General features: G+C 39.2%; 1 protein-coding gene across 1 annotated transcript; it reads left to right on the forward strand.

The window, feature by feature from the left end:
* The first annotated feature begins 2,896 nt into the window (after positions 1-2,896).
* slc8a2b (solute carrier family 8 member 2b) lies at positions 2,897-59,177 on the forward strand. Its single transcript, XM_066651891.1, has 13 exons — positions 2,897-5,021; positions 39,650-40,086; positions 41,318-41,455; positions 43,712-43,939; positions 44,196-44,531; positions 47,060-47,515; positions 50,656-51,032; positions 51,722-51,825; positions 53,175-53,192; positions 54,710-54,834; positions 56,340-56,439; positions 57,180-57,458; positions 57,747-59,177. The coding sequence occupies exons 2-13, from the start codon at positions 39,730-39,732 to the stop codon at positions 58,121-58,123; spliced, it is 2,895 nt and encodes a 964-aa protein (XP_066507988.1). The 5' UTR covers positions 2,897-5,021; positions 39,650-39,729; the 3' UTR covers positions 58,124-59,177.
* The last annotated feature ends 12,912 nt before the right edge of the window (positions 59,178-72,089 follow it).

Raw genomic sequence — 72,089 nt, forward strand, 5'->3', positions numbered from 1 at the left:
TTAAAAAAAGATGAAGAATCGTGTCAGTGGTATATTTTTTGTTTAAAAGATCAAAATGGCAATTTTTGTTGTAATACAGACATATTTAGCTTTAATTAAATAATTGTAGGAAACTTTATTGGACACTAGATGGCAGCATGAAGACTGAACCATTTGTTGATATAAAGGGTTCCACTGTGTTGTTTACAATAGCTTCGTAATAGCCATCACTGTGAAATACAAAGTTTTTTACCATTAAAAAAATGAAAAAATATGAACTAAATTTAACTAATTCAGAAATTGATGGGAGCAACGCAACTCAAAAAGTTTTTAGAGGCAACAAAATGCTGGAAAAGTAAGTGGTATTAAAACTGGAAAAAATAGAGTTGGAGAAGCAATTTGGTGACATGACTCCTTATAAAAATCCAGAGAGTCCCATTAAAATGGACTGAGGCAAAATGGAAATCTGTTCTGTGCACAGAAGAATCATAATTTGAAAATCGTTTTGGCTGTGTCCTGCAGAGGAGAGGAGAGGACCATTCAACTTGTTTTCAACACACAGTTCAAAAGTCTGCATCTCAGATGGTATGGGGTTGCATTAGTGTCTATAGCATGGGCAGCTTCCACATCTCTTTCAGCAAGACAATGCTAAACCACATACTGCATCCATCACAACAGCACGGGCTGCATGACCCCAGACCTGTCCCCAATTAAAACCACTGGCAACATCATGAAACACAAAATCCTACAAAGAACACCCATGGCCTGTTGAGCAGCTAGAATCAGAGATTAACAGGACATTTATCCCCCAAACTCCAGCAATTTGTCTCCTCCTCTGTTTACTGAACGTTGATAAAAATGGAGGGATGCTACATGATGGTAGATGTGCCATGAACTTTTAAATGTGTTAATATTTTTCATAAAATGGTAAAATTTCTCACTTTCAACATGTGATATGTGTTCTATGTTCAATTGTGAATAAGATGTGTGTCTATAGGACTTGCAAATCATTGCATTGTTTATATTTACATTTATTTTCATCAGCTTGTCCAGAGTTAGCTCAATGGAGTTGAGCTCTGGATACAAAATAAACCCATGTTACATGTTGCTCCTGTTCGGATGTCTCTGGGAGAGCTGGTGTTGATTGACGCTGTATGTGAAATTATCAAACCACAGTCAATGACTACACTTTGAATGATGATTAATATTTGAAACAGAACTCTCACTGTCAATAATTTTACAGTGAAATCGGTAACCATTTCACGTCAACTCTCCAGTAAGAGGGAATGTCAAAACGCATGTGAAACACACAGATGTCACAAAATATTCGACTGTTAAAGTAGTTGCCAAATAATTTGTTCATTGATTTTTATCAGTCATTTAACCACCTGCCATCACTCACTTGTAGTTGTTGTCATGTTCACAGCACTGCAGTTCGATGCCTTTGATTGTGGCTAAATGGCCAGTAATAATGAAAATGAAATAGCTATTTTTAGTGCATTTGCACATTAATTTGTGTAACTCTATTCCAATGTGCCTTTGTGGTCATTATTATTATGTCAGGTGCAGAGATTTAGGAATTGGACTGTTGGACTATTTGCTAACACAGCACTGTATCAGTTTATGTGAGAGCAAAGATAATGTTAAATAGAGCAAAACAAACACAATGTGTGTGATTAAATAACAGAGATGGGTAAAAAGAGCAAAATTAACAGAAGGAAAACAACCAAGCAAAATGGCTAAAAGGCCAGAGCTTCTGTTTGCTCTCTTCTCATTATTGGGCGCTCTATTTGGAGTTAGCTATGGCTAACGGGCACTGAAATCAATCATTCTGAATAGGACTGTTTAGACATGGAGAACGTGATGCTTTGTTTGACACTTGTGGTATTCTGAAAAAAATGCCTCATAGACAATCCTTTAAGGCCCCAGGGGATTTTGTTAATTTGAGGAAGAGGGGTATAATATGAACACTTTGAGACTTTTTCTAAGCAATGTTGGTTTATAGTTGGTTAATGCTATAAAATAATACACTGCCTCTGTGATGACATCATTATGGCTGTAAAAGTTTAATGTTTGTGTCAATTCTGTCTTCGTCCCCTTTTGCTTGTTGCTACTTTGCTCAAAGGAACACTTTTTTAAGTTTATTAAAAGTACATTCATTCATTCATTGTTTGTAACATGATGCTTGCAATGATGATGATGCTTCATTGAATATTAGTAGGGAGGAACAGAGCCTCTACAATTGCTACTATGGCCTCAGCACTGCAGAAACTGCACTATGTACCTTTTAGAAGAGGGTAGCAAACCAGCACCACTGCCCCCTCCCCATTCTGTAACTGTAGGGGAGCCCATAACCAAAAAAGTTTATGCTCATCACATAATCATTAAATATTTTTTTACTAAATTCTGAGGCTGTTTCCTCACAATGTGCTGCTCTCCAGTCGGTTTTCGTACTTGAAACCAGTCTAATGTGTTTACCACGTCCCAGTGTCAGTACAATACAGACATATTTTTGCTGTTTTAGATGACTTATATTGGGACTAATCTTTTGAGAGCGCTAACTGCATGAAAGTAAACACAGAACGAAAGTGCTACAACTAAACAGCTCGAGTTACACGAGTCTCTGTGGGAATTCAAACAGTGAATAAACACTTACACACAATTTACACTTCAGACACCAACAAGGTACAGTCGCTTCTTACTCACACACACCGCTCCACATTAAAAGATACAGTCACTTCCTACTCACACACACCGCTCCAACTTAAAAGATAGTCACTTCTTACTCACACACATAACTCCACCTTAAAAAGATACAGTCCCTTCTTACTCATACACACCATTCCACTATAAAAAAGTGGAGCTTCTGAATGTAAACAAACTAGAGAGCACAGCAATTCTTCACAATTGTAGATGTTCTTTTAAGTGATGCAGTGTGGCTGACAAAGCATCTACATGTGCTGGGGTTTCACTGCAGCTATGATTAAGGGGGAATGAATAATTAGCATAAGAATCTTGCAAATCTGGCAGCCTCTTGAAGACATATTTTTGCAGATAATTCTCCACCATCTGAAGTCTTCTGCACATTGTAACTCAAGGATTAGGATGGATGATTTGGAGGAAAGCTAAATGTGTGCTAAAACAGAGATAAGCAGCAATATTTTTTTTTTTTCAGAAACAAAACAAAAAAGACAACAATATGCATACATCTGTAATTTGATATTTGCATTCTGTATTTATGTGAAACTGGTTGATTACAACATCACAAGAGTGTGCCTTTAATACCAAATGGAGCCTTAAGGTAGGATCACACTGTGATATTCATCACAATAATGCTGTCATGGACAGAAAATGCTAATCATGAAAACATTCTTTGATCGTGATCAAATCAGACATTTTTCACAGAAAAGTAACAGCAGATATGTTTCCAATGTGACAAAATAGAGCCTATGTTTTTCTTCAAGCAGTGCCTTAAATTTTGGTCCAGAATCTCAGTGTAGTCACGGCTTGGCTTGGAATTACAAGACATTTTTTATATTTTGAGTTAATCCTATTAAAATCTGTGCTGTTGTAATACACAAATTTCCCTCTGGGATCATTAAAGTTATCTATCTATTGCTTTGTCTGGCTTCAGCAAACTTGAGATTACAGTCTGTCACTGACGCTAACCAGAATGTTTGCTGCGACATCTAGTGAAGTGTGTTCTATCTCAAAGAAACAAGTCTGTTGTAATCACACATTGTATAGTGGGGTTTAGACCAATGAATGAGGTCTTTGTGGGTATCAAAACACATCTGAACGTGTCAGATATTGGCACGTACTCTGACAACTGCCTCTCGCTCTGTGCTGTGATATCCTGGACACTGTAATATATGGGTAGATATCAGAAAAGCCTTCTGGGGTAGAACTGGAATCACCCTATGGACTTCAACCCTGATTCATATGAAGTCTAGCTCTTTGTAAACAAGCGATATTAGAGGACTCCCTGCCACAGATGTTGCAGGAGTGCCATCTGGCAACGCAAGTCTGCTGCTGTGTACCACGTGACAGGTTTGCACTTCAAGGCACTTATGTGACATTTAATTTGAGAGGATGATTGTGCATTGTTCTGCCACATAATACAATGAACAATAACTAGATTAGGAACAGGTACCTTGTATCTGCAATCATTGTCCATTTCATCAGCTTCATTGACCACACAAGAGCACTTTGTATTTCTACAGTTACAGACTGTAGTCCATCTGTTCCTCTGCATATTTCATATCTTCATTTCCCCCTGTTCTTCAGCGCTCAGGACCCCCACAGAGCAGGTGTGATGTGGTGGTGGATCGTTCTCAGAGCTGAAGTGACCCTAACCCTAACCCTATGCTTGTTTACCCACCTCATTCTCATTTGAATGGCTACTCTGGGCTCAGCACTGCAGAATCCATGTTATGTAACTTGTAGAGTAGGGTAGGAAGCCACTCCCTCCCCCGCCCACTTGATTTCAAGACAGTGCTGTAAAAGTGAATTACCCTCTGTAACGGTAGGGGGAGCCCAGGAGCAAAAATACCAAATCTTACCTAGTGTTACTTTAAAGAAAAAAAATACTACCGAACGCTCCTTTAAGCTTGTTCCCTTTAAAAGGTTTGCCGATTTATTTCGATAATGTTTAGACGCAGACCGTTTACCTTCAAAACGAGCGAGAATGAAGTTCGTGTGGTATTTGGAGCTCAGGAGGTTCTGCGGTTGAGCACTTTGTCTCGGATGGTCGTGTTCCAGGCATAAGCCTAGGTGCAAGTTAGAATGCGCGTGCTCATCACTTTGCTCAGTGCGCGTGCCTGGGCTGCTGCCCTCCCCTCGCGGCACAGCAGGCGCCTGCCTGGATGCTTGTGAGCGCGAGCGACTGTGTGTACAGGCGGAGAGAGTGAAATACGGCTGTAGGTTTGTGAGGCGAGCAAAAGAACGGGAGCGCTCTTCAGTGTAAACAGCATCAGAAGCAGCATCAATATGCTCCTCGTGTACCCGCCTTTCCCGAGCAGCACCATACAGTAGCACAGAAGGTAAGCCCGCTTGTTTACACCAGCTCCAGCGTGAGGGGGAGCGTCGCTTTCGGCGTGACGAAGCCAAGCGAATGGAGCTTCGGGACTTGTTCGGCTGTCAGCACTAGCGCGCAGTGTAAACCCCTCCGTGTGTGTGTGTGTGTGTCTGTATTTACAGTATTTACTGTGTCTGTATTTACTGCACATTCATGTGTAAAAACCGCTTCCTGTTCTACTTGTGCCACGCGCTGCAGTAACTCGTCGCCTGGTTAAGTTTGAGTGCTGTTAATATAACCTTAGTTTTTTATACATTTGCTTATTTGTTCACATTTAGATGGAGAACTACATCCTTTTTTAATCGGAATTATTACACCTTCTGTGTGCAATTAAGGTGTTTTAGACAGGGTCTCTTGTGTGTGTTTGTATACACATTATGAATTATAAATTACACGTACACAATTTCATTTCCCATCCGTCAGCGGCTGTAATGGCTGAGGACAGTGTGTGCAATATCCCCCTCGGGTTCTGTGCAGTGTGACTGCTGATGCGAGAGCAGTTTGCGTGTGCTCTCTACTCTCCTCGTGTGTGTAATTAACGTGATCTCGACGCTGTCCTGATTACGCTGCGCTTTGTGAGGAGCCTGATTTCTGCCTGCAATGTTTTGGCAGAATAACGTCAACATTATCTGCACTGCACTGCGCGACAGAGGCGATATTTACGCGGTGCTGCAGCCAGATTGAATGAGTAGTACGTGGCTTAATAACAATAAAAAGCACTATGTATTGCAGTTTGCACTTTGCTGGTTGGCGCATTGATTTGATGTGGTTGCGCTTGGTGAACGCTGGGCTACAGGAGGCTTGGGGACGTGACGGGGATACACCGTGCAGGAGGGTTTTCCTCGTACGGCCAATATGCTGCGGATGGGGTTTTCCCCCTCCCCCCAACCTCTTCCCTCGCCTTCTGAAGAGAAGAAGCCTGATGGTGTACAGCACACGTTTCTGTTCGTTCACATGGTATGAAGCTGTTTATATTCAGTGTCATCTTATTTGCAAATCTACGAAGGATACGTGTCATTTTAACACTTATCTGCTCTAACAGGAATAGACTGAAAAAACACCACGAGAGAACGTGGAATGGAAGAAAGTAAAAAAAAAAAAAAAAAAAACAGAAGAAGAAACGAGGGCTTCCTTTAGTACAACTTTACACTCGTCAAACAACTTCATGGAGGAATCTGAAAACAGTGGGTTCCCGCTGGATTCACAGCGCCCTTGTTCATCCTGTCATTTACTCCCTCGTTTACTTGATTTTTCACTCACTCACTCAGTCACTCACTCATTCACGTACTTACTGACTCATTCACTCACGCACTCACTCACTCACTCACTCATTCACTTACTCACTCACTCACTCATTCACTTACTCACTCACTCACGCACTCACTCACTCACTCACTCATTCACTTACTCACTCACTCACTCACTCACTCATTCACGTACTTACTGACTCATTCCCTCACGCACTCACTCACTCACTCACTCATTCACTTACTCACTCACTCATTCACGTACTTACTGACTCATTCCCTCACGCACTCACACACTCACTCACTCAGGAGACTGCAAGCAGGGCTTCCCCAGTTGGGCGTGGCACAGTAACTCTCTTCAGTCTAATCGTCAGATGCACTCTTCTTTCCTCCATTTGCTCTTCATCCTCCAACAGCCTCCCTCTTGTAACTAACTGGCTGCTCGTTCGGCTTGGAATAAATGAAGCAATGTGTCAAGGGACTTGTAACTTACATCAGTGAAGACGTAGGGGGCTTGATGAGTGCTCTATTGAATGTTGGGATCGAACTAGAGGAGTTGGAATAGGGAGCTAAGCATCCATGCTGTGTGTTTGTGTGTGTGTGTGTGTGTTCATTCTTTGCTTAGCACAGTGTAGTACTGAGACGTGAGTGAGGTTTTAAATCAGTAACTGTGCTGCTGCAGTGTGTGTTTTATCCGTAGCCTTTAGGTAATGAGTGTTGAGTGAGACTGGGCAGTGAGGAGTGTCAGTGATTGTATGTTGTGACCTACTTGCATTATCTTGTGTCCTTTATTTATATGGGATTAATTCAGTCCCTGGGTGCAGTTTCACTCTGCACTTGAACGTGGGCATGTTGAGAATACAGAAATAGTGCTGCTCTGCCATGGATACTGCTGATATGAAGGAGATTACTCTCTCTCTCTCTCTCTCTCTGTCTCTCTCTCTCTCTCTCTCTCTCTCTCTCTCTCTCTCTACTTTCCCATTACTTGCAATTGCAGCATCACTCTGCTCTTTTGTCTCTGCCCACTTTGGTGTTCCGAGCTCATTTCTTTCATTTTCCCCAGTGGGGCAGGCGCGTGTGGGTGTGTTCTCATAAGTGCACATCAGACCACACCTTTGTGCAGACAGTAACCCGCGTCCGACTGCAATCCTCTAATAATCCTCACATATACGTTTTGTCCATTGATTTACACCACGACCCGGACAACAAACCCTGAACATTTACTGTGTTTTAAAATTAAATATATTTGACATTGATCTACACCACAATGAACAATATTCACAATTAGAGTTTTTCATAAGAAATATTAAACATCACTTGTACTATGCTGATGTCTTCGTAGGTAGGCAGGTAATTTCCAGTTCCACCTTAAAAAAGTGAATCAGTTACAATCTAGTGCTGCTGCCACATTTAAAGTGGAATTAACATTTAAAATTCTGAATTAATCTTCATAGAAGAGGTGTTAGTGTTAATACATGATTCTGGCACTTTTCTGAAGGTGTATGATGCTATAAATTCACATAAAGTCCAGCGGTTCTCCTCTGATGAGACTTGCAGACCCATGCAGAGATGCAGGAATCAAGCACTAGCTTTTTTTTTGTTTGTTTGTTTGTGTTTTGATGATGTGTTGGGTTCTTAAAGGGACGCCATGTTTCACAGGGAAAATTTTAGTCAGTACACCTTGTATTTCAGTTCCAATGACACTCGTAAACAAGGGGCACAGGTAAAAATCTGAAATGTGAAAAAAGTTAGAATAGCAACAGCTGGGCTAACTACACAGTCTGGTTTACAGCGTGTGATGTAAAACATGAACAAGGGGGTGTTTGTGTACATGTACATTTTGTGTTTATTTACCTGTTAAAATTCAGTTATTTAATTATTATTGTTATTCTCTGTGAAATTAATGGCTTAAAATGATACAAACTCTGAGCAAATTAAGCTCTTTATATTTAAGTGAATTATTTATATGTTCTTCATCAAAATTGATGTGTTTAAAAGCACAATGTTCTTTGTAAATCCTGGGAACTAAGGAAAAAAGTCCTATTAATCTTGCAGTAGTGATAATGTTTTATTTATAAACCAGGCATTAAGGATTCTGGAGGTTTAAGGATGATATATTTGCATTATGACTTGTTTATGAATGAAGAGCCTGTTATTTTTTAATATCAAACTACAAAACTGACGAATTATGATCATCATAGCATTGCAGTAAAATGATATTTAAGCAACTCATGTAACCAGGTACACTAGTGGTGTGAGAGGAAATGTCAAGATTACATTTTAAAATGAACATGTTTAGCATTACTTCTACATACAACGAGTGATGGGTCTCTCCACCCTTTTTCTTTTCCTGACTCAGACTACTCAACTACTGATACAGACTCTGATACAAGAGCTCCTGTTTACTTTATTATTATCATTATTGGTGTTTATGGATGCAGCTCAAATACATCAAACTGCACTTATTATTAGAACAGAAAAATTTAGGACACACAAATGCAGATGTATTTATATGCGATCTTTGATCACACCAACAGCATTTTCAAAAATACCCACATCTACACAAGAACACACATCGCCTTTTTTCTCTTTTAGTATGTCTCATTCTCTCTCTCCCTCTCTCTCTCTCTCTCTCTCTCTCTCTCTCTCTCTCTCTCAGTGTGTTTCCTAATGGCATCCTTTCTTAAACTCTCAGTAGAACCTTTCTCCAGTTAGTGTCTCTCTTTGTGGAATGGAAGCTGGATTGGTAACATGTCTAGTTGCCTTATGTTATGGTTGGTTCATAGTCCAGACTGGAATATGTGCTGGTACATGCAATGGCCTTTATGTCTGATATCTGATGAGTGAATGACACATTATCGGACACAATACCAATATAGAATTGGATCGGGCCCATCTCTACATACAACATTTCATTAACCATATGAAATTTATACTTGATAAAGGAACAGAACATAGATTGGAACCAGTCAATTGTGTAGAAATACATTCTTAGTATAAATAGCTTGTAACGCGGAGCTGTGTGGGTGAAATGGTATCATGTATATAACCAAAAATATTATTCGTCAGCCTTCACACGCTTTTGAATTTGCGTGACATCCCATTCTTAATCCATAGGGTTTATTATGATGTGGGCCTCTGCAGCTATAAGAGCTTCAGCCCTTCTGGGAAGGCTTTCCACAAGGTTTAGCAGTGTGTTTATGGGGATTTTAACCATTCCTCCGGAAGCGCATTAGTGAGGTCAGACACTTGATGTTGAACGAGGCCTGGCTCATAGTCTCCGCTGTAATTCATCCCTAAGGTGTTGTATCAGGTTGAGGTCAGGTCTCTGTGCAGGGCCAGTCAAGTTATTTCACACCCAACTCACTCATCTATGTCTTTATGGACCTTGCTTTGTGCACTGGGGCACAGTCATGTTGGAACAGGGAGGGCCCGTCCACAAACTGTTCCCGCAAAGTTGGGAGCATGAAATTGTCCAAAACCTCTTGGTACACTGAAGCATTGAGTTTTTTTCACTGGAACTAAGGGTCCAAGCCCAACTCCTGAAAAACAACTCCACACCATAATCCCCCCTCCACCAAACTTTACACTCAGCACAATGTAGTCCGACCAGGCCCGTTCTTCTAGCCACCAGCAAACCAAGACTCGTGACATCAGATCACCAGACGGAGAAGTGTGATTCGTCACTCCAGAGAACACGTCTCTGCTGCTCTAGAGTCCAGTGGCTTGGACATAACTACATTTACTTTGTGTAGGTAGGTAGGTAGGTAGGTAGTGTACTATTGATTGGTAAGTACAGTCCTAGTGGTGCGTATGGTTCTAATTGTTGTGAATATGACTCTTTATATTTTTAAATCTGGTGCGCAGTTTTCTCCTCCTGGGCTCATACTATTTATGTTTGGAAGCTATAATTTTTTACTGATCATGTCATCCTTTAATGCCAAAACGAAACACAGGAACACATAATGACCTGCTGCGTTGAGAGGCAGTTTACGCTCATACACATCTACCTTGTCCTACTGCTTCTGGCCACACACTCGCTATAGTAATGCGCTCAGTCTCTACGGGAGCAGCTGTCGTCCAGTTGGTGGATTCATATGTCATCATGGTGAGGGGGTCCTCCCTCTGCTGTGAAGTTTGCATCTTTGCTTCATTTTGCTCTTGTAGCCAGGTTCTGCAGGTTGGCTGCCGTGACAAAGCCTTATTTCATGTGGGCCATGTTTTTCAAAACCCACTGACCTGTAAATTTAAGGACAGTGAGCAGCAATAAGGGCACTTCCAGTTCGTGAGGGGAAAGTTGCTGATGCCCATTTAACAGGCCTATGGAGAGTATATATATCCTATTTAAAAGCAAAAAGAAGAATCTTTTCAGACCCATCCCCCTCTGGCTTACACCAAACACCAACACAAACAAAATACGTTCACTTGTGCACATGCCCTAAACCTCCAAGCACTAAAGCCAGCACTTTACATAAATAGCCACTTGTATTGTGAATATCTATTAGTGACTGATACTTTCAACTTTCGGTGTAGCATAACTCCATATATACATCCTTCAGTTATCACACTCTTTCTTCCTTCATCAATCCAAACAAGTTTTCTAACCTTTTTTAAAATAAATCCCTGAATCCTGGTTTAAAAACAAAAACACTGTTAATCAGTTCATGCTGTGAATTACCCTTTGTAAGCGATGCATGGATGCAGACTCCTCGCTTATTAAATATAGAACATGGAGCATAGGGCAGCTTCCCCAGATCAAGGGCACCTTAGCTGTTAATGTTGAGGGAAGAGAAAGTGTGGTTTCTTTCTAGTCCATGGATGAAAATCATGGACTTTTCAGTTCCAAGCCTGCGTCTCTAACATTTCTGCCACTGCTTCCCTGAATGTTGTGTTCTTTTTTTTTAAAGGGCTATAATAGCTGAAAAGGTTTCTGCTGGCCAAGAGAGAAATATCATCAGAACACATCATCACAGCGTGCTGCTTAAAGGACTGTGTAGCTGTAGCCCAATCAGAGCATCCGTGCATACCCTTGTCCACTGCCGAAAGTGCCTCTGAGAATCAGAACTGGGCCATGGAACAATGGAAGAATGTGGCAATGGATGAGTGTGAAAAATCAGATTTTTCCTTTACATCTTGTTCATGGCTGGGTGCTTGCTTGTTGTTTACACTCAAAAATCTGTCATTGTGTTGGTGTCTTTTGCTGTTACTCTGGTGTTCTCATTAGGGATAGTCTCGTTAGCAAAATATGACAAAAGAGTAGGAGAACATTTGAATTTATAACTACAATTCTGTGTAACACAAAAAAATGCTTAAAACGTATTTGTATATTTAACATTAGCTAGAACTCCTAAAATCACCAGGACATGTGAAGCCAACTACTGCTTCTTTTTCCACACGGCACTAAGCAATGACTAATAAAGTAACAATTAAATAAATGTGAGATGGTCAGTTATATATTTTTCCTGGAATCTGGCTGTATGGGGCAGATTTCCCTGAGTTATTTAAGACTGTGTTTGGCTGCATACATGCCTGCATGAATGTGTGAGCTGCAGTTTTGTTAGGAGTGGACAGGGTCATTGTTATTGCCCCTGGTGTGAAAATAAAGCCATGAGGCTTTTCATGCAGCTCGTTTGACTGAGCTTAACCACCTCCTCTAATAATATGAATCTGTCTCTGTGCTCTCTCTCTCTCTCTCACTCATTCATTCTCTTTCTCTCTCTCTCTGCGTGTGTGTGTGTGTTGTGCATGTGTAATTGGTCTCTTACAAACAAGAAAACTATATGTCATAGTGTGCTCTCAGTCCCTTCTCTCCCTCATCATGTCTCTCTTTTTGCTTCCACTCCCTCTCACCCTCTGTGATGGAGGGAGGTTTACAGAAGTAAAGAGGGGGGAGGGTTATGCCGTATATACCCTGCTCAGTCAAAGTTCCATTAGCAGAAGCCATTATGTCCTGTCAGCCTGTGATGGAGGACATGGTCTTCACACACACACACACACACACTGCTACCAACTGAGAATCAAGATCTTGAGGAGCACTTACATTCAGTAATACATTTTCTATTTAGGGTTTAGGGTTTGTTTTTCCCTCCTGTGATATTTCTCTTGACATTCAAACCATTTCTCCGATCCCCTCTTCCCTCAAACATGCAAAATCACTACTCACAATGGTTCTGGAGGCAGCGCTGCCTTTCAGGCAGAAGGAACCTAATTGGTTACCAGCCAGCAGGCAGGGATGAGTGTCATTGGTTTAATTGGATTGGATGGAGATTTTCAAATACCACTCAATAAACCAATAAAGCTCTGCCTAGACCTTTGTGATTTGCCTTTTCTGTTTGTCTTAAATGACTTTGGAATACTGTAAATACTGTGATACATTCAACTTAATCACAACAAAACTCAGGATAAGTACAGCACATTGTTAAATTAAAAAAGTTGGAATTTGCATATTGCTGATTACTGAGTGATTACTGAGAAAATGGTGTATCATTCAGGTCTGTTTTACCATAACAGCTTCATATCTCTGAATCATGCATCATCTCTGTCTTAAGGTCATTGACTCTACCCTTAGACGGTACCTATTCCTGGTCAGAGTTCTTTACTGAACAGCTCCAGACCCACATTTTCTTAGGAGACCATTCTGGAGGTTATTCCTTTGTAACCGCAGCCCAAATCTGGCCACTGAAAAATCACTTCTAACCTGTTATAACATGCTGTTGGATGCAGGATTTCTATTTACCTCTTGGTGTTGATGAGCTCAGATTAGCTGTGTTTGTCGTAAGGATGTCTTTGAAAGGTCACTATTTGGATTTACACTTCCTGAGAGTGCTTTCAGACTTGATTGAGGTGGGGGGGAAATAATCCAATTTAAGAATACTTAATGAGTTGTATAAAATTGCAGATGATGTTGATGATGATGATGATGATGAAACAGTAGAAGGGGGAGTAATGGTTTTTGTCAGTGGAGCACTTGTGACTGCTGAGTGCCGCAGCAGGCAGAGAGAAGCAGGCGCTCAGTCATCCAGACAAGCTACAACCTTGATGAGGCATGAGAGAAAATGAAAATGTATAGACTACACCTCAGGACACGTTCATATAAATATTTGTTGCATGCAGTCGCTACAGAGGAGGTGTCGTTTCCATTTTACTTTGCATTTTCTTTCTTGCCCCTTCTCTTTTGGACAGATTTTGTTCACTGCATGGTTATTCATAGCACTTTGAGTGTGGTACCGCCTGACACAGTCTCTCTCTCTCACACACACACACACACACATTGTTTGATTCCACTTGGTCTCTTGCTCTCATTCATTCAATTTACACTCATTCAGTTATTTTGGTCTTAGTTACTTTCTACACATATTACTTTTTAAGCTCCCAAGCCCTCACCCAACACTCTCTCTCTCTCTCTCTCACACACACACACACACACACACACACACACATACACACACACACACATCCTGTGGTTTTGCAGTGTGATGGAGCAGAACCAGAGATGTGGTGATGTGTTCTAGATTTCAGTGAATTTGACAGAAAACACCCTGTCTCTGCCCCATCTGCCTTCTCTCACAGTCCCACTCTAGTGACCAGAGACTCAAAATCACTGTGCACTTCACATGTTTAAAAGATAAGGGGCACCTGGTCCTGCTTCTGTTGCACTGTTTTCTTTAAAACCTGAACATTTTTGTGTTCTTTAGAGATGTTAGGTGCATAAACAGCACATGCTTTTGTTATTTATTTTAAATTTGTAAAGTTGTAAAAAATCTAGTCTGAAATATCATTCGGCGATTACACATTTTATGTTTCTCTGCTGAGAGTAATGTTTGACCATGACCTACCTGTGTACTTGCTTGGTTCATTTGTTCTTTGTAGGTTTATGTTTTAGTGTGAGGTCATGTTTCTTGTTTGTTTTTGGCAGTTTTTCTGTGGCTTTTATATTGTTATCAGAATTATGTATATATTATCAACCAGCCCAAACTATTGTTTTGTAGACACATGCTCTTCTTCTGGTGCTGTGTTCTGCCCACAAATGGACCACTGGTTAAATCTTGATAGAGATTCTAAAAAATATCCTGCGAGCAGTGGTCAGGAAAATATGGGCTGTACTCTTAAACTTTCTTCTACAGGTTGTGTCAAATATATTGTTGCGCCACACACACACACACACGGTAAGAGAGAGATGAAAGAAAAAAACTGGTTGCTGTAACTGAGAAACAACAAAAGAAACTATATTTTTAACATAGGAAACTCTATATGGTTTAATAGTGTTTCTATTGAGTTGACACTTTGGAGTTTATTTTAATAGAACAGCAGACTGTGCTCCTTAATTGATTCATGCCCTTTTCCTTGAATTGATAAAAAAGCTAAGTCAATGTGCCATGAGAAAGGAACACAGTGATGACCCTATTCTATTTATATAGCAGGCCGTTGAAGGACACTAGTGACTAAACTCCTAAAATACCATTCCTGACACATTGTTCTAATCTAAAGTCTTCTCATCAGGCCAACAAGAAGAATCTGACATAATTCGGTGCATTACAGTATTATGTACAGTTGCTTATGCAGTAATACTAAGAAACAATAAAGCAACCACCCTGTCAAATCAGACCGTCAGGTAAGTCATTCTTTTACAAATCATGGTGTCATTATAGATTTAATTATAGAATTAATACAGTATATCTAGCATGAAGTAAACTTGCTTTCCAACACAGCAGCAGTATTGCTGGATAAAGAAGAGCCATGTCAATGTCACTGTAGCTTTGAGAACAATTCACCACCCACTCCCCCCTCAAAATACCTGCCCTGTGGGGTCCTGACCTGTGGGGTGAAATGGGCATATGAAAGTATGCAGAGAAACAGATGGACTACAGTCTGTAATTGTAGAACTACACAATGCAGCCAGCTGCTATTTAATGTTGTTTTAGTTTTTTCTACTGAGCACAGTTCCGTGCCCCTGTTCTCACAGCAGAGTCTTTCTTGTTGCACGCCTGGCTCTCGCTGGAGTTTTTTGTCGGCCACCAGTCAAGGGAGTGTTTGAGCCTCTTTAACACGTTACGGCATAAACATTATGAGCTGTTGTTGTGAGTCGGATTAAAACAAATGTGACTTCTGCTGTAACTTGGACAAGTGGCTAGTTTGTGCTGGAGGCCTGCATTTCACAGTGTAAAGAAGTCTCTCTGGCTCATCAGTGCTCTGCATGGTTTACCCATCACATGCATTGTGTAAACTGCTCGCTTCCATTCATATGCAGTTTGTGACAGTTTGTGACACATTCTTTCTCTAAGATGGCAGAAAGTTTTGGTCATTTTTCTAAGAGGTATTTGGTAGTCATCAAAACTGAGAGTCCTGCCTTAACACGTACACACACATATAAAACTGAATGTGTCATAAGCCCCTTTTGTACCAGCTATGCCTTTGATTGATTACTACATTAGCACTGCAGACAGTAATGTGTTCTTTCTATCACCCACTCTTTCTCTTGCTGTTTGTTATGTGGACCGTAATGAGATATGGTACTTGTGTCTTGGCCTCCTAATCGCTAAACCAGACTGGTGTGTGAGGGTAATGATTCGCGCTTTAGGAAATAGTGCTGTGATCACACTATGAATCTGGTACTGCTTGACAATGTCTGCTTGCATTGTGAGATAATAAGAAAACCTTTATTGATCCAGAAGAAAATGCATCACACTAGTATAGATATAGAACAATAACAGACCAAGACTGTTCAAAAATAAGGTGTGGCAGGGATGCAGAAATACTTAGAAGAGCAATGTACACTGAACGATCACTGGATTAGGAACTCATACCTTGTGTCTACACCATTTTATCAGCTCCACTGACCACACAGGAGCACTTGGTGGTTCAATAATAACAGACTGTAGTCCACATTTTTGTCTGCGTACTTTCTTATCCCCATTTCACCTCATTTTTCAGTGGTCAAGACCACCGCAGAGCAGGTATAATTTAGGTTGTGGATCATTCTCAGTGCGGCAGTGACACTGATGTGGTGATAATGTGTTGGTGTGTGCTGTGCTGTTATGAGTTGAGTAGTCACAGCAGGGCTTCCAGAGTTTTAAAGGCCTCAGAGTCACTTCTGGACTGGGAATAGTCCACCAAACAAAAATATCCAGCCAAGAGCGTCCTGTATCCATTGATGAAGGACTATATGGTAACTAAAACAAACTGAGCAGCGACTAACGACTGTCACTGACTTTACATGTACAGCCTGGAGGAAGGTGTTTCTAACAGAGTGGACAGTGAGTGGAAGCTGTTCAAAAACTCAAGCATCACTGCTGTGCCTAATCCACTCATCGCAACACACATTAACAGACCACCACCATGTCACTGCACAGCTAAGAATGATCCACCCCCAAATAATACTTGTTCTGTGGTGGCCCGTGGGGTCCTGACCATTGAAGAGCAGGCTAAAATTGGTGTGTTCTCCGGTTTCTTCCCACTCTCCAAAAACACACGTTGCTAAGTGGAAGGGAGACTCAAAAGTGTCCGTAGGTGTGAGTGTGTGAGTGAATGTGTGAGAGTGTGTCACCCTGAGAAGGACTGGCGCCCCCTCCAGGGTGTGTTCCCACCTTGCGCCCCAATGATTCAAGGTAGACTCCGGACCCAACGCCACCCTGAACTGGATAAGGGTCACAGACAATGAATGAATAAAATTAATATAAACATAGTATCTTTAATGTAATATTCTGTGGTTGAATTATAACACCAGATAATAGAAACATTCTCATGTTCATTTTCTATAATTAAAACGCTATGAGCAGGCACTGCTTATAATGCTTATTTAATTTAATTTAATGAAAAATTATTTAATGATGATTTTATATTCCATTAAATATAAAAAGCAATCTCCCACCCCATGTTAAATTATAATCCTAAAAGGTCTTGTGTTTCCATAGCTGAATAGATGCATGCATCCCTTACATCTATAAGCACAATTCCAAGTGTCAAACAGAATGGGGTAAATCACGCTGTCTGATTTATCCGATTACTCTGGAGCAGTGGAAATGAGTTCTGTGTGATGGCAAATCACGCTTCTCTTTATCTGACAGTCTGATGGGGGACTTTGGGTTTGGCAGGAGAGCATTATCTGCCTGACTGCTTTGTGCAAGCTGTAAAGTTTGATGACTTACTTTGTCTGATGTAAAGTGTCCTCTCATGCCCCTTCAGCTGTGTACATAGTGCTTAAACATGATTCACAGTGGTTTGCAGCTAAGCTGGGCTTAACATGAGTGTTTTACTAGATGCCTAAACAAAAATGTTGAAAGTTGTTGGAATAATTCTCATAACCTCTTTCTCATGTGTGGAGGCATTTCTGTGACCCATGAGGCTTTCATTTTCTTTTAAATCTGAAAATCATCTTGTCTGTCCCTGTGACTAATACACAACACAAATCGAATGTAACATAAGCTTAAAATTACACAACTATAGGTAAAATGTCTGAGCTTTAAGCCTAATCGCCAGCGGGAATGCTGTGAATGAACTTAGCTACATTACCTAAAGCACCATGTCATCAGTCAGACATTTATATAGAAATTTAATTATTTCTACACAAATGACTGCTTCCCAGTGAAGACAAGTATATATTACGGTATTATAAATATCTGATTGATAAAACTTAAAAGTGCTTCTCGTCCGTCCCTGTCATGATCTCACGAGGTTTGTAGTATTCGGATGTTTTGTAGACACATGCTCTTTTTCTGGTGCTGTGTTCTGCCCACAAATGGACCACTGGTTAAATCTTGATAGAGATTCTAAAAATATCCTGTGAGCAGTGGTCAGGAAAATATGGGCTGTACTCTTAAACTTTCTTCTACATGTTGTGTCAAATATATTTTTGCGCCCCCCCCCCCCACACACACACACGGTAAGAGAGAGATGAAAGGAAAAAACTGGTTGCTGTAACTGAGAAACAACAAAAGAAACTATATTTTTAACATAGGAAACTCTATATGGGGCGGCACGGTGGCGCAGCAGGTAGTGTCGCAGTCACACAGCTCCAGGGGCCTGGAGGTTGTGGGTTCAATTCCCACCCGTGTGACTGTCTGTGAGGAGTTGGTGTGTTCTCCCCGTGTCCGCGTGGGTTTCCTCCGGGTGCTCCGGTTTCCTCCCACAGTCCAAAAACACATGATGCAGGTGGATTGGCGACTCAAAAGTGTCCGTAGGTGTGAGTGAATGTGAATGTGTGTGTCTGTGTTGCCCTGTGAAGGACTGGCGCCCCCTCCAGGGTGTATTCCCGCCTTGCGCCCAATGATTCCAGGTAGGCTCTGGACCCATTGCGACCCTGAATTGGATAAGCGGTTACAGATAATCATCATCATCATTTTCTTTTCCGCTTCTCCATTTCAGGGGCGCGGTGGGTTACAGATAATGAATGAATGAATGAACTCTATATGGTTTAATAGTGTTTCTATTGAGTTGACACTTTTGAGTTGATTTTAATAGAACAGCAGAATGTGCTCCTTAATTGATTCATGCCCTTTTCCTTGAATTGATAAAAAAGCTAAGTCAGTGTGCCATGAGAAAGGAACACAGTGATGACCCTATTCTATTTAAATAGCAGGCCGTTGAAGGACACTAGTGACTAAACTCCTAAAATACCATTCCTGACACATTGTTCTAATCTAAAGTCTTCTCATCAGGCCAACAAGAAGAATCTGACATAATTCGGTGCATTACAGTATTATGTACATTTGCTTATGCAGTAATACTAAGAAACAATAAAGCAACCACCCTGTCAAATCAGACCGTCAGGTAAGTCATTCTTTTACAAATCATGGTGTCATTATAGATTTAATTATAGAATTAATACAGTATATCTAGCATGAAGTAAACTTGCTTTCCAACACAGCAGCAGTATTGCTGGATAAAGAAGAGCCATGTCAATGTCACTGTAGCTTTGAGAACAATTCACCACCCCCTCCCCCCTCAAAATACCTGCCCTGTGGGGTCCTGACCTTTGAAGAGCAGGGTGAAATGGGGATATGAAAGTATGCAGAGAAACAGATGGACTACAGTCTGTAATTGTAGAACTAAATGGATTAAAACAAATGTGACTTCTGCTGTAACTTGGAGATTTACAAGTGACTAGTTTGTACTGGAGGCCTGCATTTCACAGTGTAAAGAAGTCTCTCTGGCTCATTAGTCCTTGTGACTAATACACAACACAAATCTGATGTAACATTAGCTTAAAATTACACAACTATAGGTAAAAGTTCTGAACTTTAAGCCTAAACACCAGCGAGTGAGTGGTTTGCTGTGAATGAACTTAGCTACATTACCTAAAGCACCATGTCATCAGTCAGACATTTATATGGAAATGTAGCTATTTCTACACAAATGACTGCTTCCCAGCGAAGACAAGTATATGTTATGGTATTATAAATATCTGATTGATAAAACTTGAAAGTGCTTCTCGTCCGTCGCTGTCATGATCTCACGAGATTTGTAGTATAAACATCACTTGAATGTCTTGTCAATACAGTGTCTTCAGTTTTGCAGTGTGGTGTGGACATAAAACTGAAAATCTACAATCAAAACCTAACCTGCTCAGTTATATTAGTGAAGATCATTATCACAGGTTACACAGGGCTTTACTTCAGCATTTTAAAACCATGCAAACCACTTCAGTCTTTATAAAGGAAAAGATTAATTGGACAGAATACATCTGAACATGCTTTGCTTTCCTGCAATTATCATTTTTTTCTCATTGTCCTATTGTGGTTAATATAATTAATAACTGTCTGCTGTTTTATTAACCATCAAAACATTCTGAAATGCTTCTTTTTTCCTCATTTTTGTATTTTTTCATTCTTCTGTCCTTGTTTATTACTCAGTCATCTCTCTCATAACACAGCTGTATTTTGCTGTTTCTCCACCTCTCAGTTCTCTTCTTCCCCATTTTTTACTATTTCTGTTTCACTGTCTTTCCCTCTAGGGATCTTCTCATCCTTCCTTTCTGACATAATTGTGCATCTCAGTGACCAAGTCAAACATTTCTGATTGCATCCTTTTCTTTGCTCTTTATTATTCTGTTGTTTCCCCCTAGGTTGGACATAATGAGTTTTTATTTCAAGAAACAGCAGTCTTCATGATGCTTCTGCAGATGTATATCTGGAAATGCCCTGTAGCATATTCTGTTGTGTCGTCTCTCCCATTTATCTTTAGTCCATTTTACATAAACACATGTGTTCATTAGCTATTTTGGGACTGTAAATTTATTAACTAATTGTGCATATTTGCAATATTAATTAAACATATTAAGTATATTAAGTATAGAATATTGCTTATAAACAGTTTACATTGATCCTACAATTTCACTCCAAATTAATTATTTATGTGGATCAATGGGCACGCAGATTTAATTATCATAACCATATATTTTATGTGTCTAGCAGGACTTTTGATTCACTTTTGTTCCTAGGACAGAGAGATACAGATTTGTTCAGACACACACTTATCTCAGCTGATATTAAGGACACTGAGCTTTATCACATTCAGGTTAGATCTCCTTTCATTAAACAGCTTGACTTTTTAGGAGCCATGAATCATATTGAAAGACATTTTGCTCTGAAGAGTACACACACACACACACACACTCACACAGTGTAATGTAAGTACTTGTGTGATATTTCTTAAGCTCTTTTCCTTGTCTGCTTCCACTGATGTTGCTCTCAGTGACTTACTACCAGCACATTTATTTGTACAAAGGTATGGGACATCAGTGGGGGCCAAACCAAAGTTCTTATCTATGAGATTCAGCTGTGGGGCTTACTGGTGGATTGAGTGAATGCAGAAGGTGCCTGAAGATTTTTGAGGAAGATGTGATTATCAGGGTAGGAACTGTGACTAACTGCTTAAATAAACAAGAGTACGTTCAGTAATGGGAGTGTGATCAGAAAAAAACTTTTAATTAAACACAGGGGTTATTGGTAAGGAAAATCAGAGAGAGAGAGAGAGACCCTATTCTACCCTTTGGGGTTTTTTTTCCGTTTTTTTTCTCTGTTGAAAGTTACAATATTACTAATGACACGGAATGCATTCAATAATGGCCTTGGCCAGACACATTAACTATAACAAGACCAGCACCTTTCCACAGTACATGCCATTAATCTTGTTTGTTTGTTAAATTATACATAAAATAGAAAATTAATGACAATCAATTATTCAATGTTGTGCTATGACAGCAGCAGTCACTGAGAGGCACTGGCCGTTACGCAGATGCGGGGTTCGTTTAATTGAGCTTAAGAATGACTTATAGACACAGGTGAATGACTGAGGTATTTCAGTGTTTAACTCTCATTTTCTCAGCTCCCTGTTATAGGTTTAAAAGAGCTATATGATGTGGCCAAACATCTGTGGACAATTGTTTAAAGGCTATGTTACCCATACTCTTTACTAGTTTAGGTGCACTAAACATTTTCTCAGGGTTCATATGGAACAGTGAGACGATTTGATGGTGTGTGTGTGTGTGAGGGGGTCTGATTATGTGTGTGTGAGGGGGTCTGATGATGTGTGTGTGAGGGGGTCTGATGGTGTGTGTGTGAGGGGGTCTGATGGTGTATGTGAGTGGGTCTGATGGTGTGTGTGAGGGGTTCTGATAGTGTGTGTGTGTGTGAGGGGGTGTGATGGTGTGAGGGTGTGTATGATGGGATCTGGTGGTGTGTGTGAGGCAAGTTTGAAATTGGGCCTAAATGGCCTCTCGCACAGGACCAACAGATCCGTTGTATGAGAGAAATATAAACCACACAAAGAAAGAACTTGTACCAGGGCACAGAGCAAGGAGAGATTTAATGATCAACAAACAAATGCTCAAAGTTTCATACCCACCTCTAACCAAACAAATAACACCGAAGCTTGAAGACCCTATCATCATGGCGGAAAGAACGAGACAAGTGAGGTCATGTTATAATACATATTCTGGATAGAGTGACCCCTAGCGGCGTGAAGTGGAGTCTAACAGTGTTACTGTAACCGCGAGCAAGAATATACAAATACACTCTTGATGACGAAATGAAAAACGTGCGGACAAAAATTTTGAAGGTTTTTGAGAGGTATGTCTCGTGGTCAGTTCTGTTCTGCAAGTTAGTGAACTCTGAGCATTTTCTTTTTGTTAGCTTCCTTATATTGGTGAATTGGTACTACTGAGGGTGAAAAGTCCCACAATGGAAGAGATAATAATAATAATAATAATAATAATAATAATAATAATAATAATAATAATAATCCAAAACATCCTGTTAAATCCATTACTAAATTTAGTTTCACATTCATAAGGTTGTCACAATATACAAAATGATATTATTAAAATTATTAGTGCCTTTTGGTTTACATCTGTATTGTGTCAAATGTTGGGTTTGTTTAATGAAAAAAAAAGAGTGGAACAAAGTTTAGGACTCTGTATGATACAATAGTTAAATTGCATAATTTAAGAGACCTTCATCCGAAATGTTGTTCTTCTCTTTAAAAAACATGATCATAATTACAGCCTAAATTTGTAATATATTTGAAATTCGATAATTTAAATAATATTAGAAACATAATATGTAACATATTTGTCATATCTTCCTCAAATGCCTTAATTTACAAACTGGCAGGAGCTGGGAAGTTTCCGTTTGCCCCAAATAAGCCCAGTGCATGTGCTGTATATTGGCTGAATTTGTAAGAGGCATAATTTATAGGGTTAGGGTTAGTACTTTTAGTAAAAGCCTTGATGACTGTTATTGAGTCAGTTTTATAGGTGCATTATACATGGTGAGTTTGAGGCTATGGATTGGCAAAATAAGTAAAGAATCCACAGTCATGATATTTGAGCTATGTCCTATTGGAAGGTCCATGATGCCCAAACTTTATCCTCTCCAGAGAAGGCGTGATGTTTTCCCCATGGATATCCTGATAATTAATTGAATCCATCTTGCCCTCCACTTGCTGCAGGTTTCCAGAGGCAGAGGAAGCATAGCAGCTGCAGAGTATCACCAAGCCACCACTATGCTTCACTATAGACAGGTGATCTTTTCTCATACGCTCCATTCTTCCTCCTCCAGACATACCACGGATCCATAAGCCCAAAACGTTCCAGTCTTGTTTTATCGCTCCAGAGAACAGAACCGCAAAGCTCCTGTGCCTTATATATGTTGTTTGGAGCATATTGGAGTCGACATTCCTTGTGCTTTTGGGTCCGTACATAATGAGTCCTGTAATGTTTAATATTTACCCAACTGAGAAAACAAACCACAGAGTCTGCTACCAGCAAATCATCCTGCAGTTATTTGACCACATTTACAGCATTTAGCAGACGCTGCTGACACCTAGAAAGAACTAAACATTACTTACGTGGGCCACACCGAGAGTCTGCTGTTGGAAGCCAGTGGAAGATTGCTCAACTGTCTGGGAGCCAGTCCTCCGTGTATCCTGATGGATGGCAGGTCGAGTCGAGCTGTACGTGAAGCTAGAAGGGCTCGAGGTGCGGTCTAGCTCTTGACCATTTCCATGAGGCAAGTAGGGGCTGGTCCACCTGGCTCCTCATGAATCTGGTCGCCACTGCAGCATGTGGGGTGTATAGCCAGTTTTCCTTTAACTTTGAACTGGCAAACTATGCTTTAAATTGTATCTCTGGGAACACTAAGAGTCTTTATCTATGTCCTTGTTTGTATAAGGCAACGATTTCCTAATTTTTTGGACAGTTCATTTGACTTTGGAATTGACTTTACTAACAGACAGTGAAATGCCACAGTCAGTCAAACCCTAACCAGTCCTGATGTGTCTTACCATAATCAACTAAAATGCATCACGTGCACTTGATTTGCAAATGTCATCACTTCATCCTAGACTCAATATTTTGAGATGAATATAAGAATTTGTATTAATACTCCACCTGACGACTGCTACCAGTACATGACAACAGAATCTGTAGCAGGTGATTGTTTAACAGTTGCCTATTCATGAAACAATCAGTTGTGAGGCAAAGCTAGAGTTTAAACACTTCACTCTGGAGCTGTTTAATATCAGCTCCAAATTTTAACACACAAGCTGTGTGCTGAAACACTCCAGAAACAGTTCTCTTTCACTTGATCAGTACACAGTGTTTAACTTGTTCTGAACACTCAGCCCTACCTTAAACCACATCCCATTTTTCACATAGTGAACTACTTTAAAAATAACATTAACCAGTGACTAAATGCGTACAGGATTTTCTTATCTATTGCTGAAAATAAATTATTTATAACAGACATATTAGGCACTCTTTACTTGTAGGTCTTACTGTTTTATAACCTACAAAGTGCATTGCAAAGTAAAGAGGGAGTGATTTGAGACAAAGCCTCAGAAAATGCAAAGGAGTGTGGTGTGTTCTCCCTGTGTCTGCGTGGGTTTCCTCCGGGTGACTGTCTGTGAGGAGTGTGGTGTGTTCTCCCTGTGTCTGCGTGGGTTACCTCCGGGTGACTGTCTGTGAGGAGTGTGGTGTGTTATTTCTGTGTCTGCGTGGGTTACCTCCGGGTGACTGTCTGTGAGGAGTGAGGTGTGTTCTCTCTGTGTCTGCATGGGTTTCCTCCGGGTGACTGTCTGTGAGGAGTGTGGTGTGTTCTCCCTGTGTCTGCGTGGGTTACCTCCGGGTGACTGTCTGTAAGGAGTGTGGTGTGTTCTCTCTGTGTCTGCGTGGGTTTCCTCCGGGTGACTGTCTGTGAGGAGTGTGGTGTGTTCTCCCTGTGTCTGCGTGGGTTACCTCCGGGTGACTGTCTGTGAGGAGTGTGGTGTGTTCTCTCTGTGTCTGCATAGGTTTCCTCCGGGTGACTGTCTGTGAGGAGTGTGGTGTGTTCTCCCTGTGTCTGCGTGGGTTTCCTCCGGGTGACTGTCTGTGAGGAGTGTGGTGTGTTCTCCCTGTGTCTGCGTGGGTTACCTCCGGGTGACTGTCTGTGAGGAGTGTGGAGTGTTAAGTGGATTGGTGACTGAAAAAAAGTGTGTGTGTGTGTGTGTGTGTGTGTGTGTGTGTGTGTGTGTGTGTGAAGGTCTGGTGCCCCCTCCAGGGTGTATTACTGCCTTGCTTCCAATGATTCCAGGTAGGCTCTGGACCCACCGCGACCCTGAACTGGATAAGGGCTACAGACAATGAATGAATGTTCTTAGAGGCACTACGTTACTCCACATGAGAACAGTGTTAATCGCTTGTAGAGACCACCTTGTTTATTTCACCTTAAAATATTTACTTTCATTTGCTCAGTTTAAGTAAACATTGGCATTGCTCTAACTTAAACGCCATGTTTCAACAAAGTTTTAAAAAATAGCACTTTCAGGCCAAATCTTCTCATTGCCACGGGCGGCACGGTGGCTTAGTGGTGAGCACGTTCGCCTCTCAGTGCTGGGATCTTGGGTTGAAGTCCCATCTGGGTGGAGTTTCCATGTTCTCCCCGTGTCTGCTCCGGTTTCCTCCCACAGTCCAAAAACATGGAGGGTAGGTGAATTGGCTTCTCTAATAACTGTCCTGGTGTGTGAGTGAATGTGTGTGTGCCCAGTGGATTGGCACTCTGTCCTGGGTGAAATCCTAGTGCCCGATGCAGTCCTCCAGGTGGACGGTCGTTCCTGGTCGAGAGGACGCTGTGTGCGTTTGGCTGCCGCTTCTCGCCAGTGTGTGGATTGAGTGTTCTGAGCATTCTGAGCAGTGTGGATTGTAAAGCGTCCTTGGGTATCGAGAAAGGCACTGTATAAGTGTAACGATAGATTTTAAAGAGCAAACCCTACTGAACTCAAGATTTTACAGAGTGTAGTGAACATTGACCTTACTCAAGTTTACACACAATGTTTCTGCAAAATTCTGAAGATAACAAAACCCACAAAATATAGGGCTACATTTATTCTTGGTCTGTTCAAAACACTGCATTTTAGGTCAAATATAATTTTAATGAGCTTATTTTACTGGACTCAAGAATACATTGTTGCAGTGCTGTATTAATAAACTGCCTCTTCCTCTTGGCTTTGAATAATCTGCTAGCACCAGTTGTATTCCAGTCAGCACAGGTTAAAAACACAGGCATAGATTAAAAATAGTTCCACTATATAAACATTTATATTATTTAAACTTCTGAAGCTGAAGGTTGTTAATAATGCTGCAGGTGTTTAAATCTCTATCACAGAGTTACAAATCAAACACAAAACGAGGAAAGTGTAAGATTGGTATCGTCTTTAATACAGTGGATCCTTCATCTGTTAAAATTGCCTGGATGTACTTTGATCCTGTTCCTCTGGATCCACCAGTGATACCCCTAATGTTAGTATGCAAAGGGACAGAGACACAGTGCAATGAACCAGAGAAATTTGACCTTCCTTATTATCCCATTCCATTTCACAGCCACAGTCAAATAAATCTACGAGCATGCAGCCAAACACACACACACACATACACACACACACACACACACACACACACACACAATGTGAACCAACAAAAGATTGATTTAATCTTTCTTCCTCGTATTATATATAGATTTTTCCTTCAGAAATGGCTGGAAAACATTACTTATTTTTCCAATATTCCATGAGCAAAAACATAAATCTCCAGATTGGGCGCAGTGTTCTGTAAAAGAGGTGTGATGTTCTCAGCCTCTTTTACACATCTACCTGGAAATGATGGGGCGTTTGAACTCAGAATAAGCAGAAAGCATAGGTGTTACCCATGGTGACAGAGCGCTGAATATATGAGATGCTTAGTCATCCCTCTGTCAGATGGCATCAGTCAGAGAATTGCAGTCCTTCACGCCCACATACTAGCACGCTCACACTTTTTAAAATGGGGATGCAGAGCCCGAACAGATATATAAACATACTAAAGAAACCTGTCCAGTATGTATTTATTTACTTTATTTATTTTTCTATTGTGTAATCTACGGTAACAAATGACAGAGGCTGGCTCAGTGTCAAAAGAAGAGGTGGAGGACCTACTAACACATGGCTGTATTGGATATGAACAAAGCATTTGGATATGATCAAAGCATTTGAGATCTATATATAATAATATTACCTGTTTTTTGTCTGTGCCACAAAAAGGTGAGCAAAGCTGGAGTATGCAATTGAGCACCGTGAGATACTTTCTCTTGGAAAATCAGGTGTTCTCAGGTCTAGTTTTCTATTCCCCTTTGCTTTGAACATGTTTTAGTTTGATTCTGACCCAGAATCAAACTAAAACACAAGTTCTTTTACAGGTTTTAGGTAATTAACCAGTGTGAGCTTCAAATACCTTACTATACAACATTGTATCATGAGGTAATTCTGTCAAGAAATGTCAGTTATTTAAATATATATATAACACAGAATCACTGAAATGCAAATGTTAAGGATCAACATTTGTGAAATTGGTTTTTCCTCTTAAACATATATCTATGAAACATTGAGTCAGATTCCCCACGTTATTATGGAATATAAAAAACCTGTAAATAACAAACTGAAAGAAAGCCAAGAAATTTAAAGATCAGTGCTGGAACTCTAATATAATCCAGTCCCATTTTATCACTGTTTTACTTGTAGCTCACCCTCTGCAGGATTTTTGTGCGATTTTAGTGTAGCATTAACTACCAGTCATTTTTCATTTTAAATGTGAAATCTATGATAAGGCAAATATTGACTCATTTGGGCACTACACAGTACTGTGTTAAATTAGTTGGATTGGATCCCTATAGCATTCCCTGCAACTATTATTCTCAGTAATCATTGTTTTTCTGTTAGATATTACCCTAGAGACTGGTCTGACAGTAGTAGGTAATCTGTAGTAGTAGTAAGGGTATCTGTCAATATTTTATAGATTATTGTTTTTGTTTGTTGGCCTTAGAGGAGACTAATCAAAAGGAATTCTTCAATGAAAATCCTTTCAGTGCAGGTCTGTGTATAATCATTGTGAGAAAATAGCTACCTCACCTTGTTATATTTTTGTGTTTATGTGAGCTGAGGTTAAGACAGAATATAATAGGTATTTGAATATATTCCTAATACATCTCTCACTGTTTCTCTGACTGCACAGCAGTCATCCAAAGCTGCACTTGTACACTGCAGATAACAGTAGACTTTCAGTTTTTCTCAGTGCTTCAAATATTATCTTGCTTAAGCTGTTATAGCTTTGGTCAAATAACATAAAATTAGATCTTTGTATCTTCGTTAGTTCATGACACTGTTTAGAAAAAGTTATATATATATATATAAATATTTTCCCTGTAGTCCTTTATTTTAATATACAGGGTGGGCCATTTATATGGATACAGGGGGTCCTCGACTTACGGCATTGATCCGTTCCTACGGCGCGTCATAAACCGATTTTCGGTGTAAGTTGGAACATACGTACCTACTCTACGTAAATAACATACTGTAAGCACTTATCCTATCCTAACACCTATCCTCCTCGGTCCCAAGCCACGTAACTGTGTATTCTTCCGCCGCGCACACCTAACACGATGTTCGCGTTACAACGTTTACTACTCAAGCCACTTAAGTTGAAACAAGGCTTTATACAGTAAATGGGAGATGTGTCGTAATCACGAAACATCGTAACTCGGGACTGACGTAACCAGAGGACCTCCTGTACACCTTAATAAAATGGGAATGGTTGGTGATAATAACTTCCTATTTGTGGCACATTAGTATATGGGAGGGGGGAAACTTTTCAAGATGGGTGGTGACCATCGTGGCCATTTTGACATCAGCCATTTTGGATCCAACCTTTGTTTTTTCAATGGGAAAAGGGTCATGTGACACATCAAACTTATTGGGGATGTCACAAGAAAAACAATGGTGTGCTTGGTTTTAATGTAACTTTATTCTTTCATGAGTTATTTACAAGTTTATGACCACTTATAAGATGTGTTCAAAGTGCTGCCCATTGTGTTGGATTGTCAATGCAATCCTCTTCTCCCACTCTTCACATACTGATAGCAACACCGCAGGGGAAATGCTAGCACAGGCTTCCGGTATCTTCTAGTTAAGAGGTGTGTAGTTAACTAGATTTGTCAAGAAAGTGTTAGAAAAACTGAAGCAACCCAAGTAATAAGCCTTTAGCCTGATATCCAGTGATTGGCCTGGCCTCGTCTTAAAAAAGCAAAGCTTGGAAAATTTGCTATTGACAATCAATTTGAATCATGACCCGCCTACAGTTATTTCCCATCTAAACAGCCAGTTTCATTTGGTTGAGTTCACTGTATCACTGTGTTTTTCCACTGTAAGTGCACTTCCAATTCCACATTGATCACAAGCACCTGATGCATGTCATTGAGAATGTGCAGTTGTTTTGATGATTTTATCCTGATGCAATATCCATAGGAGATTTGCATTAGTTGTGACATTTTCAATAAGGGAGTTAAGGGAAAGCAGGGTTAGTGTTAGAAGCTCTTTAAAAATATATAACAAAGCAGGGCATATTTTTCATCCTGTATTTACTTGGAAGAAAATTCATTTGAAGGTTTCTTACTCATCTATCTATTTATTCCGCCACTAAAATATGTCTGGAGGGTTTATATTAGTGATTTTTAAAAGAGGACATTACACTGCAGATGGAAGGCAAGCAGTTCTCAAATGCTGTGAGAAAGAGGCAGCTTCCACCTACAACAATAAAGGGCTGTTAATAATGCAGGCAGACTTTCCGGCTCTGTCTCTCCTCTAGGTTTTATGAGACGTGATGCTTGCGGTGGCCTCGGGATATCATCAGTCAGCGCAGGCTGTGATTGGTTATAAATCACAGAGGAGGGATCTGAAAGCCCTGTTGGAGCTGATTATTGGATAGCCGTCAGGGTTGCTGGGGCTAACTCGCTGAGATGAACAGCACCTGCAAGGCCAGGCTAAACACTCCATTCATTTAAAGGCCTTTAGTTAAAAATGCCCTATAGAATCAGAGAGAAATCAGTAGAACGTCTGCAAATGTTAAGGAACCTGCAACAGTTGTGAAATTGGTTTGGCCTCTTAAACATATATCCATGAAACAGTGAGTCAGATTCCCCCACGTTATTATGGAATATAAAAAAACCTTTAAATAAACAACAAACTGAAAGAAAGCCAAGAAATTGAAAGATCTGTGCTGAAATTCTAATATCATCCAGTCCCATCTTATCAGTGTTTTACTTGTAGCACACCCTCTGCAGGATGTTTTTTTTAATGCAACATGCTATTAATGCTTAAAATGAAATGTGAATGTAAATGTCTCGCTACATTGAGTTGAATTTCAGTGTAGTGGACACTAACAGCATAATAAGCAGTAATGGCTTGGCAGGGAGGTGATTTTTTCTTACTGCTGGGATGTCAGACTGTACTTCAGGCTGTTTGTAAGTGGGAACTCCGTCTGTTGCATATTGGCAGTCATAAACCTTGAAAACCGGAATGCACCTAGAATAAATCAGCTAGAATAGATATATGCAAATAAATAATGACTTATTATGATGCTGTTTTGAATTTGTGCTATTACACTGAATGTTCAGTTGCTGATCAACTCCTCGTTTGTCTTCTGAAATCGTATTACTATCCATTTTCATTTTTTTTCTGCAGTAACAGTCTCTTCTCATCTTACGAGCTTTCCCCCTTGTTGATCCAGTATGTGGTGCTTGGTCTTGGGCGTGGCCAATGTATCAAAAAAGTACTGCTAATGAATGGGAGCAAATGGAGCTAAATGTTTAAAACTCAAAGTTAATATAGTATCTAAGCATTTGTCCAGGATCTCCTTTTAATTTGGAAATAGAATGATATATTCCATTAAAAAGCAAAGAAAACTTGCAGTAATTGGGTATAAGACAATAGAGAGGCTAGCACTATTACTGCTACTGAACACTAAATGATTGGCCACCATGTGGCAATTATGCCACAACCGCTTTGTTTTGGTAGCAACTGTGGCCACATTGACTTCATATACCTTTCTTTTTCGATAGCTCAGCTTTACTTTAAAAAGGTGAGCATTTGGAAATACAGCCAAAATAGTGGAAAAATGCACTAACTGAAGCCTCATATCTGGGAATCCTCTTGCGTTTTTTAGTGGCACTGTAAAAACTCCCATTTCTGCTCATCGCGGCCAGGTTCTAGAGAGCACTAGCTCTGCAGTGATATGTGTATTCTAGTGTAATGCAGATCAGTGTTTTCCAAGCCTTTCCTGGGATGACATCCATGCAGACTGGACTCACATTCAATTAAATTCCAGCATCTTTCTTCACCCTTTGTTCTGCTTGTTCTCCCATTCACACGTTGGCTGTCAAAAGTAAAAAGGAAATCTATTCCTCATTAACGAGCAGCTTTGTGACTGTCATCCCAGTGGAGTGTATTGTATTTGGGCCTGTAAGAACACAGCGAGGTGAAGAGAAGCTCGCTGTCACTAAGCACTGTGCAGCTCCTTATTGATCCACCATCCCTAACATTCTCCCCACGTAAACCGGTCCTCACTGGTTAAGGAGCCTGAGTGGAGTTCTAATTCAGAATGAGGGAGAGGAGAAGAATTCCAAGAGAGGATATAATTGAAAGAAAGAGACAATGAGAGTGCACATTTTAAGGGAGAATGAAACTGCAGTAAAATAGTGTTAAACTAAAACCAACACTGGTAATAACTCCCAATGGAGCCTAAATGTATTATTTAGTAAAAGTGCTTGGAATCTAATAATAAAGATTGTAGTCATAAATAAGGTTTTACTGTCTTCCTTGGAGCGTAACATGGAAGTTTTAAATTACTTGTATATCTGTTCCAAAACTGTAGTTAAAATGAAATTGTGAAAGTGGTGGGTGAAATAAAATACAATTTTACAAATACTTTTACTAAATAATACATTTAGGCGAGGACACACCACACTCCTCACCGACAGTCACCCAGAGGAAACCCACACTGACACATGGAGAACACACCACACTCCTCACAGACAGCGTGGGTTTCCTCTGGGTGACTGTCTGTGGAGTGTGGTGTGTTCTCCATGTGTCAGCGTGGGTTTCCTCTGGGTGACTGTCGGTGAGGAGTGTGGTGTGTTCTCTATGTGTCAGCATGGGTTTCCACTGAGTGACTGTCTGTGAGGAGTGTGGGGTGTTCTCCATGTGTCTGCTTGGGTCTCCTCCGGGTGACTGTCTCTGAGGAGTGTGGTGTGTTCTCCCTGTGTCCATGTGGGTTTCCTCAGGGTGACTGTCTGTGAGGAGTGTGGTGTGTTCTCCCTGTGTCTGTTTGAGTGTGTGTTGCCCTGTAAAGGCCTAGCCCCCTCTCCAGGGTGTGTTCCTGCTTTGCGCCCAGTGATTCTGAGTAGGCTTTGAACCAGATAAGGGTCACAGACAATGAATTAATTAATATTTTATTTGTATCATGCTTTTCAAGCAGCCAAAAAGCTTACAGAATAGTGCACAGAACAATGAGCATCAAAAGACCAGCACAAACACAGCGATACAGAGGATACCAAACAGCACAAATGTTAGTAAGAGTACATAGCCAGTCAGTGAGCAGCACACAGTGAAAGCCACAGGGTTATAACAGGATCCCAAAATAGACAATGACTGTAAATACTAGCTGTTTCAGCAGGCCGAGTAAGACATGGGGAGAAGCAGCAGTCAAAAAGAGGGACTCAGCGGGCTCTCAGCCGGAGCTGATGTCAGACAGACAGACACATTCACTCGGTCTCAGCTATGTAATAAATAAGCATTTCTCCATTTACTTCCACCTCTTGTCTCCTTACACAACACACCCTAACCCTAAGCACAAATTAAAATTATCATAAGGACTCATTTGAAAAAACATTTGTTAGATTGGAAGAATCACTGACAAACAAATTAATTCTCTCTCTCTCTCTCTCTCTCTCTCTCTCTCTCTCTCTCTCTCTAGTGTTGAATCCTGCATTTGTTGGATATTATGACTCATCACAACCATGTGTTTCCATGCAGTAGTGGATTAACTGTTGTGGTCTCTTTGTGGCGTCTGTGGGAGAGGTTAAAGAGAGTCATTATATTTACACACTTTTGTGCCTTATAGTGGTGCTACCACAATGGGAAATAAACACTCAAACTGACCAGCCATAAGAAGGCAAATGGGAGTAGGTCTGCAGGGCAATGAAATACAGACCTGTACACATTCTTAAATGTCTTATGGTGAAGATTGATATGTAAAGATTAGAAGGAGCCTCCCTTGCTCCTTTGATGAATTACTGCTTGGTTCTTTAGACTTCAATTATGGCATTCATTTTTGTAATGTGCACTTTAGTGTGTGCTCTCTCGGTACATTCAGTGCTGAACACAATGAAAGCATTTGAAAAAGTTAGACCCCTCCAGTGAATATCAAGTGTTTTACATTGGTAACAGGTCCCTGTGGCATGGTTTATGCTCTAGAATATGTAAAGTTGCCTTGTGAAGGACTGGCGCCCAATCCAGGGTGTATTACTGCCTTGCACTCAATGATTCTGGGTAGTCTCTGGACCCACCGCCGCCCTGAACTGGATAAGGGTAACAGATAATGAATAAATAAGCAGTCAGCACCATGGCTGAACATTTCATTTTGAAACTGGTGTGTCTCAAATTGGTAGATTTAGAGATCCAGGGTTTCTCTGGAACAGATCTTGTCAATTGGTCAGGTGGATTTTCCATAGGTGTGAGTGTGTGTATTCCCATTGGCTAATGAGTTTCTGAGTGACATCTGAGTGTCCCACATGTTGTAGATTGCAGTGTGTTGTGTTGTGTCTCTGAGCTGTCTCAAGTGCCTTTAGTCTTTGTACAAATTCCTTGGAGTCAAATTCACCTCTTCTGCTCAAGGTATATCTGTGTGTATGAAGTTTATCTTCTGTAGTTACCATAGATAGCAGCGAGAAAATCTCCTCATCAAAATCTTTTTATGTCGCACGTATAAAATATTCAGACTTCTATTCATATTAAATTAAGTTTATATTTCATGTGGTCCTGTACCCTGCAATGAGCCTGGACGTCCTGAGGTGTGTGAGAGAGTCATACAGCTGCTTTAATAATTTCTATAAGCAGGCACAATTCATGCTCAGTTTTCATGCTGGCTGAACATTTGATTTTCTCAAAATACTGTGAGGAACTTTATACTCTGCCCAAATTTGCTGGACTTTCATTCATTCTTCATTTATTTATTTTCTGTAACTGCTTATCAAACTGTGGCTGTCGGAGGGTCTGGATTCCATTCATGTTTCTAGGTGAAATTATCACATTTCTTCATAATATTTAGAATGAATATATAAATAGGACAGCTTTATATCTATAAAAATACTTTTGTAATTGCATGCTCTTTCTGATGGCAATCTATATTTAGTAAATGCAAATGCCATTTATAATATTTCATTTCCCTGTTATATGTTTTTTCTTACCTGAGCCTTCCTCACTTTCTTTATATTATATCCCTTTTAAAAAGCTAAGATGTGGTAAAAATGTAATTATGTTAGTGACAACATTAAGTGATGTTGACCTCTATGCTTTAAAACAGAATGTCTTTCAGCAATCATCCTAAGAGCCTGAACCCACAAAGCAGCTGTTCAGACTAAAGGCATCAACATTAAGTGTGGCCAAAGCTAAAGCCAGCTATAGCTTTTGCCAATTACAAAGATGTGAAGTAAGGAGATTTGAGCTGTAGTGAGTCATTCACCCAATTAAGTTTAGTGTTTCACATTTGAAAATAGAGCTGACTGAAAATCTAACAATGTATTAAATTGCTTTTAAAAAAATTGCTGATAAAGTCAGCGATGGCATTTTGGTTAGCACAGCATTAAGTAGTATTAGTGGACAAACTGTTTCATAGATAACACTGTCATTGTGTAATATGCAAATATTCTTGCTCTTCTCTCCTTTCATGCTGAAAACATCAGAAGAATCAAATGTGGCTATGTCACAAATTACATCATCACTAGGAAAATTTAAAAAAAAGCTTTGTCAGTTCCATTAAAAACAGTGTTCACTATTTTAATCATCGAGCACTTTGTATTAAGCTCTGAGTGTGTCTCCTCTCCATGTGCTGCTCTGCAGTCGGTTTGCTCTGGAAACCGCTCTAATGTGTTTACAAAGCCCCAGTGTCTTTAAATGGGTAAAAAAACAAAGTGTAGTGTCTGGGTCCGGTGCTAGGCTTTCTCTCTCTCTGCTCACAGCAGAGAAATGCCATCTAGAGGTTTTTAGACAACGGAGAGACTCCAAACTCTGAAAAGCACCAACTGAGGTGAGGATGTTGCTATATTCCTGTTCCATTACCGATAGTGCTACAAAACTAAACAGCTCTAGTTTTCTGTGGTACTTCATACAATGAACAAAACTTAGACAATATAAAAGTCAGGCACAAACAAACAATGGTTGTTTTTCACCTCAAACACATGGTTCCACCGTAAAATATGTGGAGCTTCTGAAAGTAAACAAATCAGAGAGAACAGCATTTGTTCATGCACATGAGTTGATTGAATGCCATTTCAATACAATGTAATGTCTTCATTTCAATAGACTGACATGAACAGAAAGCACACTTTCCATTATCATAAACTCATGGATCAGGTCTAGCTAAGCCTTACTGTCTGGCTTATATATGTTCATATCACTTTGGCAGGTTAAATTGTTTTTTTAACCCTAATGTCAGTATTTTCTAATACATTACCCTTGAAAACATCTCAAATTTGATAAAAACAAGTCTTTTGTCTCTACCCTCTGCTAAATTTATTAAACCACACTTTTTCCTATATTTAGTTGGATGCAATGAGTAGTTGCATTACTGCAGTAGGAAGAGTAATACATGAGCAGCCTGTAAAGAAAAGTCAATATCCTAATGAACAATATTGCATTTAAAGAGAAAGAAGAACAGAAAAACACTGTTAATACATTTTCCTCTCAGGATGGTCCACTAGGGAGCCTAAAGAGCCATTTGCATTTCCACGGTTAAATAAAGTTGTTAGTCAAATCTTTGCTGCCCCTTTGAGCTCAGCAGAGGACTCACGCTGGGTAAAAATTGAGTGATTTTAACACATGCTCTGTGTCCAGGCGTGTCCAGAGAAGACATTTAGTGGTTCCCAAATATTTTGCAGTGTCACCCTTGTATAATTTGTGTAAGACTATTGTCATGCCACCCACTCCATCACACACATACATGCCTTTTGCATCCAGAATCCACTGGATTTTTATTATTTATTTTTTTTCAAATGTCAATTGCTTAATTGCAATAGCAATAGCTCCCCACTTTGGAACCCATTGGGAGATGGCAGTGATCTATTAACAAGAGGATTACGATTAAAAGAGCACTAGTGGCCTTTCAGTTATATTCCACATCGATGTTTATATCTCCCTCCACAAATCACTGGCTAGGGGAGTCATGTTTTGCCAAGACACAAATGGAAGCAATATAAAAGTGGGTGCTTGGTATAGTGCACGTAAAAGAAAACATTCATTATTGCACACATACATGAATTAGAGCTTACAGAAGTCAAACAATTCCTCTGAATCTTCGTTATCTCCCAGAATTCTTTGAACTGCAAATGATGCCTCACTAGACCACAGATACAGATGCTTTCATGCATGAATAATAAAAAGTTATGTGATGTGTTTAAATGTAGGTTATACCTTTAAAAATGATCGTTTATTTCTAAGGTCCTGTCTTTTAGTAGTTTATATATTTAAAAGTTCCAGGTGTGTTTATTTCTTATATGATAATGCTTATTGACTGAATATTGAGCTGATATGGTGTATCTGTGTGTTTTCGGGTCTGTTCTTAACTAAAATATGTGAGCACATTTGCTGAGATAGACAAGCATGTGTGTGTGTTTGTGTGTGTGTATAATTTCTATGTGTTTTGTATGTATCTTTACACTTATATAGCGCCTTTCTAGACACCCAAGGACGCTTTACAATCCACACTGCTCAGAACGCTCAATCCACACACACACTGGTGAGAAGCGGCAGCCAAACGCGCACAGCGTACTCTCGACCAGGAACGACCATCCACCTGGAGGACTGCATCGGGCACTAGGGTTTAACCCAGGACAGAGCGCCAATCCATATCTGGGCACACACACATTCACTCACACACCAGGACAGTTATTAGAGAAGCCAATTCACCTACCCTCCATGTTTTTGGACTGTTTTCTATATCCCTCTTCTCTCTCAATGTATCTAAATAATTTGAAATAATATTTAAATTACCTATTATAATATATGAGGTGGCACGGCGGCGCAGCAGGTAGTGTCTCTGTCATAACTCCAGGGTCCTGGAATTTGTGGGTTCAAGTCCCGTGCCGGGTAACGGTCTGTGAGGAGTGTGGTGTGTTCTCCCTGTGTCTGCATGGGTTTCCTCCAGGTGACTGTCTGTGAGGAGTGAGGTGTGTTCTTCCTGTGTCTGCGTGGGTTTCCTCCGGGTGACTGTCTGTGAGGAGTGTTGTGTGTTCTATCTGTGTCTGCATGGGTTTCCTCCGGGTGACTGTCTGTGAGGAGTGTGGTGTGTTCTCTCTGTGTCTTTGTGGGTTTCCTCCAGGTGACTATCTGTGAGGAGTGATGTGTGTTCTCTCTTGTGTCTGTGTGGGTTTCCTCCGGGTGACTGTCTGTGAGGAGTGTGGTGTGTTCTCCCTGTGTCTGCGTGGGTTTCCTCCGGGTGACTGTCTGTGAGGAGTGTTGTGTGTTCTCCCTGTGTCTGCATGGGTTTCCTCCAGGCGACTGTCTGTGAGGAGTGTGGAGTGTTCTCCCTGTGTCTGAGTGGGTTTCCTCCGGGCGACTGTCTGTGAGGAGTGTGGTGTGTTCTCCCTGTGTCTGCGTGGGTTTACTCTGGGTGCTGCGGTTTTCTCCCACACTCCATAAACACATGTCAGTAGGTGGATTGGAGACTCAAAAGTGTCCGTAGGTGTGAGTGAATGTGTGAGTGTGTGTCGCCCTGTGAAGTACTGGCGCCCCCTCCAGGGTGTGTTCCTGCCTTGCGCCCAATGATTCCAGGTAGACTCTTGACCCACCTCTACCCTGAACTGGATAAGCGCTTACAGATAATGAATGAATGAATTATAATATATGAGCATTAGTATGTCAGAGACCAAAAATTAAAAAATAATAGTCCCCAGGTTAAGACCCATAATGCTGAACACTGCTATATATGGAAACATTCATAATTGCTGACATTGCTGTATACCAAAAAAAGATTATTAATTTTTAAGGTTTTAAAGGATCACTATGTAAGATTTTGTATTTTTGCTCCTGGCACCCCCTACAGCTGCAGGGTGAAAATCACATTTAGAGCACTGTCCTGAAATCAGGGTTGAGGGGGTGGGTGCAGCAGGGAGTCACACCCTCTTCCAAAAATTACATAGTGCAGCTGCTGCAGTGCTCAGTCTGGGGTAGCAATGACAGAGGCTCTTACAGGTCAGTGAAGCAGTTTCTGAAGCTGTACTTTTGAGGTAAAAGGATACCTCATGTTTCTTTAACATACCTTAGACCTGTCCCAATGCATTTTATCTATGGACTACAAAGTAAATCAGATCTCTGTAAGATCTAATTATACATAGGACAATGTATTGTTGAAAATTTCAAATAACTGAAATATTGCTCTTAATTATGCTGTAAATGAGCATGTTCCAAAGCAATGCCTCTGTGCTGTTCCAGTGGTATTCCACTGTAGATGCATGTGGAAAACCATGATGTACTGTATTTTTATTGTTTTCATCTCTCCTGAATCATTTAAACTGTACAAATTTGCTGTTTCATAAATGGGAGTTTCCCCATAAACGGTGTTCTTCTGTACAGCTTAAGCATCCATATGAACTAGTATTGGAGTGGCTTTTCTGACTTCTGATATGTAGTCTTTCTGTCTTTCTTTTTCACTATCTTTTATTTTCTGGGCACACCTTCTCCCCAACCATTCTACAGGGTCGCTATGGAAACACGCCAGGTCCAGTGGAGAATATATCTGTGAACATGCTTTTGCTCATAGGACAGTGCAAATCATTCTTTCTCTCTTTCTCTCTCTCTCTCTGTCTCTCTCTCTCTCTCTGTCTCTCTCTCTCTCTCCCTCTCTCTCTCTCTCTCTCTTGGGTCTAATCTCGCGTCACCAGATTCACTTGGTGAGTCTGGTACTTTTTGCCACTTTAAAGTGGCCAAAGGACCAATCACAAGTCTGTGTCTGTCTGACATGTAGAAGGAGGCAGAGTTTGTCCTGAGCTAATATAATATGATAAATGGAAGTGTGTATATGCAGATGTACAGAGAGCCAATCACAATGCAACTGGCAGAATCCTGACACTGAAGGTATCAGACTCTCCGTCAACTCGTGGGCTGAGACTATTCACTTGCTAACAAGTTGCAATTTGTGAAAAATGTCAGCCGATGTTTCTTATTTAGCTGTGTACACTTTTTCATGTTTATCTTGATCACTTTCTCTTCTCTCTCTCCCCCCCCCCCCCCCCCCCCCCAGGTGGCTGATTCTTCTACTTGTTGTGTCTCTCTTCTTTCATCTTCTATACTGCACACTTTTGCTTCTTGAGAAGAGGAACGATGGCACTCTCTTTGCTCCACTGTAGTGCCTTCCTCCTCTCCCTCTTCCTTCTTCTCTCTCTCCCTCTCCCCTGCACTTTGGAATCTCAGCGAGAGATACAGCCTGTGTCTCCCTCCACGGAGCCAGAACCCAACATCAATGCATCAGTGACTGATGGCAACATAACGAAACGCTGTAGTGGTGTGGTGGAGTGCAAGCCTGGAATCGTCCTGCCAGTCTGGGAGCCCCATAACCCAGGCCTCGGAGACAAGATTGCCCGAGCCACTGTTTACTTCGTCTCTCTTATGTACCTGTTCCTGGGTGTGTCCATCATTGCAGATCGCTTTATGGCATCCATAGAAGTTATTACATCACAGGTGAGACAATGTCACAAATATTATGTGAAATTTAAGGCAGTGCAAAATGCACAGTGGCCTCGGGTTTTTCACGTGGAAACAGTGAACTATTTTAAACTATTAAAATAGTTTTTAATTTAATTTTTTATATAAATCTTCTGAAGGGAGATAATACTCAGTGTAACTTGGGATTTAATCATAGTTTATTGGGTGGTTCAAGAATACTTCAATATGCAGAGGACAGAGGGCTGAGGGCTGAAAGGTAGTTGGTTTGATTCCCATGAGCAGCAGGATAATTGGGGCCAGTGGAGTGAAGGAACAGCACTGTCCTCCTCCACAATCCACAACTGCTCCCCGGGCACAAGCTCTGGAAGTGTGTTCACAGCCCCGAGTGCACTAGTGTGTGTGTGTGTGTGTAGATAGAATAGAATCCAAGCTAAAGGTACACAACAGTAAGGAACTGAATTGTTTTTGTGATGATGGAGAATATGATATAACGCGTATCTGAGACTTTTAAACAGTAAAGAAACACCTTCATCCTGCACCTCGCATCTCAACACTGGGTTTGCTTTTGTTCTGTTCTTGATGGTCTGTTCTTGCACGAAATGTGTAAGTGTTGTTGTTGTAATCTTTAGTAGCGCAACAGCACTTCACTCTACTGAATTGAACCAGGCTTTAACCTATTTCTGTTTCTTAATAGATTTGAATTAACTGTGGTAATAAGTCCATGGTAAAATATATATTGTGTGTTCAAACATCAGTGATTTAATGTCCTCGCTGAACAAATGTCTATCAGACTTTGACCCTTTGGCATTTGTTTTTTATCATTTTTAATGATAACATTTTAAATACTCTTTTACAGTCCTACACATCGCCACTGTCCAATCAGATACAAAAAACATGTCTCCTAAAATAGTAACTTTACAGGAGAAGGAAATAACCTTCTTCAATTTCCATTTTCACAGAGTGTGAAGGACAGCTGCTGTGTTCAAATTATGTATTAAAATATAAATGAACAAAAATGGATATACAAGTGTGTTGACGTACATTTGTTGAACTGTCTAGAAAGTGCATGCTGAACAAGGCGCTCTGAGTTTCTACATTAATGTTAAAGCATACTGACATTGTACTCTATCCCACATCATTTTGTGAATTATCTAAGTGTAATACCTTTTAAACACAGTAAAGCACAGTTTTAAAAAGCTTACATTCGCACTGTAACTCACAAGAGTGTGTTATATTTATTAAACAGGAAAAAGAAGTAACGATCACTCTGCCTAATGGAGAAACATCAGTGGCAACTGTGCGCATCTGGAATGAGACTGTGTCCAACTTAACACTGATGGCTCTAGGCTCCTCAGCTCCTGAGATCCTTCTGTCTGTCATAGAGGTAAACTTCTCTTTACTTTTTGGAAGGGGGTTGGACAAAACTTAATAGTGTATCTAGTTTACAATGTGCATTGCTTAAAAAGTTGGGACACTGCAAAATGTAAATAAAAAAAATGATTTGTAAATCATTAAAACAGCAAAAAACAGTACATTATAAATGTTTATTGCTTTTGACAAACATTTGCCTGTTTTGAATTTAATGCCAGCAATCGCCCCTTTGAGCAATCGATGATTAAAATAAATCTGGTTATATTTTCAAACAGTATTTTCAAAGTATTCAAACAGCATTTTTACTGAAAGAAAATGATGTGTGATGATATTATATCGTTTTCACATTTGATTCAAGTAAATTATATACATCACTTTTTGCTCATTAAAATGAATTAAATGAATACATTCAGTATGCACTACACACTGATTAAAAGTAGAGAACAGAACTGTGGGTAAAAAGAAGTGCCTTGTGCCTTGCAAGCTTTTTCGGTCTTAATCTTTTTAGGATCTAATGTGACAGCTGCCTCAGATAATCATATCATGTCACTGTCAAAATCTGATTCATGAAGCATTTACAATGCTAGCAAACATTTAGCTAGTGCTGACATAGCAGCTGGCCTTCTGGAGCTGCCTTTGGTGCCATTACCTCAAAATGTTGATGGGTTTTAGAGAAAAAATATCTAATAAAAATGATATATATTTTGGCCTCTGAGGATGGTGCAAAATATTTGACAGCTTCGTGATAAGCCTGAAATCTGGGGCGATGTGTATGTCCTGCTGTTACACAGCAGAAATGTAAATTGTGAATTGGTTTTTGCCATCCATTTCCCAGTGAAAATGATTATGTGAATATAGGAGCTGATAATATATCAGTGCTCCGAATATAATAAGGTTCAGAGGATACACTCCACATTACATTGAAACTAGATCATTGGTTTAACATTGTTATTGCCATCACATATTTTATGAATTTAGCCCATTTTATTAGTATTATTATTATTATGATTATTAATCATCCACAATTTAGCTAGGTAATAACGAAGGAATGTTACACTCTAGGTTCTGCTAAGATCCAAGCTTAGAAATGTGCTTTGTTTTATATAAGATTATATATAATCTTGAATATATTCTATTTTAAAGATGGCAAACATTGTAACTCTATATATTAGTATCTCTTATCTGACATTAAAAAAACATTCTGTTATTATTTTACAGTTTGCTGTGCTGTTTATCTTTTAGCTTACGAAGAGGAATTGCCATGTTTGTGAGATAAATTAAGTGCCTTAGTCTCAGAATGCTGTTTACACAATTCATCTTTTTTGGGATTGTTGACTGCACTTTCTGTACAAATTTGTGCTGTTGTTGCATTTCATTCATTCATTCATTATCTGTAACCGCTTATCCAATTCAGGGTTGCGGTGGGTCCAGAGCCTACCTGGAATCATTGGGCGCAAGGCAGGATTACACCCTGGGCACAGGGCAACACAGACACACACACACATTCACTCACACACTCACACCTACGGACACTTCTGAGTCGCCAATCCACCTACCAACGTGTGTTTTTGGACTGTGGGAGGAAACCGGAGCACCCGGAGGAAGCCCACGCGGACACGGGGAGAACACACCAAACTCCTCACAGACAGTCACCCGGAGCGGGAATTGAACCCACAACCTCCAGGTCCCTGGAGCAGTGTGACTGCGACACTAACCTGCTGCGTCATCGTGCTGCCCGTTGTTGTATTTGTAAACATTCATATCTCTTTATACTACACTATATTTCAAAATGTATTCAGTCACACATCCAAATCAAGGAATTTAGGTGTTCCACTCACGTCCATGGCCACAGGTGAATAAAACCAAGCACCTAGGTGTGCAGACTGCTTCTACAAACATTTGTGAAAGAACAGGTAACTCTCAGGAGCTCAGTGAATTCCAGCATGGTGCTGGGAGAGGATGCCACCTGTGTAACATGTTTTACTCTTCTGTCTAATGACAGATTCACTTTCATTCTTACGATGTATATTCTCAATTTATTGTACATTTATCTTTATCCACATGGCTCATATAATTTTATAGTTTTTCATACAGATGTGGTTCCTTTTTGAGTCCTGGTTCAAAGTAAATATTCCCCAAATATGATTTTTAAGTTATAAATACATTTGTATTAATCATGAAACATTTTATGAACTAAAATCCAACAGACAATGCTTATCTTTTATGTGTGTGTGTGTGTGTGTGTGTGTGTGTGTGTTTGTGTGTGCAGGTGTGTGGACATGGTTTTAAATCAGGTGAACTCGGCCCCGGCACAATTGTGGGCAGTGCTGCCTTTAATATGTTTGTTATCATTGGCATCTGTGTGTGGGTGATCCCTGATGGGGAGGTGAGGAAGATTAAACACCTGAGGGTCTTCTTCATTACTGCTTTCTGGAGCATCTTTGCATACATATGGCTGTATCTCATTCTCTCCGTCATCTCACCTGGTGTTGTCGAGGTATGTAGGAGACAGTTGATAAAATTCGTTTCTCAATATCAGTCCTATTCATTCGTTGTAATTAAAATGACCTAAATGCATGTTGTTAAGACCAACTGCTCAGTTCATCAAGCTTTTTACATCTTATTACAACTCAGACTTTGAAGTTATTTACTTGTGTAGGAACATGCTCACTTTCAATGCTGTTTGTGGTGTGTTGGGGTGTGTGTATGTTTCTTGTGGTTGTGTTTGTGTGTTTGATTTGTGTTTGTATTAGGTGTGGGAGGCTTTGGTCACTCTCTGCTTCTTCCCGGTGTGTGTAATTCTGGCCTGGATTGCCGATCGGCGGCTTCTCTTTTACAAGTACATGTCCAAGCGTTACCGTGCCGACAAGAGAACAGGGGTTGTGGTTGAGACGGAGGGAGAGATGACCCCTAAAGGAGCTGATATGATCATGGATGGAAAGTTTCCAAGGTGTTCAGTCGGGGTTATGAGTGGAGAACATGGCCAGGGCGGGGCCAGTAATGCAAGTACAATGGCAACCTTGCTCAACTCCAACAGTGCAACCATTAATGTGGAGAGTACAAAAGAACTGGACGAGAGTCGCAAAGAGGTGAGAAGAAAGATATGGACTACAGATCATTTTCTTCCCTTTTTTTCTGTTTAGAGATTTAATGATTCCAATCTAAATTATTAAGATAATTACGTGCCCACTCTCTCATCACATCATGTGACAGGTGTGTAATTACATATAACAAGAAATGTATAATTATTAGGATGATAAAATTATCAAGGTTTTGATTGTATACTTAGCAGCTCTAAATTTTATAACATGAAAGTCCTACAAGAAATCAACTTCTGCTTAAATTGTTACTGTTTGAATGTATTGTTTAAAAAAAACTTTGCTTTAGATATAAAAATCAGACATATGTGTTAAATAAAATATAGAGTTCTGATCAACATTATTGCCACCCTGGGGTTTCAGTTATATCATTAATAATATTTCAGAATTAAGCAAAACTGAAGAACTTTTGAGTGTCAGACTATTTAATTAGGGTGTTTTAATTTATGCAACAACAAAGGTTTTAAATGTAAAAGTGAAATGCAAATATGCCCTCCCCAGTATTTAATAAACCACACTCTACCATCTATTTTATTTTCTGTTTCAATGATTCTTTGGGTTATTTGGGTTTGTTGGGTTTGTCATGACTCTAGGTAGCACATTTTGCTCTGAAATGCCTTGGCAATCTTCAGATTTTTTTTTCCCTTTAATTCACTCAAGGCCTTCAGTACTAGAGGCAGCAAACAAAGCTAATGACCATTGACCTCCACAGTATTTCACTGCAAACCTTGTGGTGTGTCTAGGAAGGTTCTGCCTTTAAATGACTGCCTGGGTCCTCCCTGGTCTTTTCCCATGAAGCCATACTTGACTTAATATGTGGCTTATATTACAGGTTGAAACTATCACTCCTGATCTCTCTAGGCCAGCTCTCTAGATCCTTTGGATGTGATGTTTGTTCAACAGTTCACTCCAGTAATTGGAGATATTTTTGGAAAGTATTATACCTACCTCCACATTCTTCACAGTCCCATTAGCTGCAGACATCTTAATAAAAGTATGATCTGTAGCAAACAGTGATGCCAGTGTCTCCGGAGATGTACCTGTACACCGGTAAATATTTGAATTTGGTAATTCTTTCTGACTGTCTCAGATAGTATTGTATTCGATACTGTCACAAACAAACAGGGAAGGAGAATGACATTTGAACATGTTGAAAATCCTTGAAAATTCAAGTCTTGTGACTGGCAACTCATACTCATCTGTATCTGGCAGTTTCTTGCAGATGAGTAGGAGTCCATAGCTACACAGCATCTAAATTGCTTAATTGAATTGTTCAAGGCTGCCCAATATTGTATATGTTTAAATACGTTTTAACCCCAGAAGATATTGTGCATTGTATTCCACAAAGTTTGGCAAAATAGTATTGACCTGAACTGAACATATTTGTCACAAAACCTCCAAGAATAAGCATTCAAATTAAAATATCTTTAAGAAAATTGAAGAAAATACTCAGGCCTGTCCAAGACAACACATTTACATACACAGAGTTTATCAAGTATACCAACCATATATGTGCACTATGTAGGTTAAGGTTACTGACTGTAGCTGTTACTGCCCAGTTTATCACTACCCTTCTAACTTGTATATCTGTGAAAAAGGACAACCATAAGACCACTGTTGTAACTATATATATTAGTAACATTGCTGGGGTTTTTTTTAACACTAGACTGCACTTTTCTAAAAGTCATGTTAGAGACTAATACTTTTCCAAAGATATGTATTGTATTAGCCACCGTTACATGTTAGTGTTGAGAATGGGCTACCACTCAAATATGTTTTTAGTTGTAACCCTATGGTGCACTCTTACATTTGATGGAGGGAACAGTGAAGGTGGATAAACATGTGTGCAACAAAACTTTAGATTAGATTCAGCCATAAAATCATGACCACCCCCTTGTTTCTAAAGACACTCTCCATTCTCTCAGCTCCACTGACTATAAAGAAGCACTGTGTACTACATTAACAGACTGTAGTCCTCTGTTCCTCTACATACTTTGTTTGCCACCTTTCTCCCCTGTCAGGACCCCTACAGGACTGACTTCTCATTATCACCACTAGAGTGACACTGACATTGTGGTGATTTGTTAGGGAGTGTTGAATTGGTATGAATGGATCAGACACAGCAGTGCTGCTTGAGTTTTTAGAAAGTGTCCAAGCCCAATCCACTTTATTAGAAACATTTCTCTCATTGTTCTACCTTGTAGATGTAAAGAAATAGACAGTAGCTCACTCTTATAACACACACTAACACCCCACCAATATACCAGTGTCACAGCGCAGAGTTCAATTCATCAGACAAATCATACCTGCTCAGGATTTGGATAAGAACTTCACAGTGCTCCTACATGGTCAGTGGAGTTGTGAGAATGAACAGTGGGTATAGAAACAAGGAGGTGGTCATAATTTCATGGCTAAGTGGTATATGTACACATAATTAAATGTGCTCTTATCAAACATTTTTTCTTAAAAAAAGTACAGAAGTCTCACCTCTCCTCTCCCTCCCTCATATTTTCCTTTAGGTAATTCGCATTCTAAAGGACCTGAAACAAAAATATCCTGATAAAGAGCTGGAGCAGCTAGTGGAGCTTGCCAACTATTACGCCCTGCTGCACCAGCAGAAGAGTCGGGCTTTTTACCGCGTCCAAGCTACACGCATGATGATTGGAGCTGGCAATGTGCTAAAGAAGCATGCTGCTGATCATGCAAAGAGAGCAGCCACCACAGGCGAAGATGAAGCATCTGAACAGGAAGATTATGCCACCTGCAGCCGAATCAGTTTTGAGAGTGGACACAGCCAGTGCATGGAGAACTGTGGCTTGTTGTCCTTAGCGGTGGTGTGCCAGGGCGGTGCTGGTGAATCCACCTTCTATGTTGACTACCGCACGGAGGATGGCACAGCCAACGCAGGCTCAGATTATGAGTACAGTGAGGGCACGCTCGTGTTCAAGCCAGGAGAAACAAGAAAAGAGATAAAGGTGAGTAAACATGGGAGAAGAAATGCAAACTTAGATATGGCGCTTTCCCACTGCATTGTACATACTCAACTTGCTTGCTTATTAGTACCTGGTTCCTGGTTTGTTTTCCACTGCAATGGCTCCCTCTGAAATGTAGCTGGTGTAGACGCAAAGCACTGTATCTAACAGGAACTCGTGTGCAAAATCATTACTCAGAATGTTTCTGGAGGCAGCACTTTGAGGCAAAATGAATGTGATTGGTTACCAGCAAAAAGGTGGGATGAATGTGATTGGTTAGCACACACTGGACAGAGATATTAACACTATAAATAAAGTGCCACATAAACCCCAACAGACAGGCGAACTCCACTGAGGGTAGTGCGAGTCATACTTCCTGACCTCCAGACCACCTATGAGAAGCGGGGCTGGTCCACAGCCAAACAAGATCGTGAAGGACCTCAGTCATCCTAAGAACAAACTCTTCACTCTGTTGCCATCAGCGTATTCGCTTCTTGAAAACGAATGCAGAGAAGATGAGGAGGAGCTTCTTTCCAATGGCTATACGGACTCTGAACCAGGTCTAAACCCAGACTTCATCCAGCTCACACTTTACACCACATACAGGACTGTTAACTGCTCTTCTGCACAGATTTTTCACTTGTCACTTCATTTTTTGCACTGCATTAATTTGCACATTCAGATGCACACTATGTTCTTTGATCTACATTTCTTCTCTCACTTTTTATACTTTTTATAATTTTATACATTTTTATATATTTTAATTTCTTTGTTTTATTTCTTTGTTTTCATTTTAGTTTAGTATTATTTATTCTGAAAATGTCTATATATTTTATTTTTATTTTATTCTATTTCTATTTCCTATTTCCTTACCTCTTATTTTTGTTAATGTGTGTGGATAGTCACCAAAGCATTTCACTGCAAGTTGTACCTATCTATATCTATAACTCTGTATGTGACAAATAAACTGATTTAATTTAATTTGATTTTATATGATTTGTGAAGAAATAAGCATCATTTAATCAATAAGCAGGCAAACACAGGGGTCTAGGGGAGTTTTACCAGCACAGATTTGGAAATCTCCAAGCCGTCAAGATCATCACCACCTTTTGGCTGGTAACCAATTACATTTGTCCTGCCTCAAAGGCAGTGCTGCCTCCATAACCAGCGTGAGTAGTGATGTTACACACTAACTAAGAATAACCGCAGACTTTGGAAACCACAATGGAGCTAGTAACATAATAACAACATAATTTTACGAGCTTCCATTGTAAGTCGGACCAAATGTGATGTATACTGTAGCTTGAAGAGTTTATAAATGGTTAGTTTGTGCTGAATATCTGAATTTAACTATGATTGATGAGTCTCTCTGGCCAATGAGCACTCAGCTCACTAGGATCCACGAGCAAGGACCAGGTACAAATTTGCCTAATTGAAAAGTAAAAAGCCAAGTAGATCTCAGTAAAGTAGAATATGTATCATGCAATAGAAGAACTCCATTAGAGAGATGGACCAATGTGTAAAGACAAGGGCATTGAATTGATCAGACTGCAGACTGCAAGAGCAAAGACAAATGGGATACATTGATTTATGCAGCCTTTCTCCTAGAATTTTGTTTGTTGGCCTAGTTTTAGATCCTTATTAACCCTTCTAGTACATTACCATTATTATTTTATCTAATTATATTAGGTACAGTAAATTAATTTAGAAAAACAGAAAAAGTGATATAAAGCACATTACTAAGGAAACATATAGATTATTCTTTTGTTGTTCTATATAGGGTTAAGAAGGAAAGAGGAAGGATGCAGGATTAAGGGCAGGGTTGTGTGGGAAGTGTAAAGAGGCAGAGGGAGAGTGGGAGTTCACACATTTGCCATTCCCTATCACCTCATTTTAACACCTGGAGAGATGATGAAATGAGTTTTCAGTGTCACTACTCTCTTGTTCTGTCAAAACAGGTCTTACTGTAGTTGGTTTTTTTTTACATGTATTTATTATTTTATCATTTTGTTAACTGAAATATTTCTCTTTTTGCTGTGTCAGTTTATTACATTAGCACACATTCTGAAAATTATAACAGTAAATCTGCATTTATTGTCTTAAATGAGGACTACACACACGGTAGCTCTCACTGTTTATGTATTTTAGTTTTAGATTTAATAATCGTGCTTTTTTGTGAAGCAATAATTTATTGTTTTATGAGCCTTTCATGTGATTATGACAGACGTGCATTTTGGTTTTTTTCCAAACAATGAAACAATGGGGACTTGACTGCACGACTAGATTAAAACGAAATTTATGGCCTTCCAGACCCTTTCATTTACAGAGAAGGTTTTCAGCCTTTGTCGCCACTGCAGCTCTAAGTTGATGCAAATGCTGAGTCAGCCATCAAAGAGCTGAATGCAGCTCTCAGGGAGCAAATATCTGTGCAACAGGATGTAGTTTTTATTGTTGTGGGGGATTTAATAACTCTAGGGTTATTGTTTACACTTAGTGTACAGCAGGTTCATATCACAGTAAAGTGTGTAAATGTCCTGCTGAGCTCATGAACAGAGGAGAAAAATTACAAATTCACCTCAGGTCGCTGTAAACACAGCCCCAGGAAATGCCCACAAACGTAGCTCATTCCTGTTTTATTTTCTATTGTTTATTTATAGAAATCACCCCATCCATCTCCATTGTGCTATAACACTTTATTAGAGGCTCTGTGCTCTTTGTGGTTTTTCTTAAACTTGACAAACACAAGGACGACATCACAGTTCACAGAGGAACCAACTCTTGAGTTGCTTTTCTGGTTCGCAGTTCCATTTATGTTTCCAAATTAGTGAATGGGAACCCTTCCGATTCCTTGTTGGTGGAAAAGTGCTAAATGTCTCCACTTTGAGGTAGGAGACTTTCTACGAGGCTATACCCCTCCCCCACATGAGAGAGTTTGAGCCTTCTCCCCAAGTCTGTGCACTCATCAAATGTGTAAAAACCTAAACAAGAACAGCTCAAGAGTGACCAGAGGGGGCGGTCTCCTCCCTCCTGACCATCACGGGCTGTAGAGTGTCTCCTCAGACTGAGCTCATATATCAGTTTGAGCAGAAATAGTTTTGCTTTTGCTTGACTTGTCCCCTGCTTGACTCCTTTCTCTCTCTCAGGTGGGAATAATAGACGATGACATATTTGAAGAGGATGAGCATTTCTTTGTGCGTCTGCTGAATTTGAGGGTCGGTGATGCTGAAGGCATGTTTGAGAGTGATGAGGCTGGCCAGGCTCCCAAGGGTCGACTAGTGGAGCCACTAGTTGCTACAGTAACCATACTGGATGACGACCATGCAGGAATCTTCACATTTAGTGACCGCGTGATGCGTGTGAGTGAAAGTGTCGGAACCATGGAGGTGACGGTGGTGAGGAATTCTGGGGCCAGAGGCACTGTCGTTGTGCCCTACCACACAGAGCCAGGAACAGCTCAGGGAGGGGGCATCGACTATGAAGATACACACGGAGAGCTGGAGTTCACCAATGACCAGACTACGTAAGTGTTGTGCTGTTTGCCATAGGAGATTTCTATTTTAAATGTGTGGTTTTGTAGGAGACTGAGGTTTATTGTACATTTACCTTGGAGAGCTGTTAATTAGAGGAATTTGGATGTTTAGGTCACGTCACAGGTGCAGGTCTGTTTTCATTCCTGACCTTTAACAGTACTGACAAATACAGGTCCAGTTTCATGCCTGTGCTTGTCTGTATTTCTCATTTACTGGCACCACTTTAAAATAAGACTACACTTAGAAAGACTTATAAATGGTTTCAAATCTGTATATAGCATTGTTATTAATTAGATTGTAAACACTTTAATGGTCATTAATCATCATTTTAATACAGACAGGGCAACCGTGAACTAAACATACACAGCACACTTTCAGAGATCAAGTGAAGTTTTCGGATTTCTCTCCTCACACAAGGGTGTGCTGCAACACAACATTACTGCACAGCTCAATGCATTTGGAGGAGAAAACTGTGTCAGTCTTTTTTTTGTTAGAGTTAAGGGTAGACACCAAGAGCCCCTCCACGCTTGCCCTTTGCCCAATGGCCACTATGAATTGTTTCATAAAGCAACTACATTTACCCTGGTCTTTTTAAAGCAGCTAATGGAGGTGATGGTTTAAAGTCTAACCAGAAAGTTTATATTTTGTTTGTGTGTTTTCTGTGTTTGTGTGTGTTCAGTCAAACCCTTCAGGTCAGAATTATTGATGATGAAGAGTATGAGAAACATGAGAATTTCTACATTGTCCTTGAGGAGCCTCGCTGGCTGAAGAGAGGAATCTCTGGTATGTATTTGCTTGCTTGTATGTGTGTGTGTGTGTGTGTGTGTGTGTGTGTGTGAGAGAGAGAGATGGGAATGCTGAAAAATGCTCATCAGAACATTCAAATCTACTAGATCAAAATACTTTTCAAGTCCCAAGACTTTCAGAGCATAATTAACACAGTATTGGAATTATGAGTATGTTTTGTGTACTAATCTGACTCCATAAATCTTGTACCACATTTTTGCATTAGAAATAACCACCACTTTCACGATATCGCCAAAACTATTTGCTTTATGGACCTTGCTTTGTGCACTGGTGCACAGTCATGCTGGAACAGGAAAGGGCCGTCACCAAACTGTTCTCACAACGTTGGAAAAAATTAAATTGTCTAAAATCTCTTGGTGTGCTGAAGAATTAAGGGTTCCTTTCACTGGGACAAAGGGCCAAGCTTAAATCTTAACAAAACACCCCACACCATAATCCCCCCTCCACCACACTTTACAATGCAATGCCAAACCCAGACCAATCCATCGGATCGCCAGATGGAGAAGAGTGATTCTTCACTCCAGAGAACACATCCCCACTGCTTTAGAGGCCAGTGACGGCGTGCTTTACACCACTGCATCCGATGCTTTGCATTAGTTGGTGATGTAAGGTTTGGATGCAGCTACTTGGCAGAGTGCAGAATAAGAATTACTTCAACTGTGAATTGTAAATGTGCAAATTCTTTTACATGACGTGTTTATACATCATGTTACTCAGAAACCGAGACTGATATTGAGTTGTTCAGACCATCCATTAAATTATGAATTTCAGTTACTTTCTTCTGGAAGCAGATTTATTTTCCCAACGCTTAAAAGTAAAAGAATTGTTTTATACCTCAGGCTATAGGGTCCTTACATTTGTGAGATGCATTTTATATGCTGTTGAGTTGTTCTGGGTATGATGTTTGTGTGTTTTTATTTTGTGATATATATTTAGTGTACCAGGTTGGAAAACAAGTTTCTCCTTGGGGACAAAAAAGGAGCTGAACTGAACTGAACCAATACCATATCATCACTGTCCAATCAAAAACATGTATTCACACTGTGTGAACATTTCATGATGAATGGACCAATAGAAACGCTCCAACATTACTCTGAATAATATATTTTTACATTGACTTCCATTGAAATGTAAGAAGGTTTTTCCTTCTCTTGTAAAGTTACTATTTTGGGAGATACATGTTTTTGATTGGGCATATAATTGCTTCAAGTCCTTAAAATGTATTATATATTGCTAAATTATCTTGATATATATTAACAAATGTTGACAAAGGATATGGTTATAATAATAAAATCATTTTCTCTTTCTCTCTTTCCACCCTACAGCTCTGCTGCTGAATCAAGGTATGGGAACAAATTTAACAATTTAACATAGTGCAGATATGAGGGGCTTGTTCTGCACAGTCCCACGCTCCAGTCCAGTTATATTTAGGAAATTCATTTAACATCAAACATGAATTGTGTGATTCTGGTATAAATTAATTACAATTTTCTGAGTTGTAGATTGGATGTGAAAAGTCTTGTTAAAAAGTGTGTTTATTTGCAATTTCAGTGGATACTTTTTTCTTCTACTTATTGTTCTTTATTTATTAGAACTACTCATTTGTTGCATTAAAATTAGCTCAGATTTATACTGAATGACATACTAAATATTCGGGGCGGCACGGTGGCGCAGCAGGTAGTGTCGCAGTCACACAGCTCCAGGGGCCTGGAGGTTGTGGGTTCAATTCCCGCTCCGGGTGACTGTCTGTGAGGAGTTGGTGTGTTCTGTCCGTGTGGGTTTCAAGCATATATAAAGAAGCATATGCTTCAGTAGAGACCCAATGAAAAGATGGAATCCTGGGAGTGTTAGAATGACTAGAACTGGAGAATAAATGTAACTTAATTACATTTAGTTAAGATTAAACTTAACTAATAAAATTAAGAATATTTATGTAAAGATTATATTTAATCAATGTATTTTTTCAGTGTTTTAGAAGCTTTTACTGCTCAAGCTGTTTTATGTTTAATTTTTGGGGCAGTATTCACAGTATTAAATGAAAGTACAGTGTAATATATCTTTAGCGTAATATACAGTAGGTGCAGCATTGTAAATGTACACGCAAAAATAACTACATCCAATTTTGTTTGATTGGCATGTGCACAAATTTTTAGAATTATATTTTTTATTTTGTTTATAATTATTGCTACCATAGATTATATTGTCACTGTCCAATTAAAAACATGTATCTCCCAAAATAGTAACTTTACAGGAGAAGGAACAAACCTCCTTAACTTTCCATGGAAGTGAATGTAAAAAGATTTCTGTTGGTTCATTCATCATGAGATTTTCACACGATATGAAGTGTCTTCTGTGTTCAAATGATGCAGTAAACTGAAAATCAGTAAAAACAAAGGTACATGGTTTTAACTGAACAGCACTGATATTTATGTTTTTCGTTATTTACTGCAAATAAAAAACATTTTTAAACAGTTAAATCAAATAATTTTATGAATATCAAAAAGGCTGGTGATATTTGCATGTGCTCATTTTGTTTTGACTGTTTGCAACTTTGGTGAATGTGGATTAATTTGAATGTTTTTGATTTGTGTAATATTTTGGGGTCTGCCTATGCTCACCTTTTCTTTTCTCAGCTCTCTGTCTGATCTTCCCTCTCTGCCACTTTCCTCCTTTTATTGTGTAGTTGTTTAGCAACATTAAAAATGTTAACTTTTTCATATTTTCATTGTTTTTTGATGTTTTACTAAATACCACTGCAATCAACAAAACAACAAAAAATATATACCAAATAATATAAGAATATATTTATTATTCTGGTCTTTTCATCATCATCATCTTCTCACTTATTGTCTTTCTTCAGATGATACTGATGGACAGTTAAGTGCTGAGGAAGAAGAGGCAAGAAGGATAGCTGAGATGGGGAAGCCCATTCTGGGTGAGCACAGCAGGCTGGAGGTTGTCATCGAGGAGTCCTACGAGTTTAAGGTACAACCAACTATTTATAAAGAGCAGCCATTGCCTTAATGTAAATCATTTGACGCAGCTGGTCAATGTCTATATTGGCCCTCTAGTCTTAGACTACCGTTCCAATCCCTGGTGATGCCTCAGTGTTAAACTATACATATGGTGTTTGTGGCAATATCCATGCCACCCTTGGAAGGAGAACGCCGGAGGCATTAACAGTTTGGTTCACAATTTATTCACCTGAAAGGACACATATATATTTAATCTCTCTTCGGTGTCACTTTCTGGTTCCCTTTTTTATTCCTGTCATTGCCCCCTTCAGCAGGTGTTACATAACGATGATGCTCTCTGTGATTAGGAAACCAGAACATGTGAGAGGAGTTACGTTGTTGCAGCCCTTTGTTTGGGGTGCTCCAAGTCCTGCTCTGAGCTTCACGTGCAGGTCCAATACTTTTAATTCTTCCCCCACTTGTTTCCTAACCAGGAACTCATTAAGAACTTAACCAGTCAATATCAAAAACTATGCATTAAGACCATTACAATACTGCTTGTGAAGTACAACAATCTGGTTACGAAACCCTAACCCCAGCGACACTACCTGCAGCACCACCATGCTGCCCTGCAGTGTTTCAGTGACACTGACAAATGTTCACCAACTAAAATTATCTACTGATGAAGGTCTAGAGGACGACCTGCACACACTGTGCAGCAACAGATGAGCTACTGTCTCTGACTTTACATCTACAAGGTGGACCAATGAAGGAGGAGTGTCTCACAGAGTGGACAGAGAGTGGACACAGGGATTTTCAAAACTCCAGCAGCACTGCTGTGTCTGATCCACTCGCACCAGCGCAACACACACTAACACACCACCACCACGTCAGTGTCACTGCAGCACTGAGAATGATCCACCACCACATCACACCTGCTCTGTGGGGGTCCTGTTGGAGTCTTCATTATTTAAGAACAGGGTGTAATTGAGATAATAAAGTATTCAGAGGAACAGGTGAAATACAGTCTGTAATTATAGAACTACAAAGCTGCTCCTGTTAATCTTTCTGGCGTTTAAAGGAGTGATCTAAAAAATACCCATGAAGCACCATCATGGCCTTCAAGGATTTCAGAGGTGTAAAGATTTCTGAGAACTAAAATACATTTTAATACTTTTAAATGCACTGAATAACTGTGTCTACACTCGTTTTATAACCCTCAAATTCTCACTCATTATATGATTCAATACCAGAGGCACACCACTGAACTCTGATGAAGTTCGTTTACCTATTTAATTTTACTCCATCATATTTAGCACTTTTCCCTTTCACAACATTTAATAACTTTTCAGTGGTCAATGCTCAAGTGTGTTTTAGTTCACTATTTATCTCCAGTCTAAAATACACATCACTTAATACTCACTTAATACTCATAAAATGTTTTTTTCTTTCTTAAACTTTGTGCCATGTTTTAATATATATATGGAGTAATGGAGCCTCAATGTATCACTGTGTTTTCTTTCCTGCCACTGTCAGAGCACAGTAGATAAGCTGATAAAGAAGACTAACCTGGCGCTGGTTATTGGAACACACTCCTGGAGGGAGCAATTTGTGGAAGCTGTGACAGTCAGTGCAGGTCAGTGATGTACACATTCACTCTTTCTGGGGGACTTTGGTCTGAAGCCTGATGTTCATTTACCTAAATTTGTTTAGTACGAGGAATGATGTCGCTCTCTCCAGTGCCTGAGTACTGATGCTGAGGTCTGAGAATGTCCTGAAATGTTTTCCAGTACTGTGGTACTTTACTATAATGTGGTACATTACTGTTCCAATACATTGCAGTGGAGGCTCTCAGAGACTGCTTTGAGTTCACTAAATGGTGAGTCCTGCATGACCCACATGGGGAGGACATTACGATATTACACACTACATTAATTTTTATATAGACATTGTCGTTCCTGTCAAAACTGTATGCTGCTCTGCCAATAACTAGCCCTGGATAGTCAGCAATGTCAAGAACCTTCGGAATAAAAAAGATGAGAGCCTGCAAAGACAGTAACCAGGAGGAGCTTAGGAAGCTACTACAGATGTTCTATCAGTCTGTGGTTGCCAATTGTCTTTTTATGCTGTTGCATGAAGAAGCTGGCTTATCAAATAACTGCTGTTTTAAGCCTGACGCATTGTGGCAGCATTTAAGTTGGAACTGAAACTTCAAAGATCTCTTCGTACTTGGAAAAAACTACTTCATTCTATAGGTTGGAATGGACAGAGTACAGAGCTTTCAGATTCTATTGGTGCATTTGGAGGCTTCAGTAATGTGCAGGGGGACTGAGGATTGTCTATGCTTGTGTGTTCTTGTCTGTATATTATTTTTAGGTGATGGAGATGAAGATGAAGAAGAGGGCCGTGAGGAGCGTCTGCCATCTTGCTACGACTATGTTATGCACTTCCTGACAGTGTTCTGGAAGGTTCTTTTTGCATGTGTGCCACCTACTGAGTACTGGAATGGCTGGGCATGCTTCATGGTGTCTATTACTGTCATTGGGCTCTTGACTGCCATAATTGGAGACCTGGCTTCTCATTTTGGCTGCACCATTGGGCTTAAGGACACTGTCACAGCCGTGGTGTTTGTAGCGCTGGGCACCTCCATTCCAGGTGTGTAATTGTTTTTAATGCTACTGACATCTATATTATTACCTACATTTAGCTTAAGAACAATGAGACTCTTAGGGGGATGGGGTTAGAGAATGTTTGTATTACAAAAACACAAAGTAAAATAGAAAGAAAGAAAAAATGAGACTGAAAATTAATGTCATTAAGAAGAAACCACTTAACCACTATTTTTCTACTCTGTGAATCTTTAACATTGTTTCCTCTCTCTCTCTCCCCCTCACTTTGTCTTTTCTTACCCAATCATCTCTTCTCACTTTATCTTTATCTTAGATACATTTGCTAGTAAAGTGGCTGCCACCCAAGACCAATATGCTGATGCCTCTGTTGGCAATGTCACAGGCAGCAATGCTGTAAACGTGTTCCTGGGGATCGGGGTGGCGTGGTCAGTTGCAGCTATCTACTGGACTGTAAAAGGAGAGCGCTTCGAGGTGGAGCCTGGTTCACTGGCCTTCTCCGTCACCCTCTTCACCATATTCGCATTCATTAGCATGGCAGTGCTGCTCTACCGGAGACAACCTTCAATCGGAGGCGAGCTGGGGGGTCCCCGAGTGTCACGCCTCCTTACCACACTGCTCTTCCTGGGCCTGTGGCTTCTCTACATCCTTTTTTCCAGCCTGGAAACTTATTGCCACATTGAGGGCTTTTAAATGATGAATGAGGGAAAATACATCCAAACAGATGTGCTACAGCAAATACAGGTTGCTGATATTTATTACACTTTAGACACTTAAGAATAAATGCTTGTAAAATACGTTTGGGGGCTTTGGAGAAATGATGCTGAAGCCCTTCAGCTTGAACATTCAAATTCCTAAGGAAAAACACACACAAAATACTTTCAGCCTTAGAGAAAAATGTATGCACACAAACACAGATGTGTCTATATGTGTGCATATATATGCACATACACAGACACCTATACAAGGACAATGCACACAAACAAATGCACAGAAAAGCTGTACGCTAAAAGCTGTATGTTGTACTGTGAACTTGGCCAAACAAGTTCAGAGCCCATGTGGACATAAACACTGAGGAGGAGATTTTGAGGGAGGTGATGCGGATAGAGTGAGAGCAAGAGAATAAAAAGTGTGAAAAAAGCCATGGAAAAGATGTATGTACAAGGAAACAAAAGAGGGACATTAGAAGGCAAAGAGGTCATAGAAGGAAACAAAGTACGTAAGAACAGAATAAAGAATAGTCAGTAACTGCATGTTAGTTAATAGGGCTATGTAGCTTTATGCTAAAGTAGCCTTACAAGAAGAAAAGCTCTGGTACCTTTGTTAACAGATCAAAGAACTCTGAATTTGAGTCACAACTAATGGGCACTTAACCCTGAGTTTGTAACTCAGTTTGGGTGTCACTTTAGGTGAAAGCTTAAGCTGTCAACTTAAAAAGAACAAAATAACATCATCATACACATCTGAGGCTGCATAAAAGGAAAAATGTAACAAAATGTTTCTTTCCATGTTGTGAATATCATCAAGTTGTAGATGGTTGAAAAGCCTTGCTGAACAGGCACTAGGCCTCATTAATGAAAAGCGAGCAGAATGAATTTGCACATTAATAGTTGGTAAATCACTTTTTCTCGTAAATATCCAGATTCACCAGAATATTCGTAGGTACGAACAAAATTTACTCCTGCTCCTCAAAAAGCATAAAGTGTGCATAATATCGGGAAAAGGCTGCTGAATGTTTCATCTGACATGACTGAACTATAAATAAAAGTTATTAAAAATAATTAAAATTCACAAACTACATCAATAAATAATAGATTAATAAATAATCAAATAGAATTTCACAAAACAGTCCTCTTCCAAATAAAGCTTGTTATTCAGAGCAACTTCCTGTAGCTAAAGAGCAATGGTTTGCTGAATGATTTTATTACTCATTTGGATCATTGCAATATAAAAGAGTTTAGGGTCTGTGACACACACCTGTGGAAATGGCTGATGTTGCGCTGCTGCTGGATTTAACAGACAGAGCTCTACAGGGGTTAGGGGAGTGATTAAGCGCTGGTTAGTTGACTATTAAAATTCATTCTTTTGAGTCCCGTGCAGGAGCTGTTCGTGCTTGGCTCCTTGGACACTGGAATATTTAAAACATGAATATTTAAACCCTCAGTCCTCCAAGCCTCATCACAGGAATGTAAGGCTGTGTTATACTTGGACCTAAATGATACAATAGCCGTGTCTTAGACTCATGCTCTGAGACCTGATTCTGTGCGTGGTTATGCACCTCCGATGTTTTATAACTTGCTTCATAAAAACAAATGCATTTAAAGGAGCTTTGGCAAAGCAGGAACAATTCCACAGGCATTTATCCCTCTATGAGAGACTACAGAGAAAGTCAAATGACCCAAAACTCATAGGAGCTCGTATCAAGAATATATGCCTTTAGCTTCCGTGCAGCTTCCCCCACCTTTTAACAGAATCATGCAGGAGAAACTTCAGTGAACGTGCAACTAAACATGAAACTAAAAGGTGCAGACGTGAACGCACTTCAATAAAATGTCGATTTCCGCTCAGAATATTTGTTGATTCGTCAGTACGAGCGCTTCCTTATATGGTGGTAATTTGAAATTGATGGGCAGAGATTATAGTAAATTTATGTTAATTGCAAAGACACTTGCACCCCCGCCCCCATTTACAAACATTTGTTATTTGGGAATGTCCCTTTACTCATAAATCACAAGCAGTTTGCTCGTGTTTTTCATGAAGGTTTCATGAATGAGGCCCACTGTCTGTACAACTTGAGAAATGTGATTCACCTGCTGCCAGAATTGACATCATACACAATTCATAGAGGTGTATTATACGACAAGCATTTGGTTTGTGTATCTGTATCTGTGTAATTAGACTGTGCCATTTCATATTTAATTTAGTACTCTAACACCTAAAGTTCATTCATGTTATTTTTGTTTCAAAGCCTAACACTATGAAATGTGTGTTTATTTGCCAAATGATGGGTTGTTGTACACTGAGTTTTAATATTAATTTCTCTGCATGAACACCAGAATGCAGACCTGACAGATACTGAGGACAGAGCAGCATAATTGTATAATTGCATCAAATAATTTGACATACAAAACACAACCCGTCTTCTCTATTTCACATCACATTGGTCATTTGGACCTCGTAGGATTAAGCATTACTAGTTTATTCATAAAATAGCTATTTCTGTCATGCCCTATGGGAATATCTTGTGTACATTGTCGCCATTCTCTTCTGTTCTACACAAACTGAACAAATTAATTCCTAGAACTACAAATTGCACCCGTAATTTAAAAGAAACTGCTTAAATGGACAATACGTGAAGAAGCAATGAGATCATTTCAATGTTTTGGCTGATGTGTATGCTAATGACTTTAACTATAATTCCTATGCAGTCCTTTGCTTACTTACAACATGTTGCATGATTCTTTTAAAAATAGGCTCCAGGCATTATCAAGCATTGTATATATATATTCATACATGAAGACAGTGAAAAAGTATACACAAAATATACAGATTTAGTTTCTCTTATTCATTTATATTGTTTGTTAATAACATGAACAAAATGAGATTTAATAAGCTGCTTTGCAATAATAATATAGGAGCTAAAGTGAAGAATGAGAATCCTGAGTGTTTTAAATAAGGGCAGCCAAATAGTTATTATTGTCTCATATCTTATTCATCAAAAAGATATATAAGATATACTCCTGGAATCTTTTAGTTAGAGGTCCATCTTGTATTCATTAGATTTTACTTGAGTTAACATGGTTCTTTCTCATGTCATTAGGTGTATCACCAGAACTACAGATTCACTTTCAGGACTCAGGATAATGTCTATGAGTAAAGAGCAAGGATTCAGTGTTATTGCTTTAACTGTTAGATCTGTTCTTCTTTGTGATGAACTGTAATATGTATTTTACGTCTCAGAACAACACTTTGCCTATGATAGGCCAGGCTCTAGTCTCTGTCCTAGGGTAGTCTTTTGTCTGTATGCAAAGACTAGCCTTTTATGTGTGTGCAAGACTAGCTTTTTAACGGTGCAGTATGCTAATCTTTTATATTTAGAGTATTTGGTAGAGCTGCATGATGGAGTAAATTGGCATGTTTTAACTATAAAGACATGCATGGATTGTCATATAGAGTCAAGAATGATCATTTAGTTAATGGAGAGACAATTTGTGTAAAAAGTTGCACTGGAGGACAGATGTTTTCTTAAACGATGGGTCCTGGGCCAGTTAAAGTCTTTAGGTGATTACTTTTGTCTACAAACCTGGCACATGCCCTGAATAAATATAATAATGTTGTTTTATTTTTAACTCTTGACATAAATGCAGCCTTGACGAATACATGTTGAGAAAATTAGGTCGTTCCACAGCAACTCACTCTTGATTTTGCAGATCACATCATGGATTTCATGGATAAAAATATTAATTGATTGAGTATAAAACAGATCTTCTCTTAATTTCAAGCTACCCTCCTAAATTCCAAAAGTGAGCTCCAGATCATTTTTGAAAAAAGAAGTCACGGCAGCAATGAACTATGATTTTTTTCATAGTGAGACCTAAAAAAGTCTGGAAAAGAGGATTAGTCCCATTTGTGAAAATATGGATTCCAAAGGCACAGTGTTGCACAATGGGTATTTTTAATCTTATGTTGTTTTGAAGCTATTTTCAAACTCGTGGGGTAAGAGACATTACAAATCTGACAACACACGTTGGCCCGCCATATCCACAGGCTCCACATCTGCGGATTCAACCAAATGTAAAGTACTAGGTGTAAAACAAGATAGAATCCTTTAGCAGAAAACCATCCTTGCACGGCTGCATTTCTCTTCTGCGTGCACCTAACATCACCTCAAGTGTGAGGAGCATAAACTCGACCCATCCTATGTGCTACAATTCTTTAGCATACTCGGTAGGAAGTCAGCTAGTGGCCCCACTTCCTGAGTCTCACTAGTTGACAATGAGGAATTGCACATGTATAAGGAATCTAAGGACATGTTTAGGGTTGCTCTCACTCCTCAAAAGCCTGGATTTCTCCATGCAGAGAAGAAATGCCCTCTTGCAAGGATGGTTTTATGATTCTGGACACCGTTGTGTGTGCCGCTCTTACATATATATATTTTGTTTAGTGCATGAATTTTGAGAATAACTAAATACAGTATATGCCACAAGACCCAGGGATACAGAAGGCCAACAACCACTGCATAAAAATACCTTTAGAAAAAAAGAGTTTGAAAATGTATTGACAGCTTACATTTCTATGATTTCATCATTTGAATCAAACGGTCTGTTCCTTGTTTTTATCAATATGAAACCGGTTCACCTAAAGTACCTTAGAGGTTTTTCATATAACTCACATTTTGTCATAATCCCAAAAGTTTTGACAACAGATGCTCAATAAATACAAATTTGTAAAAGACAGTGCAGGACAGTTCATACCAGACAAAATACAATTTTTGTGGAACTGTTCTTCATGGGGGTAAAGACTTTACATTTAATTTATCCTTGGACTAGTATTAACTATTCATATTTAAAATTAATTATTATTACTAGTAGTATTAGTAGTAGTAGTAATAGGAGTATATTGTCATTATTAGCATATACATAATTTCTATATATACTTTTTATATATTCACATTAAAATGACCTCTTTTTTTCTGCTCTTTCCATTTTTAGCCCCTTTTCATCATGTTCTTTGTCTGAATTCTCAGCACTTCAGTGAAACATGGTGGTGTGTTAATGTGGGATTCGCTGCTATAAGTGCATCAGACACAGCTGCACAGTTTTTAAACACTGCCCACTGAAGGGCCATTGACATTGGCTGTAGAAATGGGGAGGTCATTTTAATGTTTTGGCTGATCATTGTAGAAATTCTTATTTTTGGGATGTTTTGTAAAATGCAATAAAAACTAAAATCTGTGATTTTTTTTTTACTTGAAAAAAGTAAAAAGTATAAATCACTGAATGACATTTTTTTTGCTTTGTAAATACAAACAATTTTATATTTGATCCCTGCAACACAGGCTTGTTTATCATTGTGTCATATCACATTTTCTTTTTCTTACACTTGTTAATCATATTGGAAATGAGGAAACAAATTGTTGAAGTCTTGTAAGCAGATTAACCCCATTATTAAGCCCATTTTTACTTGATATAAGACTTAAAAAGTCCATTGTCAAAAGTCAAAAGTCAAAAAAGTCAAAAGTCCATTGTCTGATTTTGATCTGATTGGCAAGTAGGCCAGTCAAACACAAACCTTGTTTACATGGAACCACACTGTTACAGCGTGTGCAGAAGAAGGGTTACTTCCTAGAAAATGACATTACCTTTACAGGCATCATGTCTACATAAAGACCCAATATATGCCACCACATCAGTGGTACATTTGCATCTATGCATATCACCATGCTGTGGGTTCTGATGCACCCCAATGCCATGAGAGATACTGGATTTGTACCTCCTTCTGACAAAGAGTCAGGATAGTCCCTTTCATTTTCAGCACAGAACAGTGACATTTGTTTTCCCTGAAACCAAACTGAAACGAGGACTCCTCTGACCACAGCAGTTTTCCAGTTTCTTTCAGCCATTTCTGAAAGCAACACCAGACTGTGTTATGTGACAGTTCTTCAAAGTATTCCCGAGGCTTTATTCATCAAAGTAGCAGGACAGTTTCCCATTCATTGTCATCTAAAAGCTTTAAGGTCACACACATCCAGTGTTGGTGTTTGGCCCTACTTTTAGGTCTTAGATTTCTCCAGATTACATGAGTTTTCATGGTGTGGGACCTACATTCTTTGTATTATTTCATAGAAAATGTTACTTTTTGATATTTTTTCATAGATGTCTTACTGAGTTTGGTCCTAAGTGGTGAACTTTGACCAATGTTTGTTTACAAATATTTGGTGGATGCTTTTTTTATAGCTCCTTTACAGTATAGCTACACAGTATAACAGTATAGCTTGAATATTCTCTAAATATTTCATTCTTATGTGACCTCTGACTTTTGAATGTGTTGCAGGCGTCAAATTCAAAATGTGTTTATATTTATAGAATGCAATCAAGCAAGTCAGTGAAAGCAGTAGCATTCTCTAAAATGGCCTCATATAACTCTGTAACCTTGTCAGATGTGTTTTGGAGATCAAAACATTCTAAAAGCTGGGACATAAATGAGCCATTTGTCAGAAAAACCATTTGTTGTGTGAGTTCATGTTGCCTTTGTAAAGTTGTAAAAATAGATTACAGGATTTTATTTGGTGTGCAAAACTATTAGTTATATATATGCCCTAAATAACTGAATAACATCCAAACACCTGTTTAAAGTCCTGTGGGACCTTGTATATACTTACAATAGTGGATCAGTTCAGTCGTTTTATAAGCATTTACTTTTAATTCAAAGATTAGAACCTTCTCATGATATCTTTGAACATTCATATATTATAAATATGTGTAACACATTTATGATATGAATGAATGAATGGTGTGTTTTTTTATTTGTTTGTTTTTTGGGGGGTTTTTTGGGTTGTGGTGGGGTTGGAAATATTATCCACAGTTTTTACAGTTCCACTAAAACTGGTTTAATAGCAGTAGACTGGGTTTTAACAAATTATAAGTTATTCCCTGTAAATTCCCTCTTTCATTTTGCTTCTTCCTTCTTCAAACGTTAGATATCTTTAAACTGTTTGATATCATGCTCAGAAGTGGTCAAAAATATACAGTTTGTTAAGAGACGTTGCTTGTTATGTTAACTGTACCAATGATATTAAAAACAAGGAACTTTCATAGATACAGTGAGATAAATGAACAGTGTATAAAACTGTAGCTGAAATCATGATGTGATCACTTTAAACAGACTGTTACTAATTAGGTCAACATTTTTTTTTAATTATTTAATCTATTGCTTTTTTGTTATTTGTTTTGTTTTTTGTTACACAAGTGTTGCCTTACAAAGACTAATGTATTGTTTAGTTGTCATGTTTTACTTGTGTAACATAGCACAAGTAGCACGTGTTTGTGCTATATAGACCTATGTTTTCTCTCTGGGCTAAACACAAACCAAAATGAATTGACATATCCTGTGCAATATGACCACCCCACAACCCCCCACATCCACCTCGGTATCAGTGCAAATTAAGCTGCAGTCTTGTACCTGGGGCCTAACTCTATGGTTGTGTGTTTATTTATCTATCTATTTATTTATTTAAAGAATCAGTTTAGTGCTCTTAGGTTTCACATTACCTAGTTATGTATTACTTCTTAGGAACAAGTAGATTTTACAAAGAGATTTAATTTTCTGTCAAAAATGAACCTCTCGCCATTATTTTCCATGAAGACAAAAAGTAATCATAATTGTTGCTTTAAGCACATGTGCAATAGGACAGAGAGACTGAATAAACTAGAGAGGTTTGTCATAAAAAAAATAAAACATAGCAATAAAACCATACAGGCTAAATCAAAGTAGGTGTTCTTGCTATTTGCATGAGGTTTTGCCAACGTATGAGACCAGGATTGAGAAGCACTACCCTGATCTACTGCTCATGCTCTTAAAGCAAGTTAGGATTTCCAAATATTAATCAGTAGCATAATTATTTAGCCATAAAAACCATGCCATTTTTCATTTGGTAAGTATAAAATTACCTCCGTATCAGTGTCTATGTTGCTACATGATTGCACTGTTCTGTTTAACAATGTTCATAAACTTTGGTCACCTAAAAGCTTCACTGCACTAAGAGAATATTTACCAACATTTTGTAGTTTGTATAACAGTGCTTTCTCAAAACTGGAGTTAGAGACATCTTTGTTGAAACTGGACTAAACAGAGATACAGTATGCATTGTGTGGTTGCTCAGAAGGCCAAGTAATCATAGATAAGATTATGCCCTTTTATGTTGATATATGTTCAGAGGGAGGTATAACAACCCATATCCACAGTTACCTACTTTAAAGGTGCCACATTTTATTTGTTTTTCATTAATGTCAAATGTTTACTCTTTGTATGATGTGCATAGTCTAGCAGAATTTGTACATTTTGAATATATTTATAAAGTTTTTTTTTATTATTTTAGATAAGGGAACTCAAAATTTTCCAGAAGTAAAAGTTTTGATAAATATTTAAAATTTAAAATATTTAAAGTATTAAAATACACTCAGAAACTTGGTTAAAAAGAAATCAGTGTATAGACATTCAGATGAAACATTACCTGATACTAATGAGTTTGTGTAATACTTTGTATCTACATCTTTATTGTGCCTACAACCCAGCATCCTCCGTTGTCAGTAATATCTGTTATATAGAAACATATTGAAAGCTATTATTTATTTAAAACTTATTTCTTGGTAAATACTTTCACAGGGCCAAGGAAAGGCTATTTAATCAAATAATTGGTTGAGAAGCAACTTATCTAATAGTAGTTATATTAAATCCATATGTCAATATATTTGTCTTTGTTCCATTTGTGTGGTGTGTTAAAATGTATTGCATTACTGTAATGTTACAGTTTCACTTGTGTCTTGCATTTACCACTGGAAATGTGTTTTCTTTGTAAAGTTATAGGATAAATGTCCCTCAGATGTGCACAATGCATGAAGTTCTGTTTGTGTGCATGAGATGTGTTCACCTTTATATTTCAGAAGTGTTTTTCCCCTTTCTTTCTTTCTTTCTTTATTATGTATATTATGATGGTCTCGTTTTTTGGTCTTGTTCCACAATGAATTCTTACACTATCAGAAGAAAAAGAGTTCTCCATGCTTTCGGTTGTTTACAGAAAATACACAAAAAAGCTGTGAAAAGTGGTTCTTTTATTTGCTTGTCTCTGTGTTGAAATCAAACGTGTCTTTGTCAGTGTTCATAAACACACTTGCAAGCTGTGTTTATGAGAAATGTATGTCTGTGACGTCTTGTATGCCTGACATTTTCTTAGGCTCTATTAAACATGTGGAAGGCCATCCAAATCAATATATGACAAATAATAATAAAAAAAAATAGAAATCTTTGTTTTTTAAAGTAAGATCAAAAACCTTGAGGAAAATTATATAATAAATGGAAGATGGTCATTGTTATGAAGAACCTGGCATGATGTGTTCTGTGTTCTGAAAATAAAAAGTAAAGAAATAATGATAACTTAATATATAATATAATTTATTTATTTTTAACACCTCCTGTCTTTGTGTGATTTGTATTTCTTAAAACCCCAGATATTATGGATTCCATCATTCCACACCAGCTATTTATGTGTTGCAGTGAGGTAATGTTTGTGCCGTTGGCACCATATTGGGGTATGATTGTCTGGTTTCAGAGCGCATCACTAATGTAAACAGATTAGGAAAACAGATATATTTATCTCATACACATACACTCCTCTCCCTGCACTGGACAGAGAAAGAAAAAAACCCACCTCCTCTCTATGTCAGGGGGGTAAGGTGTAGCACTGTGTAGTGTAATAAGGCGAAAAGACTGTTAAAATCAGTTAGCCACATTAGCATTTTCATCATAGGATCTAATGGATCTGCCTTTAAGTCATTTCTTTGCTCTTCTAAGTTATTCACACACAGATCATTTACAAACTTCATCTTATTTCACTCCTGTGCTGTTATAGTGTGTAAGAGGCTACAGACACATGCCCCGTATTCCTCTGTTGAATAAGCATCTAAATACGGTATGTATTTAAATATTTAAAAAAAAGACTAAAAGAAGGATTATACATGTGTCTGGACATTTCCTGGACCATAATTGTAGAAGTGCAAACACCTCTATGCTGTTAATCAATTCTTGGGATACTGAGTGCTAGACTAAACTTTAAAACCTTCAAGAGTTTATAAAACCTAAAGGAACTTTGAGTCATTTCCAGTCCCTGAGTGTGGAGCACAAGGAGTCACCGCTATCTCCCACTGAATAGCAGCTGTAACAGAATAATATCTTTTAAGTAATAGCAAGCTCTAAGCTGGTAATCAGTCCTTGGTATATCCAACACTAGTAAACCTTTTGACCTCCAAGGAGCTGATATAAATCCTAGGAAAACATTTAGATATATTAAACTTGTGACAGGTAAAATGCAGTAAGAATATTGCAAACCATAACTTAAAATAAAAAATAATAAAATATAGACAGAAATAGAAAGATAAGGCAATAAAAAGAGAGATCATAAATATAATACAATACTAAATTCACTAAATAGTGCAGTTATTTCTACATGGCAAAACCTAAATGCAATAAACGGAAAGTCGATTGTGGGGAACTGCCGTTCTCTCATTGGTTTACATTCAGAAGCCTCTTTTAAGTTGTAACAGTGTGTTTGAGGAAAAAACGAATTGTTTGTAAGCGGCTCGAATTATTTAGTTTTTGTAGCACTTTCGATCTGGCTTTACTTACTTGCAGTTAGAGCTTTCCCAAATTTAGAGTCAGTTCCATTTTAATCTGAAGCAGAAAGCAATGAGTCAATATTACCCAGCTATGGAGCAGGAATAAAGACATGTCCTCATTTTTTCTATGCTTTTTACATTTTGGGGTCTCTCCACCATCCAAAGCACTCCAGATACTTTGTCTCTACGATGAGCAGAGAGAGAGAGAAAGAAAGAGAGAGAGAGAGAGAGAGAGAGAGAGAGAGAGAGGAAAGAGAAGACAGGATAAGCAGTCAATGAATGACTGAGTAAAAGGAAGGCAAGGGAAGAGTATATTGTAATTTCAAAATATATTACAATATAAAAACTTAAATATGAAACATCAAAAGGAGCTTTGATCAGAATTAAAGTACAATAAATATTATCACAAGCATATTAAAAAAAAAAAAGCCTATAAAAATGTAATTCAAAAATGAATAAGAAATGTAAAGTTCCTTGTTTTTTAACTTCGGAATGTCGGTGCCTTCAGGACATCAACAGATTGTGTTCTAGTTTACTTCACCTGTGTGTACCCCAGCACAACACTGATAACTGTTTGATTATTCTTTTCTGACGGGGTGCTTGATTACTACACTTTCAGTGTGGATTGGCTCAGATTGACAGGACAATGTACGCAGAAACAGAACCTTTAGGTTTTTAACCAATTCTCCATCCAGGGCCGTCTTATCGTCCTGTTCTCTCAGGCATGTTTCTTAAAGGGACAGCCAGGTTGTTTGAGGACATGACAGGTTAGGTGACATTTTAAACCTTCAGTTTTCTAGACCCCATGCTCTTGGAACAACCAGTGTCACTTGTAATGGCTGAAAGGGTCATCCCGCCAGCTGTGTTTTGAACAGATTAGCACTTGTGAAGTTTCCCTTAGTGTTTTCTAATGCTTATCTCAGCTCTTTAACAATTTGACATTTATGTTTTTTATTTTGTGACCAAGATTTTGTTTTTATGTTTTGTAATGTTTCATCCAAAACTGTTTTGTTATATCTGGAGTATGTAAATTAGAAGGAGCTATAATGTTTAATATAGTCAGGAAGGAAATGCCATGTAAAATATAGGGTTCTGTCTGCTGAATATTTCTAGTGTGAAGGCTGCTTGTGCACAAGGCAGGAACACACTCTGGACAGAGCTGATAACGGTTGGTTGTATGTTTATTCAGAGTCAAGTACTGATATTAATTTATGTTGTATATCGTCACTGTCCAATGAAAAACATGTATGTCCATTTTTGACCATTTTAGTTTACTACATCATTTGAACATTGCAACTGTCCTTTACATTGTGTGAAGATTTGATGAATGGACCAATAGAGATGCTCCATAATGACGCTGAATAAAATCTTTTTACATAGACTTCCACTGAATGTTAATAGTTTTTTTCTTTCTCTTAAAGTTACTATATATGCCACCCACTAAATACTGAATTATTTTCTGAAAGGGGCACAAGAATATAAGGTTATACATTTGAAAAAGACTGAAATGGAAAAGCCATTAGAAAAGCAAGTCAATTCAGGAAAGCAAAGTGATAACAGAAAAAAAGAGGGGTATGAATAAAAATGGATTTACAATGAGAGTACAATAGTGAATATATAATTAAAAATGTTGTGGTTCATGTGAATGATCCTCTCTCTTGCTCACTCACACACACACACTTCTCATTTGGTTTGTTACCTTTCAATAAATAAAAAAGGGAAAAACACAGAAACAAAGTTTGTTAAATAATCTCTGTAAGTGCAGGGTAGATTTGAGTCATGACATAATTGAGCAAATCTTTTCAAGAATTAGTCAGAGCAAGGGTCAGTCATAATTATATCTTGTAAGAAGAAACACACAGAGGTGTGGGATTATGATTAAGAAGCTGTGGTTTGTTCAGTTACAGAGTTACACACAGATAATGATCTCTCTGTGCTAGAGGTGGGGGAAAAAAACGGTCTTTGAATTCCATAAATTTTTACCTGTGACAGAGAAGACGTGCCAGGTTCTGTGCTGATTATTCAGCCCTCAGTGTCCGAAGGGTGGCTGGTTACAGGAGCCTCATGACATGATGTTTATTTGCATATAACCTACTCACATCTGACAGTATGCATTAAATGAGCTTAAATATTACTTTATACTTCCTTACTCTTTTTTTTAAAGCTGTACAATGTAAGATGTGTTTGTTAAAAGGAATTAAGAAGAAATAAATGTCTGGCCTTGTGCTGCTGTGCTCAACCTGTAGAGCCTGAAATACTGCAGTGATTTTTAGCACTGATAAGACCCTGGGCTTGACACAGAGTTAAAGGAAGGCACATTTATTAACAGCATTCAGAATCAGGATTGAAATGGATTTTTTTAATTGCTGAAGAGGTCATTTGGTTCATTACACTGTCTGAAGGAAAGATACGGGGACATTATTGCTAAAGTACAGCAGTGGTGTTAGAGTCCAGTTGGGTTCCCTAAAGGTTCATTACATTCTCTTCTCCAGAAGGAGAGGGGGATCCCTCTGCAATCTTTGTAAAATAAAAAAAAATAATATATATTCTGTAGATGAAATGTAGCTCCACTCAACTTTATCCACTTTTAAAAACCTACAATTAATATAGAATATTGTACAGTTATATTCCCTGCCTGAAGATACTGAGTATATAACCTTGAGGTTACCACCAAAATTATTATAGATGTGTTATTAATGTAGACTTGTAATATAAATAAATTAAGTTGTTTGGTTGTAGGCGTCACAGAGGAGCAGCAGGTAGTGTCTCGGTCACAGCTGCAGGAACCTGGAGGGTGTGGGTTTGAGTCCCGTCCGTGTGACTGTCTGTGAGGAGTGTGGTGTGTTCTCCCTGTGTCTGCATGGGTTTCCTCCGGGTGACTGTCTGTGAAGAGTGTGGTGTGTTCTCCCTGTGTCTGCATGGGTTTCCTCCGGGTGACTGTCTGTGAGGAGTGTGGTGTGTTCTCCCTGTGTCTGCATGGGTTTCCTCCGGGTGACTGTCTGTGAGGAGTGTGGTGTGTTCTCCCTGTGTCTGCATGGGTTTCCTCCGGGTGACTGTCTGTGAGGACTGTGGTGTGTTCTCCCTGTGTCTGTGTGGGTTTCCTCCGGGTGACTGTCTGTGAGGACTGGGGTGTGTTCTCCCTGTGTCTGTGTGGGTTTCCTCCGGGTGCTCCGGTTTCCTCCCACAGTCCAAAAATACACGTTGGTATGTGAATTGGAGACTCAAAAGTGTCCGTAGGTGTGAGTGTGAATGTGTGAGTGTGTGTTGTT

This window comes from Hoplias malabaricus, chromosome 1 (assembly GCF_029633855.1).
Source record: "Hoplias malabaricus isolate fHopMal1 chromosome 1, fHopMal1.hap1, whole genome shotgun sequence".
In the NCBI taxonomy this organism is placed as follows: Eukaryota; Metazoa; Chordata; class Actinopteri; order Characiformes; family Erythrinidae; genus Hoplias; species Hoplias malabaricus.

What these genes read in the sequence shown, in the direction of transcription:
- slc8a2b (XM_066651891.1), top strand. Translation starts at nt 39,730, where the DNA reads ATGGCACTCTCTTTGCTCCACTGTAGTGCCTTCCTCCTCTCCCTCTTC. An exon ending in AAACAAGAAAAGAGATAAAG is followed by an intron (nt 47,516 to 50,655) that starts GTGAGTAAACAT and finishes TCTCTCTCTCAG; the next exon opens with GTGGGAATAATAGACGATGA. An exon ending in AGCTGTGACAGTCAGTGCAG is followed by an intron (nt 56,440 to 57,179) that starts GTCAGTGATGTA and finishes TATTATTTTTAG; the next exon opens with GTGATGGAGATGAAGATGAA.